The following is a 72,089-nucleotide window of genomic DNA, read 5'->3' as shown; positions in this document are numbered from 1 at the left end:
TCGGATTCACGAACCTATATCATTTATATATATATATATATATATATATATATATATATATATATATATATATATTAACACCTATAATTGAAATCAAATAAACTTGTGTATTATTCTTAGTGATATAATTATTACATTTAATAATTTATAAGTTTCCTTAATAATATATTTACTTTATTTATATTAGATAGATAATTATTATTTATTATAAAAATACTAATATAGTTATGTTAATAAAAATAATAATAATAAAATATATAAAAATTTTAAATAAAAAGGTTGTATTCTTTTTACAATAAAAATACTAATTTTGATAAAATTTGTTAATACTAAATATACTTAATAATACTACTTGTTAATAATTATATTGATGTTAATAAAAGTACTAATAACAATAATGATAATTATAATAATAGTAACCTTAATACTATTAATAATAATATTAATAATAATAATAATAATAATAATAATAATAATAATAATGATAATAATAATAAAAGAAAATAAAAGAGTACAACCTTTGAAGAAAGGAGCTTTAAAAATAAATTGTCACTGCCCGGCCTCGAACCCGCAACCTATCATTAACCACACACACGCCTAACCACCCCACTGTTGATTACTTCTTTGAATTATCTCTTATACTTAATTTGTTTAAACCGAATTTCAGTCCAACCAACTTGTGACACAGCCCAACGGAATTATAAGAACTCGGCCCAACTCATTAAATTATTTACGGCCCAACTGCAAATGGCCATGTCTCGGCCCAATCAGGAAGAAAAAAAATAATTTCTTTAGCCTAGTTTTGAACCCATGACCTCTTGAGTAACATGCCACTCTCTCAAACCACTCTTCCAGTTTTGTTTTTATGACTAAACTTCTCTATTAATTTTATTCATCCCGTAACAATCATCATCTCTTATCTAACATAAAATTACAATCTAATCATCATTGATCCATGATATTAAGCTTAATAATCTAATCATCCTCATCACTTAAAAAAATATTCGATGATAGATAGGTTTTAACCATGTCTTACGATTATACCTTATTTCAAGTCCCATTGACTCGAAGCCCAACAACAGCCCAATCGCATTAATAGGTTAATAGTCCATTTAAATCACTCAGCCCACTTCAAATAATTACCAACGAATAGCAGTGACTTGGTAGCGTTTTTTTTAGCAGAAAACAAAAAGGAAAAAAAAAACAGCATAGCAGAAATCATAAGCCGTAATCATTCATACAACTTTATCCTCACTTCTTCTTTTAAGTGAGGTTTAGATAATTGTAGTGGGATTAGAATAATGAATGAAATTATAATATTTGTAAATGGATCTTGTTTTTCGGTGGGGTTCATTGCACTTGTCGCCCACCAAGTATGAATGGAAATCGTGGCATCCAAAAGTAATTCCACATATCACGGTTTATCAAGAGAAAAAGTATGGTGGCCCCAAACAAAGAACAAAATTCGATTTCTTTTAAAACATGAAAGCAACAGATACGATTAATATATCGGCCATGAGTGTCCTCCTTTGTCCCACAAATTCCTTCTTTATCATTATCTTTTTTTTTTCACTAGTCGGCACTTTTCCTTTTAATCATAATTGAAATCAAGTCGTGACCCCTTTAAATAAATGGTACTAATTCTTTCCTTTTTATTTTGTAAAAATCGCGAACCAACAAACGCACTCTTATTTGATTTTATTGCGTCAAAGAAATAGCAAAGAAACAGAAAAATATGATGGTGTTGAGTGTACATGAAGAAAAAGGGGATGGATGTTGTGATGGCGTGAAGATTGAGATGTGGTGCTTGAGTTTATGGTTAGCCGATGGTTCATCCAAAACTACATTAAAGAAGGTGACTCATGGTGACGGGTGGTGAAAATGTCAAAGGTGACAATTTGATTGTGGTGTTGATGTTCATGATGGAGCTTCAATGATGAGAGAGAGAGAAGGGAGGGAGGAGAGTGGGTTGATAATGATGATGAAGGTGGTGGTCTTGAAGGTTCATTTAACGAAATAGAAGAAAGGAGCTGTAGCAGCAGTTTTATGTGATGTTAGTGTGTTCATGACAGGAAAGAAAACGTATTCGCAGTTCGTGGTGTTTTCATAGATGGTGGTTGTCATGATGGTAATGAAACATGGAGGAAACCAATCAGTAATTTATCAAGGGTCGGTGATCATGGTTGGTTGTTTGATTGAGTAAGAAAACAGAAGAAACGAGTAAGTTTGTTTAATGTCGATATCCAGCCAAAAAACGAGTCGAACGATGGTGATGATGGATGGGGATGTTGTTATGATAAGAAAGAAGTATCATATATAGGGATCGATAATTAGTGAGATGATGAAGGTATTTGGTGATTGAAGAAAAAGATTTACAATGGCGATTAAAAACCGAACATAGATTTCTAGTTTTTCTTTTTGAGTTTTTTTTTTGTTTTAAATTCATCGAATAATAGTAGCAGAGGGTTATATGGGTAGTTGATCGATTGCTGTAGAAATAAATTGATTGCTATTGTCTTCTAGTTTTCATGGTGGCCGACATTTTCAGATTCCATCAGTACATCAGGAATAATTAAAAACAATAAAGGTAGAACCTAAATTAATATAAATTAGTACTTTTGATACAGATGGGTAACGGATTTTGGATACTTGTGTTTGATTTAATCACAGCTGGAATCCTTTAGTGACAGAGCAAATAACTAATCTGTACGATAACAATGTGAAACAAATCTGATTCTTGGATTATCCCCTTGATTGGACTGTGATTGGTACGAATTTGGATATTGAAAATCAATTCACAAAAGTTGATAACGATATGAGACTGCATACCCTTTTCTGTGTTTTGTTATATGGTGTATATATATATATATATATATATATATATATATATATATATATATATATATATATATATATATATATATATATATATATATATATATATATATATATATATATATATATATATATATATATATATATATATCTGTCAGTATTTATGCATATATATATATATGTATCTGTATAAATATTCGTAATATAACTGTACTATGTACATATATTTATATGTAACTGTATTTATAGTATAAAATATTTGTATTTGTAAATATGTATAACTAACTATATCTATATCAGTTTATTAAATAAATAAAGGAACATACTAATATTAATAATACAAACATAAATACTTAATATTAATATTAATAAGAATAATGAAACTAATAATAATGATAACAGAAATAATGATTTTAATATCCTAATAATACTAATAAGAATGATGAAAATAATAATAAAAAAATGAAAGTTTTAGTAATCAAGGTAATGATAATACTTTTGATAATTTTAAATTAAATTTAAAATTTTACTAATAACAATGATACTAATAATGGTCGGAAATTTCCGGGTCAACATTATAGACTTTGCTCCTCGTGCCGAAATCAAATACGAATTAAGTTTAAATTTGGTCGGAAATTTCCGCATCGTCACAGTACCTACCCGTTAAAGAAATTTCGTTCCGAAATTTGAGTGAGGTGGTCATGGTTAACAATAAAAATGTTTTCATGACGAATATGAGTTGATAAATAGAGTTTTATCATCATTGAGTAATATGGATAAAATGATTTGATTAATCGAAGCGTATGAATGAAGCTATCACAGAAGATCGAGATAAAGAAATGGAGATTTTTCCATAACTTTTGATGTAGTCACGATTGAATTCCGGAATTTAAGGGATTTAAAGAAAATCTTCGAAATCTAAGAGATTTGATTCTTCAGCGAATAAGGATATTAAGATCTCTATAATTAAATACGGTGATCTGCCTCGATTACTATGTCTGATATTTCCATTATAAATTAAACTCTTTCGTTCCATTATTCTCACCATTCATATACTTTCTTTCTTAGTTCATATATCCAAAAGATTGTGAAAATGCTTAATCCCATTCTAATCCTTGATATTTTTCTAGTTATCATTTCTGTCATCCTTCTTTTCAATCTTCCATCAGAAAAATCTATTTACTTCCACTATTACCTTGGGGTGATACATTTTTTAATTATACCGTTTCTTTATATTGCTATTCGTATTAATATCCACGGTTTATAACCTCCGTGTTGTTATTAGGCTTTATATTTTTTCTTATATCTTGGAGCTCTTTGCCTTTTTATTCTCCTCTCGACCTCGTCCAGAATTTGAAAGTATGGAGTTTCGAATGAACTTAATGTTCTAAACAGGAAAGAAGGTAATAGCACGATTTGATTTATCAAATTACCAGAATCATTGAGAATAGAACTATCAAGAATATACTTTCTTGATATGTTCAGAAGTTATGCAGAATAAAAGAGTTATGTAACATGGCACATGATGACGTTATGATCTGTGAATCATCATGTTCCAATAGAAACTCAGCATGACTTACTGTAATATAATCACGTTGGCCAAGCGTCATTATATTATACTAATTCATGCATCAGTTCCCAACACTACTTCAAAATCATTCATAATTTAAATTCAAAGATTCGCAGAATATAGACACTAAAACAGTTTCCTTTTATGATATAATACGCATAGCGCAGAGAGATAATTAATATCGAACGAGAATATTTATGAAGATATCTTCAGAAATATTGAGGATATTAATAAAGAAAGGTACGATGATATCTTCGGATTTCAGAATCAAATTGTGATGAAGAAATTCATTCACGATGATTTAGAGTGGTTAAGGAGTAAGGTATTCTCTAAAGATTTTATCAGAAACAGAATCATCTGGATTCTTTATGTACAAGTTTAGTCCTTGTAATTTGTTCAGAGTCTCCTTCATGGTTTGCTCAATCCGGTTTCCAGTTCTAACTTTTCTGAGCTTTGCCAACATACTATTCTTTATCTTTATACCTTCGACGATTAAGGTCGTGTACATTTTTTGCTGCTGTATTCAGCTTGTACAGTTTTTGCTGCTGTATTCAGCTTTTTCAGAATTTGGAGTATTGATTTGTAGACTGGGTGCTTTTCAAAATTTCAGAGTGGAAGATCATAATTCTAGGAGATAAGGATTATATGTATACTTATAACTGTTGATGTAGACATGCTGCGAGATTTCAAATTACTGTTTGCTAATTCCCGGTAGTTGGTATAGTAATTCTCGTTATAAGATGTAAATGAGTAAATGATAGGGTTTCACTGAATATAGTGATTTTTCGGAAAGTCAAAGATCAACGGAGTTGTTGGTAAATTTACTGTTAATGTGGTGATATATAAACGGTTTCCCGGTATTGATGACGAAAGACAACTTATATATCAGGGTTATAATAAGCTAATTCGAGTGAAAAGTCGAAGTTGACTTGTTGGAGCTGTGACAAAATTGGCTAATTTGGAAAGGGATTGCAAAGTTATTTCGGGTAATAATAACACCAAAGGAATTAACACAGCTATATGTTAAACGTTTACTCAGTTTTCGAGAGTTTTCAGGTGCATACTATATGCATAAATCTTTTCTCTCGTAGATGAAGTGCGGTTGGTTCATCCTCTCGATTTAGGTGTTTTCAAGAATCATGAAAGGTTTGAACGCAGATTGTAATCGTCAAGATACAAATAAGGTTTAAGATGAAATCAAGTGGCAAACTTGAAGAAATGTTTAGTTTCATATGTTATATTTAATATTTTAATTCATTTTAATTGTCCAATGTTATTAGTCCACAGTCGGTAGTCCACAGTTAACAGTTCCATAATTCATATATAGTTTAATATATAATATTCGAATTAATTAATACGTATCGTGACCCGTGTACATGTCTCAGACTCGATCACAACTCAAAGTATATATATTATTATAGAATCAACCTCAACCCTGTATAGCTAACTCAAGCATTACTGCATATAGAGTGTCTATGGTTATTCCAAATAATACATATACATGCGTCGATATGGTATGTCAAAACCTTGTATACGTTTCCCGATATTTAAAGTGCGTAAAATAAATAACAGAAATTAAATGACGATAAATAAAATTGCGATAAATAAAATGTAATTAGTTAGCTAGGAACAGTTAGCTAGGAACAGTTAGCGTGAATTCTTAACAAAATTCTTCTCATAGTTAAATTGTTTGTTTCTAACAAATTTTATTTTGTCAAATGTTTTCTTCTTTATGCCACTTGTTGGATTCTGATAGGTCAAAATCCAAATATGAAATTGAATGAAAATTGGTTATTCTGCAGTGAATGGATACGTATATCTGAGGACGTAAGTAGGATAGTAAATGACTGTTGAATCAGATTCGAAGAATGTACAGTGTAACTTATTAATGTGAAATCTAAATATTCCTCGGGTATTACCTACTCGTTAAAATATTTTTACCATTAATAGTTTGTACAAAAGAATTTTTAATTACCATCTTTATGAAAACATATATACATATATATTTTCTTCAGATGCAATCATGGATTTAATGAGTTAATATGATATTAAACTCATTTGCTTTTCGGTTTGAGCTAGAATAAGTAATCTTTTAAAACTTCTAGAAACCACATATTCTTCACAGAATATTTCTTCTTCACAGAATCTTTCTTCAATGAAGTTATGGATCAATACTTCATCGTTAACTATTAGGAATCACATATTCTTCGCAGAATATTAATGAAATTATGGATCAATACTTCATCATTCATTGTTGTTGGTACTCCTTGGTATTTATGGTGTGTATGATATTGATGTTCGAGGTATAGATTGTGATGTCGAAACGTGTGATGCGGATGTTGCTGTTGGCGGTGGTGATGGTACTGTTGGAGTTGTTGATGGTAGTACTGTTGTTGCTGGTGCTGCTGCTGGTGCTTGTAACCTTTGCACCATATTCTCTAAAGCCACTACCCGAGTGCGAAGCTCGTTGACTTCTTCTATTACATCGGGGTGATTGTTGGTTCGAATGAGTGGATAAATAAAATCTAGAATTTGATGTAGTATATAATCGTGATGAGATACTCTGGAAATGAGAGAGAAAATGGTGTTTCGGATTGGTTCGCCGATAAGTGCTTCAGGTTCTTTGCCAAGAGGGCAATTTGGTGGATGGAAGGGATCACCTTCTTCTTATCTCCAATGATTAAGGAGGCTACGAACCCATCAGATGAATTGGGGATGGCTAATTGATTGATTCATTCAGGTGACGCTGCTTCTGGAGCTTAGGTGAATATCCATGTCGGAATAGTTATCGGAATAACTATCGGAATAGCTATCGAAATCTAAGGGACTCGAACTGGTTAAGGGATTCATCTCGTACGATCAGATGAAGGATTTTTGATAAGAAATAGATTATAGGATGTAGATTAGTATCCTGCAATACATAATTTACATATGCATATATAATACTAAAATTCCATAAGTTACGGAGGAATCTACGGAAGCTGACAGGCAAAGTTACAGTAACAGATACGCTAAGATATGAAGTAGCAGATACGCTAAGATATTATTTTTATCTATACACTATTCATGCAATTCAGGCAGTAAGATATGTCTAGATTAAGAATGATAAGCAAGTGATTCCCTAAGAATGATAAGCAGGTAATTTTTCGACACGAAATGTTAAGCAAAACTTTTGACATGCAGACACGGTCGAAGTCCAGACTCACTAATGCATCTAAACAACTATCAGTTAGACACACTAATGCAAGACATGGTTCGCTAAGACCACCGCTCTGATACTAACTGAAAGGACCCGTCCTAATCCATCCGGACGAAGTCCACATCGATTACAAACGAATCACAACAGTTGATTTCATCGCGAGGTACTTGACCTCTATATGATACATTTTACAAACATTGCATTCGTTTTTTTTAAAAGACAAACTTTCATTTCATTGAAAGTTGACGACATGCATACCATTTCATAATACATCCAACTATAAATGACTTAATAATAATCTTGATGAACTCGACTACTCGAATGCAACGTCTTTTGAAATATGTCATGAATGACTCCAAGAATTGTCTCTAATATGAGCAAATGCACAGCGGAAGATTTCTTTCATACCTGAGAATAAACATGCTTTAAAGTGTCAACCAAAAGGTTGGTGAGTTCATTAGTTTAACATAAATAATCATTTCATAATTTTAATAGACCACAAGATTTCATATTTCCATTTCTCATAAACATACGTCCCGTGCATAGAGACAAAAATATCATTCATATGGATTGAACACCTGGTAACCGACATTCACAAGATGCATATAAGAATATCCCCATCATTCCGGGATCCTCCTTCGGACATAATATAAATTTCGAAGTACTAAAGCATCCGGTACTTTGGATGGGGCTTGTTGGGCCCGATAGATCTATCTTTAGAGTTCGCGTCAATTAGGGTGTCTGTTCCCTAATTCTTAGATTACCAGACTTAATAAAAAGGGGCATATTCGATTTCGATAATTCAACCATAGAACGTAGTTTCGATTACTTGTGTCTATTTCGTAAAACATTTATAAAAACAGCGCATGTATTCTCAGTCCCAAAAATATATATTGCAAAAGCATTTAAAAAGGGAATAATGAAACTCACGCATATAAATATTGTAAAATAGTTAATAAAGCATTTGCATGTATTCTCAGCCCAAAATGTATATAAAAAGGGAATAATGAAACTCACCATACTGTATTTTGTAGTAAAAATACATATGACGACATTTAACAAGTGTAGGGTTGGCCTCGGATTCACGAACCTATATCATTTATATATATATATATATATATATATATATATATATATATATATATATATATATATTAACACCTATAATTGAAATCAAATAAACTTGTGTATTATTCTTAGTGATATAATTATTACATTTAATAATTTATAAGTTTCCTTAATAATATATTTACTTTATTTATATTAGATAGATAATTATTATATATTATAAAAACACTAATATAGTTATGTTAATAAAAATAATAATAATAAAATATATAAAAATTTTAAATAAAAAGGTTGTATTCTTTTTACAATAAAAATACTAATTTTGATAAAATTTCTTAATACTAAATATACTTAATAATACTACTTGTTAATAATTATATTGATGTTAATAAAAGTACTAATAACAATAATGATAATGATAATTATAATAATAGTAACCTTAATACTATTAATAATAATATTAATAATAATATTAATAATAATAATAATAATAATAATAATAATAATAATAATAATAATAATAATAATAATAATAATAATAATAATAATAATAATAATAATGTTAATAATAATAAAAGAAAATAAAAGAGTACAACCTTTGAAGAAAGGAGCTTTAAAAATAAATTGTCACTGCCCGGCCTCGAACCCGCAACCTATCATTAACCACACACACGCCTAACCACCCCACTGTTGATTACTTCTTTGAATTATCTCTTATACTTAATTTGTTTAAACCGAATTTCAGTCCAACCAACTTGTGACACAGCCCAACGAAATTATAAGAACTCGGCCCAACTCATTAAATTATTTACGGCCCAACTCATTAAATTATTTACGACCCAACAGCAAATGGCCATGTCTCGGCCCAATCAGGAAGAAAAAAAATAATTTCTTTAGCCTAGTTTTGAACCCATGACCTCTTGAGTAACATGCCACTCTCTCAAACCACTCTTCCAGTTTTGTTTTTATGACTAAACTTCTCTATTAATTTTATTCATCCCGTAACAATCATCATCTCTTATCTAACATAAAATTACAATCTAATCATCATTGATCCATGATATTAAGCTTAATAATCTACTCATCCTCATCACTTAAAAAAATATTCGATGATAGATAGGTATTAACCATGTCTTACGATTATACCTTATTTCAAGTCCCATTGACTCGAAGCCCAACAATAGCCCAATCGCATTAATAGGTTAATAGTCCATTTAAATCACTCAGCCCACTTCAAATAATTACCAACTAATAGCAGTGACTTGGTAGCGTTTTTTTTTAGCAGAAAAAAAAAGGGAAAAAAAAACAGCGTAGCAGAAATCATAAGCTGTAATCATTCATACAACTTTATCCTCACTTCTTCTTTTAAGTGAGGTTTAGATAATTGTAGTGGGATTAGAATAATGAATGAAATTATAATATTTGTAAATGGATCTTGTTTTTCGGTGGGGTTCATTGCACTTGTCGCCCACCAAGTATGAATGGAAATCGTGGCATCCAAAAGTAATTCCACATATCACGGTTTATCAAGAGAAAAAGTATGGTGGCCCCAAACAAAGAACAAAATTCGATTTCTTTTAAAACATGAAAGCAACAGATACGATTAATATATCGGCCATGAGTGTCCTCATTTGTCCCACAAATTCCTTCTTTATCATTATCTTTTTTTTTCACTAGTCGGCACTTTTCCTTTTAATCATAATTGAAATCAAGTCGTGACCCCTTTAAATAAATGGTACTAATTCTTTCTTTTTTATTTTGTAAAAATCGCGAACCAACAAACGCACTCTTATTTGATTTTATTGCGTCAAAGAAATAGCAAAGAAACAGAAAAATATGATGGTGTTGAGTGTACATGAAGAAAAAGGGGATGGATGTTGTGATGGCGTGAAGATTGAGATGTGGTGCTTGAGTTTATGGTTAGCCGATGGTTCATCCAAAACTACATTAAAAAAGGTGACTCATGGTGACGGGTGGTGAAAACGTCAAAGGTGACAATTTGATTGTGGTGTTGATGTTCATGATGGAGCTTCAATGATGAGAGAGAGAGAAGGGAGGGAGGAGAGTGGGTTGATAATGATGATGAAGGTGGTGGTCTTGAAGGTTCATTTAACGAAATAGAAGAAAGGAGCTGTAGCAGCAGTTTTATGTGATGTTAGTGTGTTAATGACAGGAAAGAAAATGTATTCGCAGTTCGTGGTGTTTTCATAGATGGTGGTTGTCATGATGGTAATGAAACATGGAGGAAACCAATCAGTAATTTATCAAGGGTCGGTGATCATGGTTGGTTGTTTGATTGAGTAAGAAAACAGAAGAAACGAGTAAGTTTGTTTAATGTCGATATCCAGCCAAAAAACGAGTCGAACGATGGTGATGATGGATGGGGATGTTGTTATGATAAGAAAGAAGTATCATATATAGGGATCGATAATTAGTGAGATGATGAAGGTATTTGGTGATTGAAGAAAAAGATTTACAATGGCGATTAAAAACCGAACATAGATTTCTAGTTTTTCTTTTTGAGTTTTTTTTTGTTTCAAATTCATCGAATAATAGTAGCAGAGGGTTATATGGGTAGTTGATCGATTGCTGTAGAAATAAATTGATTGCTATTGTCTTCTAGTTTTCATGGTGGCCGACATTTTCAGATTCCATCAGTACATCAGGAATAATTAAAAACAATAAAGGTAGAACCGAAATTAATATAAATTAGTACTTTTGATACAGATGGGTAACGGATTTTGGATACTTGTGTTTGATTTAATCATAGCTGGAATCCTTTAGTGACAGAGCAAATAACTAATCTGTACGATAACAATGTGAAACAAATCTGATTCTTGGATTATCCCCTTGATTGGACTGTGATTGGTACGAATTTGGATATTGAAAATCAATTCACAAAAGTTGATAACGATATGAGACTGCATACCCTTTTCTGTGTTTTGTTATACGGTGTATATATATATATCTGTCAGTATTTATGCATATATATATATGTATCTGTATAAATATTCGTAATATAACTGTACTATGTACATATATTTATATGTAACTGTATTTATAGTATAAAATATTTGTATTTGTAAATATGTATAACTAACTATATCTATACCAGTTTATTAAATAAATAAAGGAACATACTAATATTAATAATACAAACATAAATACTTAATATTAATATTAATAAGAATAATGAAACTAATAATAATGATAACAGAAATAATGATTTTAATATCCTAATAATACTAATAAGAATGATGAAAATAATAATAAAAAAATGAAAGTTTTAGTAATCAAGGTAATGATAATACTTTTGATAATTTTAAATTAAATTTAAAATTTTACTAATAACAATGATACTAATAATGGTCGGAAATTTCCGGGTCAACATTATAGACTTTGCTCCTCGTGCCGAAATCAAATACTAATTAAGTTTAAATTTGGTCGGAAATTTCCGCGTCGTCACACAAGACTCAAAAGTCTAGATCAAGCATAAGTATACAAAGTTATATTTAAAGAAAAGTTATTTACATGTTCTTGAACTTTTAAGTTAACTTTAAGTTCCAAGAGATATGAGATCTTGACTAACTTGTAGTACTTGACCAACAACAACCAAAATCATAAAATTAAAGTGCAAGTAAATAATTTGTTCATGGTTTGTTCATACTTTTAAAGATTCAACCAAGGTTTGATCTTTAAGTAAAGTAAACTTTAACTTTACTTCAAGAACTACAAGTATGAGTTTATCAACACATGAACATTAATCTTTAACAAGTATTGGAGATCATAAACTAAGAAGTTTATGTCTTGTGTGTTCTTGTTAGAACAAGATAGATGAAGAATCAAACTAATAAGTCTGCTTCTTAGAAGATCATAAGTAAATAACAAAAATAACTAGTAATTACAAGTAATCAAACATTAAACATGAACAAGTAACAAAAGATGATGATGATTCAAGGTTGCTAGGTTCGGTTTTGTAAAGAAAAGAAGAAGAGAAAAGTAGTTCAAGTGGCTTACAAGATTAGAGAGAATATGAGAAAAAGTTTGAGAGAAAAGTGAGTGTGTGTGTGTAAATGAAATGGGACTAGTGAAGAATGCAAGTATTAAGTGATCAAAAAAAAGATTTTGAACTCCCACACCCCTTGGGAGGTCACGGTTCAGCAGAAAAAGGGAGGGGGGGGGGGGAGAGTAGTCCACAAGGTTATGCATGGTAAAGCTCATAAAAGTTGGATAATAAGGTGGTATGTGTATGGGGATGATGTGCAACTAGATTCCAAGTTTCATAACTAACAAGTTAGAGTTTAAAATGATACTTACATGACTAAGTGAGCTAGTTAATCCACTTAAAAGGTAGGGTGGGCTTCTAAAGTCCAATAACACTAGTAAAGGCCCAAGTTCAAATAAAAGCCCAAGTATGTATGTAATTAACAAGTTAATCCAATTAAAAGCCCAAGTAACTAACTAACAACTTTAGTTAATTAAAATGATTAATAAAATAAATCATGAATGTAAATAATATTCAAAAATATTATTCGTGCAAGTTTCGTGTGTCACAAAGACGTTTCGGGCATTTAGAAGTCAAGTTCGGGCAATCATGGCAACATGTAAATGTAATAACATACATTCATTTAATCACACGTAATAATAATAATAATTATTAATAAATAAACGTTCGAAAATCCAGGGTCGTTACAACACTTGTCAACAGAGTGGTGGCATTAGATACAGTGCACCGAAAGCTCGGTTAAATACAAGTCAAGGAGAGGGAACTATACTTAGCTTGGCTGCCAGCCTGCCACCATATTTAACTAAGGCAAGGGACCATCTTTCTTTCTCTGGTATGTACTCAAAATGGGAAAGTAAAGGAATTTTTTCATAATACATTAAGACCAATAATGCCTCAAAAGATGGCATTTTACCTCTACAAGTAAGAGGGCATAAACATTGCCATTGACACAACACACTCCACTCGATTTGAAATCACACACACACACACACACACACACACACACATGTTTAACATTATTTCTTGTGGTGTAAAGAAATTTACGCATTGCTACCTTCAGGGAATCGCCAATAAAGAGAATAAACTCTTTATTCTCACCCATGTTTTATTCCCCAGTGATTAGAACAACCTAATCGTGTGGCTTCGACAAAGCTCGTCAGAAAGTGTACAAACATGGCACTTACCATAAAAGTCAAAATTGTATTCACATCCCATGTACCAAAAGCCAAGGTCGTATCCAATACTACTCAAAATTGTTTATGATCTTTATTTTGGTCGGGTCATATGGATGAAGTTTGTGTAATTTCATTTGATGTATGACGTAATCTGGATTTTTCACATTCTTGTGAAAATATTAATAATTTAATTTATGATTTTCGTGAAAAAAAGCCAAGATTGATGATATCGGCTAAAAAGTCACATTTTTACCTCGATATTAAGAACCAAAAATAATAAAGTTCCAAACTTTTCGGAAAAATAATCACTTTGTCAGTTGATTTTGTAGATTTATTAATTACAAAGACGATGCAAAAAGAATAAAGTAAATCGGAGCTAAAACGAAGATTCTAGAGCGAAAACGGTGAAAGACAAGTTACGACCCCGGAAACCAAGTTACGATCCCGAGAACGAGCAAAACGATCCAAGAAAACGGCAAACCAAAGGCCAAAAATGGCCTGCCATACGGCCTGCCAACATCACAAACGGCCTGCCAGCAAAACGGCCTGGCCAAACGGCTTGCCTGGCAAACGGCCCGACCATACGGCTTGCCATACTGCCTGTCAGCCGTCCGGCTAGCTGACCTGCCTGCCATCCTACCTGCCGTCCTACTTTCCAGAAATACCCCCTATGCATCCCACCTGCTGTCCTACTTGCCAGAGATACTCCCTATGCATCCCACCTGCCGTCCTACTTACCAGGGGTTTTCAGCCCATTTATTTACAACTTTTCCATCAAGCTTTCCTATAAATAGGTGGCACATCCCACCATTTCAACACACACCTTTTTCACTTCTCTCTCTAAAACATTTCTCTATTGTCGCTCTCTAGTGATCAGTAGGAGATTAGTTCTCTCTCTACTTTCTCTCTCTAGATTCTAGAGAGAGAAAAGTACAGAGATTAGGAAAATAATTATCTCTCTATTGTCTCTCTCTAGTGATCAATAGGAGATTAGTATGTAGTTAGTAGTAGAAGCTATCAAGCATTGTAACGCTATGTATATTATTAAGAAATACAAGTGTTATTCTGTCGACATTATTCGGTAATATCTATCCTTTCTTTTATTAATTTATTATAATATTCTTTTTCAATGTTTGTGATTTATTAATATTAGAAATGCTTGTTGCCATGATGCATGAATAATTACTTGATTGTTTGCCATGATTTAATAATGTTAGTTAAGGATGATTATCATTTCCTACTCACTTTCTATCTATGATATTAAACCTCGTTATTATTGTCCTTCCACCAATAAACGTGATTAAAACCTTTTATAAAGTCGACAATTATAAGGTAATTAATTATCTTTGTTTATACATTGGTCAAGGTATGAACCCATCGGAAATACTATAAAGTACAAGGGGAATTATCGTAGGACCAGATCAAGATATTGGTCAAGAGTATAAGACTCGAGGAAATACTGTTGCAAAAGTAGAGTACAATGTTGATGTACTATAGGACCACTTGAGCATGGTCAAGGTTAGAAGCTATGGAACCACTATAACTGTAGTACATGGTGGATAACTAAGGGATTTATTGGATAGATTTAAGTAAGGGCTGGTTTAAATCATAAATGAAAATATAACGCACTACAATATAAACTAAGCTTATAAATCATTAAGGATGACTGAGAATAATCAGAGGTTCTAATTTGTCTACAAACCCTTAGATTTTACAATACCATTGACAGAGAAACACAATCTTAACCACTCACTTGGGTGATACATTAAGGTGTTAATAAAAGTTGGATATTATATATATATATATATATATATATATATATATATATATATATATATATATATATATATATATATATATATGGCTATGCTACTTTATTCGTGCGCCCAAGGCATGCATTGCATCCAAGATGGGCCGCTTATATCCTTAAACCGGATAATGCGTAGGGAGTTGAGCATAGTCCATCTGATCAGAATCTCGATAGCCTAGTTCCTCGTGACATGCTAATCGAGAAATTATTTAGTAGGGAATCTAGTGTTTACACCAAGGTATATCTATCAAATGAGTGTCTCACAATCATCCCGACACTACATTATCTTAAATCATGGTGAACTACGTCTTCTCTGTCCTTAGATGTTGCATGCTAGCTAGCTTATTTTAATTATATTGCTTTAATATTTTAAAAACAATTATAAACCAAATCAACCCAACTATTGCCTTTACATAATTTGATATTCCGGATTAAGTGGTGTCTAGAATAAATCGGTTGGACTTAGTTGTTGGATTTTCCGAACAGTCGCCAATTTATTGGGACCAAAAGGATCCTGCCTCTCCACACAAGGTGTACCTGGCCACTAGTCTTGGATACTAAATTGTGTACAAACCCAATTTTAATTACTAAATTATCTGAATAAACTTCGTTTCAAATTCGACCGCTCAAGGAATGACCCTAGGTCATATTTGCCTTTGCTAACCCATAGGAAGGAATAATAGATTTAGGCCCAGCAAAATATAAATTTAAAAACTCTGTTGATAAGCTCGTATCGACGCCTTTCAACCTAACAATACTGCATAAATGAACAGTCCGATTCAGGCATATCATAGGTAGAGTTAATTTTTGACGTCGCTGCCGGGGAGCGGTAGTACGATTTGGAGCCTGTTTAAATTAGTTAGTTTTTAAGAAACCCTTTTGACTAAGACTAGCTTTGTCAGAAGTTACTAGAGCTAAGCAACATTTTTGAGATAAGGGGATAAGTGATTTTGTGATTTTCATATCTTTAGTTCTACAACTTCGATTTTTTTTATAAAAAATTGCTAGTATCTATTTTCATTATGTAGAGATAGAAAAAAATAAATTTTTTTTTTGAAAAAAGCTCGTTAACATACATATGATGTATGTTAGCTATTGTTCATGCACCAGATATATGTTAACAAAAAAAAAGAGAAAAAATGACTTTTGACTAATGAAATACAGTGTTTAGAGTTTAGTAATTAGGGTTTATAAATTAAGGTTTAGGGTTTAGAATGAGTTTTTAATACGAACGGTTTAGAGTTTAGGTTTTGAGTTTTGAGTTTACGGAGTAAACCCAAAACACTAAACCATAACCCCTAAACCCTAAACTCTAAATCGGGCTAATTTTTAAAAAAAAAAAAAAACCTCAAAACAGGTTAACATGCATCAGATGTATGTTAAGCTAAGGTCAAAAATTTTTTTTTAAAAAAAAAACCTTTTTTTCGAAATCTACACAATGAATGCTATTCCCAGAAATTTTTATTTTTAAAATTGGAGCTCTATAACTAAAGATATAAAAAAGCAAAATCACTTATGCCCTTATATCATAACTAGTGCTTATCCCTTGATCTCTCATATATATATATATATATATATATATATATATATATATATATATATATATATATATATATATATATATATATATATATATATATATATATATATATATATATATATATATATATATATTATAATTTTCTATATATCATATTAATCTCTAAAATAATGATGTTATAAATAAGGATTATCCAAACTTAAGAAAAATTCCAATTAAAAAAGAAAAATCCTAAACCCCTAATGACGATGTCACTAAAATAATTAATTATATTTGATAAAAATATTAAAATGTTAATTTTATAATATGTGAAGCATATTATGTTTGTACGCATGTATGTATGTTTTATGGATTGTTTAAGTACGGATTTATGTATGTATATATGTATGTATGTATGTATGTATGTATGTATGTATGTATGTATGTATGTATGTATGTATGTATGTATATATGTATGTATCTATGTATGTATGTATGTAGGTATGAAGGTTTATGTTTGTAGATATGTATGTTTAGGTGTGTTTCTGATTGTTGGTCTATGGTCATATATGTTTATTGTTCTTTTAGTGCAGTTTCTCTCGATATGTCTTGAGCTCCGCACAACAATTTGAGGTACGCATATATATATATATATATATATATATATATATATATATATATATATATATATATATATATATATATATATATATATATATATATATATATATATATATATATATATATTATTTAATTTAATTTAATTTAATTTAATTTAATTTTATTAGTTATCTACTACTATTATTATTATTATATATACAGCCTTATTATATGAGGCAACTGCAAGCGTCACTTTATTAGCGACTTGACTGCCGATTATAGGATAAATTGAACTCCATGCTTGATTTAAAACCCATAAAAATTTGATTCTACCATTTTCATAGCGTCTTTTTTTATTACTTTTTATCATGTATGCATCTTTTTTATTCTTGTTATTTGTTTATTTATTTCATTTTATTTAAATTATTTTCAGTATTTATTTTTATTTTTATTTGTATTTGTATTTTATTTTCTCCTACTTTTTGGGCCGGAGGTCCTTTTGAAAGCAATCTCTTTATCCGTCGAACAGAGAGGGAGGACTTTCTCTACTCTTGTGTGTATTTCATTCGGGGTGGAGAAATGATTTCTCTTTATTCTAGGATAGAGGAAGGATTGTCTACGTCTCACCTCCCCCATACCTCACACATGTGAGATTGGGTATGTTGTTGTTGTTGTGAAGCATTATGTACAACCTTATGATAAAACACCCATGTTCATATGTACAATATTTGAAGCATTATGTACAACCTTATGGTAAAACACCCTCATGACCATATGTACAATATTTGAAGCATTGTGTACACCATTATGGTAGAACACCCCAATAATCATATGTACAAAGTTAAAAACAAGTTGTATAATTTTTTACAAAACACCTCATGAACGCATGTACAAACTTTGAAGCCTATTGTACAATCTTCATATAATAATTGTATTTTAATTTTCAAAAAAGTTAGATTCATTTATTATTACTAATAATTATTATTAAAAATATAAATACTCAATTTTAGAGTAACTTTATTATTATTATTATTATTATTATTATTATTATTATTATTATTATTATTATTATTATTATTATTATTATTATTATTATTATTATTATTATTATTATTATTATTATTATTGTTATTATTATTATTATTATTATTATTATTATTATTATTATTATTATTATTATTATTATTATTATTATTATTATTATTCAAAAATGGATTTTTTTCGGGATTACTTACGTTACATTTGTATGCGAAATGCATGTCTTAGTAAAAAGTTGTAATGTATGCATTAACAAAGAAATCGTAATTGTGATGAAATTGAAAGAAGGTGGTGGGAGAATAAATGTAATTCATTTATTTTGACCAAGTTAAGTATATCAATATGTTTGTAAAAATAACGAAAAGTTTCTTATTTAGAATCCGTGGTTCCACGGGTTATTAAATTAAATGACTTTAACATTTACGTTGAATTAATACCTAAAGCATATAATTAAACTCTTCATTTAAACAACTTCGTGATTCTACGAGTCATTTCACTAGTTATAATGAACAATAAACTGCAAAACAAGTACGTAAACAACTAAGACCGTCTCCAACGTAGGCGTGTTGCAGGGATTTTAGAACCAACACGCTACCTAACACGGGTTAGCTCGGCGTGTTGGTAGGTGAAAGATGAGGCGTGCTGGAAGCCAACACAGGATATAATGTGTGCGTGTTGAGTTGATGGTCGACGTAGTTGTGTGTGGTTCCAACGGATACATCCATTTTAAATATTTATAAATTAATTAATTAATTAATTAATTAATTTTTATCTATAAATACAATAAAAATCAAACATAACTCAAACACATCATTACTCAAAATGGATGCCTATTTAAAGCTCTTCTGTGACGACCCGATATAATCGCCATTGACGGCGCCGTCAACTTAGGTCCCGTTACGTGGTTATAGTCCCTAAATGAGACGCGTTTGACCAAAATTATGTCGCATTCATTTGAAACGTGTAAGACTTGCAAAGTTTTAAGTTACCAAACGGTTAGACAATGAGTTTAAGTTTACAGAAGTTGTAAAGTATAAATGAAATAACTTGCGACATAATATAAGTTGAAAATCACGAATGCTGCCAATAGCGTATGCATGTAAACATTAATTTTGAATCCAAATGTGCTATCACTAGCGTATGCATGTATGCTTGACCACAAGCAAGTAATCAAAGTATGCGGAAGCATGTATCAAGTAGCCAAGTATGAACCTGAGAAACATACAGAAAACTGTCAACGAAAAACGTTGGTGAAATCATAGGTGTATTTGTAAACGTATGTTTTCAAACCACAAGATTTTGTATGAGTTGATTATCCAAATCGTTTGCATTCCAAAGTACTGTACATTTGTAGAGCACCCAATTATCAAGACATAACTGTATACGAACCCCGTTATCATAGTGTTAGAACCTACACTATACCTGAAAATATATCTCATCCGCTGATGTGTGCGAGGTGTAGTACGAAATAGATTATATTTTACTACAAAATACTATTAAATACGATACAATTTTACACAAGTTATTTATTTATTTATAAAATGGATATACCTAAACCTTGCTACAACACTTATAGGCAGTGTACCTAATCGTAGAGTAGTGTAGTTTTTAGTAAGTCCGGTTCATTCTACAGGGAACTAGCTGAGTTTAACGCTATATATTTTAAATTATATTTGTGTATATATATATATATATATATATATATATATATATATATATATATATATATAAGTAGTATTATTATTATTATAAAGGGTGTTTTTTACCGTTTAGTGACCGGTTTGTCGATTTTATGTCTTAAGTCACAATTAAAACCTAATGTAAAATATTAAATATAAATACAACTTAATTTAAAGCGTAAAGTAAATGACGATAAATAAAAGTGCGATAAATAAAATTGTAGTAATTTAAAGTACGATAAATAAAATGACGGTAAATAAAATGACGGTAAATAAAAGTACGATGAGATATAAACTAAAGGAATTATGCTTATTTAAACTTCAGTAATCATGATGTTTGACGTGTTGATTTTAATTTATTACCATGGGTTAATTGTCCTGGATTATTCGATACGTCCATCTGGTTTTTGTCCATAATAGTCCATCGGTCATAAATATAAAGTGTGAGTGTCCTCGTCAAATTACCCTCATACCCGAAGTCAAATATTCCAATTAATTGGGGATTTAAACTGTAAAAAGGTCTTAATACTTTGTTAATGATTACACCAGGTTATCGACTGCGTGTAACCCAAGGTATTAATACATTGTTAACAATTACACCAAGTGTCCTTGTATGTAATCCACCCCTGTTTTAATGAGTCCACTGACTATTAATCCATCCCCATGTCCTGTCAAATGAACGATTATTAGTATTTATAAATATCCCGCCCATCGTGTCCGATCGAGTGTATGTGGTTATTTATAATTACCTCAAATTGTAAATCTCTATATTAAATTAACGAACTATCATTCAGTTAAACAAATATAAAGCCCATTAATAGCCCATAGTCCAATTTCCACAAGCGTCGGTCTTTTGTCCAAACCCCAATTATGGTCCAAACCCCAATAACTCCGTCTTAATATTTAGTCCAATATCACAATTACTTCGGCTTAAATAAACATAATAATAACTTAACTACGAGACATTAATTTAAAAAGGTTGAACATAACTTACAATGAGTATTAATCACGTAGTGTTTCACGGACAGAATTTCGACTTACAAAACCTTAAAACAATCGCCACTATAACCTTATTATTATTATTAACTTAATATTAAAATTATAATTAAAATATAAATATAAATATATATTGAGAGAATGAGAGAGATCAGTGAATGAAGGTGTGTTAAACTCGTCGCCCAAACTTGCAATTTATAGGACCTGACCAAGTTTTTGAGGCCATGCGATCGCATGGGATATGTGCCTTCTGGCCATGCGATCGCATGGCTATCTGGGACAGCTCACATTGCTTTGTTTTTTTGTTTGCCGACACATTTAAATAATATAATATAATATATATAATTTTATATAGTTATATATATATATTATATTATATTCATGTGCATAGTTGACTTGTAATTTTAGGCCCGTTGCGTCGCGCGTTCATAGTTGGTTCAGGTCCCAGTTCCGAATTTTCGAACGTCCTTTCGTACGATTTAATATCTTGTACTTTGCGTTTCACGGATTGTACTCTTGTCATTTCTAGAAGTTTCTCATAAATAATTTGAACCACTTAGATTGTACTTTGTACTTTTTAGCTTTTTGGTTCTTTGCGTCTTCAAATCATCGAATCTGTCTTTTGTCTTCACCTTTTATTATTTAAACGAATATCACTTGTAAATAGAACAATTGCAACTAAAAGCTTGTCTTTCTTGAAGGATAATGCTATGAAATATGTGTTCGTTTTTAGCATTATCAAATATTCTCACACTTGAGCGTTGCTTGTCCTCAAGCAATATAGAACTTGAATATAACTTTACTTTAATCACTTCTTTATTCTTCACACTATGTACATCAGTGATTTTGATACAGCGGTATGAACATTGGTAGTAACGATGTGGTTTACAGTCCCACATGACTATAAAAATTTAGATCCTTTAGGAAATTGGATCTTTATGAAAACATTTGATCTTTTGAAAATTCAATCTAGCTTTTACCCTAGATAAGTTTTCCAGAATAACCCTTCACCGGTGTTTGCAAAATGTTTTTGTGGGTTTTGTGGTCTTCAGATTTTAAAATTTTAGCTCAAAACTTATGGTTTTGTGTCACCCACTTGCTGACCTTGTATTAGGAAAGCAACACATCCAGTATACTTGCTCCGTATATTACCTTTCGGTAAACTACCGTCCGGTTGTAAAGGAAAGCGTTGAACAAGCAACTGTTAAGGCAATGTCTAATGACATGCTTTTGATTATGGTCTACAACGTGTCGGATGCAATTACTATCCTTTGTAGGAGCAATAGTAAAGATCACCCTATAGTTTTTCGGTCTGGCACAAGGTCCTGTCTTCGACCATGCTATGCAACCACCGTTCTTACGGTTGACACCCGATTTGGTTCAGCTGACCTAATGAATTCTGGTGAATTCTTAGGATTTTACGTTCAATGGTAATGAACGCATTGGAAATGGGTTTTCAGAAAACAAATTGGTTTGTAATTTTGATCAAAATATTTTCTCGTTCAAGCTCGAGTTTAGATATCATCGAATTTCATGAGTTTGTAATTCTCAATCTTTAAGGTCAATCTCAAGGATTGAGTAATATCAGGCTTAAAAGCTAATTTTTGATCTTTAAGGAGATTATCCTTTCTGGGGATCTGATTCATTAGTCTTATAAGCTAATTTACATGGTGCCCCCATTGTACGAGATAGATCCTCTCATGGATAGGATAAGTCTGACCACATGGCGACCCTGTTTGATGCTGAGGTCCGTGGATTTCCAGCTGATTTTTGAGAAAACTTTTCAAGGTTTTTCGTAGACTCTACAACTGGTCTGGACGACAACTTCCTGACCTAAATCAAGAAGCGCGTGTCTTTTTCTCGGAAGACTTTACTTCCTTTTAAATTTCATTTATATTACAATAAAATGGGTAAAACTGATTAATATGATCCAAAATAAAAGTATCGTCAATTATTTGTACCAAAATATGTGATATCTGTTCTAAATAACTTGGTAAATTTTTCCCACACTTGGCTTTTATTTTTCTTTCTTTGCCTTTTTATTCTCTTCTATTCCATTTTAAATGAATTCAAGCATTTTGGGTTGTTTCTCAATTTATGTCCTTTTCGAGGTAACAATAATTTCGGTGTTAACACCTAGTTTTATCGTTCATAAATATGTATAAACGAGATTTTGAATTCATTTATTTAAAAAAATTTTAAAATTTTTACTAGAAGTGGGTAGTCAGTATATAAGACTAGAGCTGTTCTTTATTATCAGAGAGCACTAGATTCTAATACAACTACTGCGTTACTAGTAAAGTTTAACGGTGGCTATTAAAGCAAGTGTATAAGTCAATTTTTTAAAATCCAAAAGAATTTAATCCCTTCCCACACTTAAGATCTTGCAATGCCCTCATTTGCAAAAAATTAGTAACATTTTAAATTATTGAGGGTGATTAGCGTAGAAAAATGATTAAATTTTACCAAAGTTTTCAAACTTATTGTTGTTTCTTTGAATGAAAAATGGTGCACATCATTTGTTTATTCTTGCAGTTGTTATTTCACATATATTTTGCATCTTGTCATCAAAATTAGTTACTTTTGCTGAACTTAATGCCAGTCTTTAAAAATGCGCTGTTTTACCCTATTGTGTACATGAGATAAAATACATACAATACAAATATAAACATGCATGGTATTTTGAAATGGGACTTAATATCCCACTTTCAAATTACAAAAATGATATATTAGTACAAAATAATAAAAATGTTAAACATTACATAAAAGTATCAAAATGTTAAATGTTTAACATAAAAAGATAAAAATAATAAAAGATAAGAAATTACCAATGGAACACTATTGATTTGGATAGGGATTCCAGTTCATATTATCGCTCGTGTTCCATGGTTGGTGATAGGTGTCCTGGTAGGCTTGATTGGGGTCGTACAGGTCAAAGGGTGGTCACATGTCGGGCTGATGTGGTGGATAAAAAGCAGGCTGAGTCGGGATGTAGTTATGTGGTACCTGATATGATAGCTGGCTCATGATTTGGTGCTGATGAACTTGTCAGCTATCGTGTTGGAGTCGCCTGGAGTGCTCATACTCATCCGTGGCTCTCCATTGCTCATACTGATGATGCCTAGCCTGGTTATTCATTTCCACCTCATCTACATGCTGGAAGACATCAGTATAACTATCCCTAATGACATCCCTAATGTCATCTACTTCCTCCATCTCCTTATCCGAACCCCTCTCTACCTGTAGATGGGTGCCCTGATATGGTATTGGCATATTGTGCCTCCGTTTTAGTACCTTTGCACCTTGATAAACCTGTAAGCCTATGCTCTCGGCTTGTTCCTCAATCTCTACCATCGGACCCCCATGCTCTTTATCTATACCTAAGTACTCTACAATGAGAGTAACAAAATTACCTCCCCCTATAATACTTCCCGCTTGCATACCCGCTTGTTTCTACCCCGTTGTGTCTTCCACCCTACGTAAATTCCCTAAATCTTGACATACGCCTCCATATGGCGTTAGCATCAAAATTCCTATCTACTCTTTCACCTTCAGTAATTAAACTATTACAATCAGGTGTAATAATCTCAGTGGGGGTGTAGATTAATAGAGCTCTAGCCATATCCAACATGGACATTCTGTACATTGTACCTCCTAAAAGAAATCTAATAAAACTTTTATCTCCTATCATAGTAACTTCATTATTTAACTCTATAGTGCTAAGCAATTCAACACACCATTCTCTATATATAGTTCTACGTGTAGTAAATAAGCGGATCCAATCGTTAAATGCAGAGTTACCATACCTCTGAACTAGTAAATACCTAACCGGTTCGGCTAGGTTAACTGCTTCCAAAGGCTCCCAATCGATTACCCGAGGCATTTCAATATTTTTGTGGTAAAGAATGTGCATGTTCTTTTGAAATTTTGGATATATTGTCCAACAACGATCGAATCTTAGGTTGGGATGTAACTGTTGGTCATCGATAAGTGGGTGCATAATCCTCGAGTGAGGCTGAAATTGACGATAATGAGTGTAAAACATTGGTTCCGGCTCATAACATAGCATGTGTTGATCATAATGTTGTTGTTGTTCAGGTTGTGGTTCCCGTTGTGGTTCTTGATCAGGTTCTTGTTCATGTTGTCTAGACGATGATGCACCGTCCGTATCTGTATTTCTTTACAAAACACATTAAAAACAAAATTTGTGCATCCAAATATGCATTAGTGTTAGCAAAATAACAAAGTAAAACAATTACAATAACATGTTTAATCCATATTAAACTTATACTCATTTCCATATTTTTATCAATTCTACAATTTTTCAAATAAGCATAAATGTAAAGGTATACAAAGTTCATAAGCATTCAACTCAATTAGCATGCTAAAACAACCATTACTAGCAATTAAACAAGTTTCAAATGGCATTTATATCAAAATAATCAAGTTCATGAATTTTAGACTTAAAAAGTCGACTTTGATGCTCAAAAATCATGTTTAGGATCAAGGTTTGGATCATTTAGCAACCTAAACATATTACACTACTTAATTTAGCAATAATTCATAACAAAAATCGGCCATAATCTGTTTATATCAAAAAGCCCTAAATTGCTCAAGAACACGAACCCTAAATTTCTAAAATTTTTGAAGTTTAAGGCTTCAAATCATGACAAATAGCATCAATCTAGGTTATACAAGCATAATATTCTAACAATTTAACTCTAATTAAGCTAGAAATCATCAAAATTAAATTAGGACAATTAATTATAATTATCACAAAAATTAGAAAATTTATGAGTTTAGGGGTGAAATTTCTACCTTTTTGCTTCCCCATCTGAAGAAAGGCATGATTGGAACGGATTATAGCAAGAATTTTGGAGAGATTTGATGAAAAATTGATGATTTTAGATGTGTTTTTGGGTGTTTGCTCGTGAATATTTGTGTGTAAAAGTGGGGAACAGAGAGCAACTCGTGCCCTTTTGATTCTGACCGGATTTCCCAGCCCATGCGATCGCATGGGTTGGTTGTGTAAACCCCATGCGATCGCATGGGGTATGGTTTTCTATTAAACCTTTTACTTATAAAACAAATAATTAATTAATTTAAAATTTTGTTTCTTTTTAGATTGAGGGCATTTCGGTACGTTTCCCTAATTCATCCCTCGACAAAATTTTAAAATTTGTCATTTTTTAAAGCGTTGTTTTAAAAGCAAAGATTTTTGAGTTTTTTAAATGTTTTTGGCATACTTTAAATCAATAAGATTAAAAATAATGATAATAAAATTTCTCGTCCCGCCCTTGGGTTAAGTAATTTCGGTTCCATAACCTAGTCTTCAACTCACGACTAATTTTAGAAATCAATTTTTAACTTAATGAAATAAAGTAAATTTTTGTTTTTAAATTCACACCAAACTTAAATTTAAAATGCATAAAATTTCATATAAATATTAATAATATTTATATACATTAATTTTACAAACTTATATTTAAAAATAATATAATTATATATTAATTTTAAAAACAAGGTAAAAATAAAATTAAAAATCTTTTTAGTCTTTTATCCCACTTTAATCAATCAAATATTAACAAAAATATACGTCCCTCTTTTGGGTAAAGTAATTTCAGCTATATTACCTAGTTTTACTCCTGATGAATTTCTGAAATATTTTAGATTGATTGATTAAAGATATTTATAACTTTTATTCTATAACTTTTCTTCATTAACTTTTCTTCTAAACATATGAACGGTCCTTCTCTGCATAAAGTAACGAACTCGGTATTGGAATGTGTTTGATTGTTCGAACATTTCCTTTCGTGTGACCATTTTCCGCATTTATGACATCTTTCAAGGTGTCGTGCTCTTCTTTTTGTTGCGGATTTTGATTTTCCTTTACCAAAATGTATCTTATTATGATTCTTCCTGAGTTCTTTCCTTTCTTCGTCCATTTTTTCTCTTATGAATGATACCAGCTCACTCGGGAAGATGTTATTATTACGTATAGTAATCATAGCGTGTAGTAGTAGACCATGGTTCAAATCAAAGGAATTCTTCATCTCGTAAAACCTAAAAGAAATAAAAATTCATAATGGAGGGAGAAGACTAGTTCTTTAGGGTCTGCTAGGGAAAGACCATTCGGATTCCATATTCGAGAACTACACGAAAACAGAACATCTAACTCTAACAAAAATTCATATTACCCTAAAAATATTCGAATCTTCCCACACTTAGTTAGCTGTGGTGTCGAAATTGTGATTAACTTCATCTTCAACTTCCATTGGATTATCTATGTAATGTTTAACTTTGTGACCATTAACCTTAAATTCAATCCCATTTGAATTCATTAACTCTGCTGTTCCGTACGGGAAAACTCTTTTGACTATGAATGGTCCAGACCATCTTGATTTCAATTTTCTAGGAAATAGCTTGAATCGTGAATTGAAAAGAAGAACTCTGTATCCTTCCTTAAATTCTTTTGAACTTCTGATTCTTTTATCATGCCATTTCTTCGTTCTTTCCTTATAGATTAACGAATTTTCGTATGCTTCATGTCTTAATTATTCTAATTCGTATAGTTGACTTAATCGTAGACGTCCAACTTCATGTAAATCAAGATTACATGTCTTCAAAGCCCAAAATGCTCTGTGCTCAATTTTTACTGGAAGGTGACATGCTTTTCCGTAAATGAGTTTAAAAGGTGTGGTTCCAATTGGAGTTTTGTAGGCTGTTCTAAAAGCCCAGAGTGCATCCTCCAATTTCATGGACCATTCCTTCGGATTTGATCCTACGGTTTTCTCTAGAATACATTTTAAAGCTTGGTTGGTATTTTCAACTTGTCCACTTGTTTGTGGATGATAAGCGGTTGAGATTTTATGAGTTATTTCATATCTTTTGAGAACTTTCTCAAGTTGATTATTATAGAAATGAGTACCCCGATCATTTATTAAAGCTTTCGGTGTTCCGAACCAAGCAAAAAGAAGTTTTAAGAAGTTGACTACAACTCGTGCATTGTTAGTTGGAAGAGCTTGTGCTTCCGCCCATTTAGATACATAATCAATGGCAACGAGAATGTAGAGATTATTATGAGATTTTGGAAATGGACCCATAAAGTCAATACCCCAAACGTCAAATACTTCACATACTTGAATGACATTTCGTGGCATTTCATCACATTGACTTATTTTTCCGGCCCTTTGACATGCATCACAGGATTTACAAAGAAGGTGTGCGTCTTTGAAAATTGTAGGCCAATAGAATCCAACGTCATAAACTTTTTTTGCTGTAAGCTGAGGCCCATAATGCCCTCCTGTTGGTCCTATGTGACAATGGTTTAAGATTTGACTAGCTTCATCTCCAAATACGCTTCGACGTATTATTCCATCGGGACAACATTTAAATAAATGTGGATCTTCCCAAAAATAGTGTTTTATGTCACTAAAGAATTTCTTTCATTTTGGTACGACAACCCTTTTTCAAGGAATCCACATACTAAGTAGTTTGCATAGTCTGCAAACCATGGAATTTCATTATAATCGATTTTCAAAAGATATTCATCAGGAAAGTTATCTTGTATAGCTGATTCATTTAGAACTTCTAATTCAGGATTTTCAAGACGAGAAAGATGATCAGCTGCGAGATTTTCTGCTCCCCTTTTGTCTCGGATCTCAATATCGAACTCTTGTAAGAGTAAGATCCAACGGATTAATCGTGGTTTGACATCTTGTTTTGAAAATAGGTATCTAAGAGCAGAATGATCAGTATAGACCACCGTTTTAGCTAGAACGAGATATGAACGAAATTTGTCAGAAGCAAAGATAATAGCAAGGAGTTCGTTTTCAGTAGTTGTGTAATATGTTTGTGCTCCTTATAACGTCTTACTAGCATAATATATAGGTTGAAATCATTTTTCAATCCTTTGACCTAAAACGGCTCCCATTGCAGTATCACTTGCATCGCACATGAGTTCAAATGGTAGATTCCAATTTGGAGTTATCATGATCGGCGCATTAGTGAGTTTTTCTATAAGAATATTAAAAGATTTGATGCATTCATCCGAAAAGATGAATGGAGCATCCTTTTCTAGGAGTTTATTCATAGGAGTGGCAATTTTAGAAAAATCTTTTATGAAACGTCGGTAAAAACCGGCATGCCCTAGAAAACTCCTAACTCCTCTAACATTGGTGAGATGTGAAAGTTTAGCAATTACATCTACTTTAGCTCTATCTACTTCAATTCCTTCCTTTGAAATTTTATGACCAAGAACGATGTCTTCTTTAACCATGAAATGGCATTTCTTCCAATTAAGTACTAGATTTGATTGCTCGCATCTAATAAGCATTTGTTCAAGATTAACTACACATGTTTCAAAAGTATCACCGAAGACTGAAAAGTCATCCATGAAAACTTCCATGCATTCTTCTATCATATCGTGAAAATTGCCATCATGCACCTTTGAAAGGTTGCAGGGGCGTTGCAAAGTCCAAATGGCATGCGTTTGTAAGAAAAAGTACCATAAGGGCACGTGAATGTGGTTTTCTCTTAGTCCTCGGATGCGATTGGAATTTGAAAGTATCCGGAGAAACCGTCAAGAAAACAACAGTAACTGTTTCCAGCTAATCTTTCCAACATTTGATCAATGAAAGGTAAAGGAAAGTGATCTTTTCTGGTGGCGTCATTTAGTTTTCTATAATCAATACAAACACGCCATCCCGTTACAATCCTAGTAGGAATAAGCTCATCTTTTTCATTTGTGATGACAGTCATGCCACCCTTCTTAGGCACACATTGAACTGGGCTTACCCATGGACTATCAGAGATTGGATAAATTAAACCTGCATCGAGCAGTTTAATAATTTCTTTCTTAACAACATCTTGCATATTAGGATTTAGTCTTCGTTGGCGTCGCACATATGTTTTATGACCTTCTTCCATAAGGATTTTATGTGTGCAATACGAAGGACTTATGCATTTAATGTCATGAATCTTCCATGCAATAGCTGGTTTATGAGCTTTTAGCATAGAAATGAGTTGAGATTTTTCATTTTCAGTAAGAGCAGACGATATTATTACAGGTAATTCAGATTCACCATGTAAATAAGCGTATTCCAAATGGTTTGGAAGTGGCTTTAGCTCTAATATCGGTGGTTCTTCTATCGATGATTTGTATCGATATCTGTCTTCCTCTTTTAACATTTGATGTTCTTCTGTTGTTGGTTCGTATTCATTAGCCATAAGTGCGGCTAACATTTCAACTTCATCAACTGGTTCAGTTCCTTCTCCTAAAGAACATTCTCATGTTCCTTGTAATTCTGGAAATTCTTGTAACAATTCTGCATGTGAATCTATAGTTTGAATATAATAACATGTATCATCTGCAGATTACAGTTGTTGCATGGCTTTATCAACAGAAAAGGTAACACTCTCATCCTCTATACTTAGGGTCAGTTTCTTACCAAACACGTCTATTATTGCTTTAGCCGTCTTTAAGAATGGTCTTCCTAATATGAGAGGAACTCGAGAATCTTCTTCCATGTCCAGAATAACAAAGTCTATTGGAAATACTAAAATACCAACTTTAACTAGCATTTCTCCATTATCCCTCTAGGATATTTTACTGATCGATCGGCTAGTTGTATGCTTATTCGTGTTGGTTTCAATTCTCCGAGGTCTAGTTTAGCGTATAGTGAATACGGCATTAAATGTATACTAGCACCTAAGTCTGCCAATGCTTCTATTGAACTAAAACTACCCAGAAAATATGGAATTGTGAAACTTCCTGGATCTGATAATTTTTTTGGTAGTTTATTTAACAGCACTGCAGAACAATTAGCATTCATTGTAACAGCCGAGAGTTCTTCCATTTTCTTTCTATTTGTGATTAGATCTTTTAAGAATTTAGCATATCTTGGCATTCCTAAAATCACATCAATGAAAGGAAAATTGACATTTATTTGTTTAAACATATCCAAGAATTTGGATTGCTCGGCTTCAAGTCTTTCTTTTCTCATTTTACTCGGGTAAGGAAGCGGTGGTTGGTATGGTTTAACATAATGCTTTGCCTTAACTGTATTATCTTATTAACCTTTTCAACTACCGGTTCTGTTTCCTTCTCTTGCTCAGGCTGTGGTGTTTTTGGAGTAGGAATAGAGTCATCAGAAATTACAGGTATTTCAGGTGGTTTAATTGTAATACCACTTCTTGTGGTAATGGCTTTAGCTGTTTCATTCCGGGGGTTAGCATTTGTATCGCTAGGTAGACTCCCTGATTTTTTTTCACCTATTAACCTTGCTAGGTTACTTACTTCTTGTTCCAGATTTTGGATAGAAGCTTGTTGATTTCTAAATGTTTGAGCATTTTATTCATTAGTTTGTTTCTGAGATGTGAAAAACTGCGTTTGAGATTCAACTAGCTTCGACATCATATCTTCTAACTTTGGCTTTTTATCATCGGTTTGTGGTGGTTTATTTGGAAAAATAGGTCTTTGCTGGTTGTAAGTATTATTAGATACTTGTTGATTGCTACGACCTTGTTGGTTGTTGTATGGAACATTTCGGTTATAATTCTGATTTTGATTGTAGTTTGGTCTTGGCGGTTGATAATATTTTGATAATTATTTTCAGGCCTTTGTTCATGTATGAAACATTCTCTCTTTGTTCCATTGTTTGTTCAATACTGAGACAATCTTTCGTCAAATGTGGTCCTCCACACTGCTCACAACTAATGCGTATTGCGTGAATATCTTTAGTCATCTTTTCCATTCGTCTCTTAAAAGCGTCTAACTTTGTGGAAATGGAATCAAAGTCATGGCTAGAATCGGCTCTAGCCGCTTTAGAAGATCTAACGATGTCTTTTTCTTGATGCCACTCATGTGAGTGGGAGGCGGTGTTATCAATAATTTTGTAAGCTTCAGTTGCAGTTTTCTTCATAATGGAACCACCAGCTGCTATGTCGATGTCTTTTCGTGTTGTAATGTCGCATCCTTGATAGAATATTTGTACTATTTGATAAGTGTCTAAACCATGTTAAGGACATCCTCTCAACAACTTTCCAAATCTTGTCCACGCCTCATATAGAGTTTCATTTGGCTTTTGTGTGAACGTAACAATTTCTCCTTGAAGTCTCACGGCTTTAGATGCTGGAAAGAATCTTTTAAGAAATTTCTCAACTAAAACATCCCATGTATCAATCGCCCCTTCAGGTAATGATTCTAACCAATCTTTGGCTTCTCCCTTTAAAGTCCAGGGAAATAACATGAGATAGATCTGTTCATCCTCAACTTCTCTGATTTTGAATAGAGTACAGATCCTATTAAAGGTACGAATATGTTCGTTTGGATCTTCCTTTGGCGTACCACTAAATTGGCATTGATTAGTTACCATGTGTAGGATTTGTCCTTTGATTTCATAATCTGGCGCATTAATGTCTGGTTGAGTAATGGCATGACCTTGGCCAGTGCACGTAGCTCTCATTCGATCTTCCATACTTAGAGGTTCCTGATTTTCCATGATTGAATTTGTTGAATCAGAATCACTAGAGGATTCTTATTTAATGGTTTCTTCCTCGCCAATCTCTAGTTGTATGATTTGTGGTTCAGGAGGAATGATTAGTGGTTCAGGATCTCTGAATTGTCCTTGGATATCCTCCGGGTTCTCAATTGTGAGGTCCGGTTCAAAAAATGAATTATCGAAAATTTGAATTGGAGTACTTGGTCGACTAGATGATGATTCTAAAGAAAAATCAACGGCGACAATATTGGCTAGATGTCTTGATCGAGTTACAGGTGGTGAACGTATGAAAGGTGGTGAACGTTTTGCTCGGTGCATTCACAGAATATCCTATTAGTTATAAAAATAAAAAAAATTATATAAGTTATCAAATTAATAGACTTTTCTGATTTTGCCCACGTTTCGAATAGCCAATAGATGCAGCAGGTAGCCAGGACCCTTTAAATCGGAAGCCCACAACTCGCCACTAACAAATCCAACTATTACTACGAACCAGAAATTTTGGATGTCTATCAATTTAACCACTTAAAGAAAATAAAGAAAATTCTATGTCCTAAAAACTAGAGCATCGAGAAATAAGAGGAAGAAAAAGAGTGCGTCGAAAAACGTCGAAAAATAAAAGGTCGAAAAATAAGCTTCAAAAAACAAACTAAATCTTGCGTCTAAAGGTATTAAAGCTTAAAGGAATTCTATATCCAAAACGGTAATAACTTAAATAGGCACTAAAATCTATTAGATATTAAAGCGATAAGTGACGTCGTAAAATTCTAAAGCGTCTAAATCTTAATCTAAAGAAAAAGCACTTAAGGGATTTTACGGCAAAGCTTAAGAATCTAGAAATATAAAATATCTACGGCAAAAACTAATTTTAATACTAATTACGAACGATAAATTATAAAAGTTACAAATTAAACGATAATAAAGAAAAATACAAAATACAAAATTAAACTAAGTTGATAAAAATACAATTTTACAAAAACATTATTTTTATATTATTATTTTATAATAGTATTAATTTTATATTTAATAAATTAATTAAAACTTAAAAATACAAAATAAATAATAAAACTAAAACTAATTATTATTAAATTAAACCTTAATTACTATTTAATTAATAATAATAATAATAATAATAATAATAATAATAATAATAATAATAATAATAATAATAATAATAATACGTAACCCTAATTCGATGGTCAAATATACTTGACCTGTCACATCAACTCATGTGATCGCATGAGTTGAGTGTTATAATTTTATGCGGTTGCATGGTGTTAAATATCAGGCCTGATTTGTTGGGCTGCTACAGTTCTTGGCCCTTTTACTCTTTTAATTATTATTTTTTTTTGAGTTTCTATTTTCTGTTTTTATTTTATAGAAAATATAATTTAATTAAAACTTATTTTTTAAAAATTACTTATTAGTTTTTGTAACTAAAAAAATAAACTTTTTAATTTACACACTTAAATAGATAAATATATATTTTTTATGTTTTTATATTTTTAAAACTTATGTAAATATATTTTTACAAAATAGCTTAAAAACTAAATTTTTTTTATTATAGCGTTCTATGGCGTCCTCGGCAGCGGCACCAAAAATACTTGATGTGAGCGAGGTGTAGTATGATAGATTATATTTTACTACGAAATACTATTAAATACGATACAATTTTACACAAGTTATTTATCTATTTATAGAATAGATAAACTAAACCTTGCTACAACAATTATAGGCAGTGTACCTAATCGTAGAGTAGTATAGTTTTTAGTAAGTCCTGTTCGTTCCACAGGGAGCTAGCTGAGTTTAACGATATATATATTTTAAACTATATTTGTATAAATATTTATATATATATATATATATATATATATATATATATATATATATATATATATATATATATATATATATAAGTAGTAGTATTATTATTATAAAGGGGGTTTTTACCGTTTAGTGACCGGTTTGTCGATTTTATGTCTTAAGTCACAATTAAAACCTAATGTAAAATATTAAATATAAATACAACTTAATTTAAAGCGTAAAGTAAATGACGATAAATAAAAGTGCGATAAATAAAATTGCAGTAATTTAAAGTACGATAAATAAAATGACGGTAAATAAAAGTACGATGAGATATAAATTAAAGGAATTATGCTTATTTAAACTTCCGTAATCATGATGTTTGACGTGTTGATTTTAATTTATTACCATGGGTTAATTGTCCTTTGTCCTGGATTATTCGATACGTCCATCTGGTTTTTGTCCATAATAGTCCATCGGTCATAAATATAAAGTGCGAGTGTCCTCGTCAAATTACCCTTATACCCGAAGTCAAATATTCCAACTAATTGGGGATTTAAACTGTAACAAGGTCTTAATACTTTGTTAATGATTACACCAGGTTATCGACTGCGTGTAACCCAAGGTTTTAATACATTGTTAACAATTACACCAAGTGTCCTTGTATGTAATCCACCCATGTTTTAATGAGTCCATTGACTATTAATCCATCCACTTGTCCGGCAAATGAATGATTATTAGTATTTATAAATATCCCGCCCATCGTGTCCGATCGAGTGCATGTGGTTATTTATAATTACCTCAAATTGTAAATCTCTATATTAAATTAACGAACTATCATTCAGTTAAACAAATATAAAGCCCATTAATAGCCCATAGTCCAATTTCCACAAGTGTCGGTCTTTTGTCCAAACCCCAATTATGTTCCAAAGCCCAATAAACCCGTCTTAATATTTAGTCCAACATCACGATTACTTCGGCTTAAATAAACATAATAATAACTTAGCTACGAGACATTAATTTAAAAAGGTTGAACATAACTTACAATGAGTATTAATCACGTAGTGTTACACGGACAGAATTTCAACTTACAAAACCTTAAAACATTCACCACTATAACCTTATTATTATTAACTTAATAGTAAAATTATAATTAAAATATAAATATAAATATATATTGAGAGAATGAGAGAGATCAGTGAATGAAGGTGTGTTAAACTCATCGCCCAAACTTGCAATTTATAGGACCTGACCAAGTTTTTGAGGCCATGCGATCGCATGAGATATAAGCCTTCTGGCCATGCGATCGCATGGCTATCTGGGACAACTCACATTGCTTTGTTTTTTTGTTTGCCGACACATTTAAATAATATAATATAATATATATATTTTTATATAATTATATATATATTATATTATATTCATGTGCATAGTTGACTTGTAATTTTAGGCCCGTTGAGTCGCGCGTTGATAGTTGGTTCAGGTCCCGGTTTCGGATTTTCGAACGTCCTTTCGTACGAATTAATATCTTGTACTTTGCATTTCAAGGCTTGTACTCTTGTAATTTCTAGATGTTTCTCATCAATAATTTGAACAACTTGGATTGTACTTTGTACTTTTTAGCTTTTTGGTCGTTTGCGTCTTCAAATCATCGAATCTGTCTTTTGTCTTCACCTTTTATTATTTAAACGAATATCACTTGTAAATAGAACAATTGCAACTAAAAGCTTGTCTTTCTTGAAGGATAATGCTATGAAATATGTGTTTGTTTTTAGCATTATCATCCGCCAACGGTAGCGAATCGTCCGAATGAGGGCTCGTCAAGCCTGTATGGATCCACACAACATAAGTTCACGCTTACACCCTACAAGTGTAACTAATGATAATTGTATTGAGGCTTTTTGTTCTAACTCGCACGTGGAATGTTTGTTTTCGTACTTGTGTTCAAAGTATAAAAGTATAAACCGTATATGTTTCTCATCCCATTATTTAAAGCGTAAAAGTTGTTGAAAAGGTGGGACTATGATCTCACCTTAGTTGCATGCCAAACTACTTGTAATTAAACGTTGTGCAATTGAAAGTTGCTTAGCCTTGACCTAAACAAATAAGTTGTATCAATTACTGGTTACGACACAAGGTCGGGCGAAATATGTTCAATTAGTCCTATGGCTCGTTACGACTCGATTATATAGCATGTGAATCAAGTTGTCAAGTTTCATGCAAGAATCAAGTATAAAAGAAGGTTAGGACGATTAAACAAAGTATTGGTTAAGTTTTAATAAAAGTCAACTTTGGCCAAAGTCAAAGTCAACGAAAAAGTCAACACGTTCGGGTCGGGTCCCGAACTATTTTCCTAAGTTATATAATGATATATGAGCATGTTAGAACAAGTTACATGTTAATCGGAGGTGCGTAGCATAGATAGAGTTAAACGTGAAAACGAAAAATTGAACAGCCCACTTTCCAGGCAAACGCCGCGCCGCGCCAAAGATTGGCCACGCCGCGGCAATGCACCTGAGCTGATTCCTGGGCTGTTTCAAATGTTCAAGTCTCGAACCAAAATTCCCCAATTCACAATTAATGAACCGCAAACATTCAAAACACATATTTTATTTCGTTGGAAAGGTAATTTAACGAGGAATACAACTAAACACATATCATCAACCAAAACTAGAATTTACAACAATTAAATCCGCATCGAAAGATCATTGAATGTTCATTATCAAAAGTTCAAAGTTCATAAACGCATAAGATGATTCGGGGATTCAATTTACACATATGATATGCCGTTTCGAAGGTAATTACGCATACAATGCAACTAAACACTCACCGATAACATCTCATAGCATTCAAGACATTAAAAGTTCATTTTAAATGCTACCAAACCCTAACCAAGAATCATGAATTCAACATTTATGTTAATGAAGTTTTTCCAAGTCAACCTACATACCAAAACGAGGCTAATGATGCTAGTAACACTTTTAATACATGAGCTTTAATATTTAACAACATAAAATCACCCAAAACTCAAGATTAAACAAACCCTTTTTCAAGTTCATGCTAGTTTATGCAAAATAACAAGATCGAGCAAATAAATCACATATTCATGTTAGACTCGAGCCATAGACACTAACTAACACACTTTTAAGTCAAAAACACTAAGAACATGAAATCTGGAGTTTTAGAAAAGTTACCCAAAAGTGATGAAGTTAGTATCAAAACATAGAGGATGAAGAGAGGATTCCAAATATGTAATTTGTTTTATTGTAAACTTCCTAGATCGAATTTAGATGATGATTCTTTGAATTGGATAAAAATGGTGTTCTTGAACTAGAGAGAAAAAGAGAGATGAGAGGTGAAGTGAATGAGTGGTGGTGGTGGGGTTTGACTAGTTGACCTAGTCAACTAGTTTGGCCACTTGGCAACTTTGGTCCCTCGAGTTTAAAAGCAGGTGCGTGAATTAACCGAACAAAATATTTTAAATACGCTTGGGTAATGAGAGATATTATAATTAAATAACGCGAAATATTAAAACGCTAGTCAACGGAATATACGAATTTAGATAACGAAAGATATTATCTAAAAAAAAGACGGGCGTTAAAATAATTTAACGAAAAAAGGGGGGTTATTACATTACCTACACCTTAAAAGAAATTTCGTCCCGAAATTTAGTTGGAAGTAGTAGTCGTTGTTTCTCCTAGAGACCTTGTGTTTTCAATTCTATGACTAAGTAAGGATACTCCCTTTTCATTTGATCTTGTCTTTCCCATGTAAACTCGGATCCTCTTTTGGCATTCTAACGAACTTTGACAATTGGAATTTTACTTTGTCTTATGGTTTGGCTTCACGATCCATAATTTCTACCGGTTCTCCTATGAAGTGGAGTTTGTCATCGATAGTAAGCTCATCGAAAGGAATAACAAGTTCTTGTTAGGTAAGACACTTCTTTAAGTTTGATACGTGGAATGTAGGATGAACGGAGCTCAATTGAGTCAGGAGATCGAAACGGTAAGCAATGGGTACAATACGCTCCAAGATTTCAAAAGGATCAAAATATCACGGATTTAGCTTTCTACATTTCTCGAAACGGATTACACCTTTTCAAGGTGCAACTTTTGACATTAAGCGGTCACCCGCTTGGAATTCGAGAGGTTCACGTCTAATATCGGCATAGCTCTTTTGGCGACTACGGGCCGTCTTGAGCCTTTCTTGAATTTGAACGATCTTAACGGTTATTTCATGAATGAGTTCGGGTCCGGTAGTTTACTTGTCCACTACTTCGGCCCAACAATTAGGAGAACGACATTTGCGGCCATATAAAGCTTCGAAAGGTGTGGCGTTAATACTCGAATGATAACGATCATTGTAAGAGGAATCGGCTAAAGGCAACAATAAAAGTTCGTAATATGTTTTTTCAAGGTTTGAATCGTACGTTTGCTTGGTCCGTCGGTTTGTAGATAATACGCGGTACTCATGTCTAAACGTGTTTCCAAGGCTTTTTGTAAGTCTTGAAGTGAAACGAGCATCTCGATCCGAAACGAGATATATTTCTTTAAGTTATATTTGAACAAGTCCTTTAGGACTTGAAAACGTATGTTAGAACAAGTTTCTTATCGGTTTCTAAAAACATTCTTTAGGACTATTCACCCTCATGGCAAATACTAGTATAATGTGAAGAGTCACTCTCTCTATTGAGAATTTAGATAAAAGATTTCCTTATACGAAAGTATGAGCGTAATGATAGGAGGAGTTTTCATTTTTGACATAGTCACATCGCGCATCTTGTGGTCAAATGTTGAGACTTGGTGGAAACGAGATAATACACGTAGTTATATATGTTTTGGAGTTGAGTAGTAGCTGACCATTTATCAGAAGCATAAGGATGATACGTCAATGAAGGAAGAGGTATCCTTAGATTGTGTGTTATCTTGGGTCCCGGTAATATCAGACGGCAACAGTGAAATAACAGAGTTATGTAACATGGTACATGGTGATGAGAAGGTTGATCGAGCCCATAATTTGGTACTCAAATTCTTCCGTCAAAGCAATGAATTTCAGTTTCTTTGATTTTGAGTCGAGAGAGGAGGCCTTTCAGGTGTTCACTTAGAAATATTTTCATATTTGAGCTCCATTTTGTGCTACACGAATTTGGCTAGTAAGGTTGGTATGGATAATCACGTTCAAGGTTCGGACACGGAGAGGTTGAATTCTTACTGAAGCGACCCGTCCTAATCCATCCGGACGAAGTCCATATCGATTACAAACGATTCACAATAGTTGGTTACATCGCGAGGTACTTGACCTCTATATGATACATTTTACAAAAATTGCATTCGTTTTTAAAAGACAAACTTTCTTTACATCGAAAGTTGACGGCGTGCTTACCATTTCATAACATGTTCAACTATAATTGACTTAATAATAATCTTGATGAACTCAACGACTCGAATGCAACGTCTTTTAAAATATGTCATGAATTACTCCAAGTAATATCCTTAAAATGAGCAAATGCACAGCGGAAGATTTCTTTCAATACCTGAGAATAAACATGCTTTAAAGTGTTAACTAAAAGGTTGCTGAGTTCATTAGTTTATCATAAATAATCATTTCATAATTTTAATAGACCACAAGATTTTATTTTTTCCATTTCTCATAAACATACGTCCCATGCATAGAGACAAAAATATCATTCATATGAATTGAACACCTGGTAACCGACATTAACAAAATGCATATAAGAATATCCCCTATCATTCCAGGAAATCCTTCGGACATGATATAAACAACATCGAAGTACTAAAGCATCCGGTACTTTGGATGGGGTTCGTTAGGCCCAATAGATCTATCTTTAGGATTCGCGTCAATTAGTAGATCGGTTTACTAATTCTTAGGTTACCAAGCAAAAAGGGGCATATTCGACTTCGATCATTCAACCATATAATGTAGTTTCGATTACTTGTATCTATTTCGTAAAACAGTTATAAAAGTTGCGCATGTATTCTCAGCCCAAAAATATAAAGGGTAAAAAGGCAAATGAAACTCACCTAATGTATTTTGTAGTTAAAATACATATGACTATATTGAACAATGCAGGGTTATATATATATATATATATATATATATATATATATATATATATATATATATATATATATATATATATATATATATATATATATATATATATATATATATATATTAAAATATATACTCATAGTCGAATAACTCTATATATTATTATTAATGATATACTTATTATATTTAATAGTGTATAAGTTTAGTTATTTATTTATATATTTTTATTTTATATATATAAATATAAATGTAGTTAAGTTATGTAATTTAAATATATTTTGTATATGTATTCTTTATTTGTATTCTTATAACCTTAACAATAACTTTAATACTTTTACCTTCACAAACGTAATTATTTTTAATAACAATGATATAAACAATACTGATAATGATAGTAGTGATTGTTTTATTGAAAACAAAATGATAATTTTAGTAATATTAATCATAATGGTAATAATAATAATAATATTAATATTGCTAATCATGTTAATTAACAATAATAAGGATAGTATTTATAATAGTATATATGTTTCTAATAATAATAAAAAAAATTTTTTTATTGTTTTCATCATAATCATAATCATAATTATGATAATAATACATAGTCTAATAATAATAAAATGGAAATAATCATATTTTTAATGATGTTAATAATATTGATATTAATTATGATTTTAATTATAATCTTAATAATATTAATGAATGATTCTTAATACCTATTTTAACATTAATAATAATAACTAATAACAATAATAATAATAATAATAATAATAATAATAATAATAATAATAATAATAATAATAATAATAATAATAATAATAATAATAATAATAATAATAGTAATAATAATAATAATAATAATAGTAATAATAATAATAATATTACTTGTAATAATAACAATAATTATACAACAATAACAACAACAACAACAACAACAACAACAACAACAACAACAACAACAACAACAACAACAACAACAACAACAACAACAACAACAACAACAACAACAACAACAACAACAACAATAATAATAATAATAATAATAATAATAATAATAATAATAATAATAATAATAATAATAATAATAATAAACTTAAAAGTTTTAAAACTTACAAAAAATTAGTGGGAAGCCTAGAGACAATCTGGGCCCCCACACCTCTAGCAATAGCAAAACCTATCCTAGTAAAAATATGAGCAGCAGCACCGGCACCAATATCTTGCGCCATCGAACTCTTCTGAACCCGCTTTAGCAAAGAAACAACCTCCTTCTCTAATTCCCCAAGGGAAGAAAATGAGAAAGGAATGAAACCATAACCAATCGCCTGACAACTAGATTCGTACTTGACCCGCAACCGACGAGCCGCATCAATCACAGCACGTCCAGGGACAAAGTCAGAAAGCCCAGACTGTGTCAAAGGAGAAGACCCAGTCAAGTAAACACAAACATCGCGACCACAATCCCAGGAATAAAGTAACACATCTGCAGGTCTGAGGGCCCTGTCGTTCCCTCCAGACAACCCAATGTCAACCTCCTTTCTCGCTGAAATCCCAGATCGATAACAAACATCAACAAGGGAATCCCGGACAATATTATGTCAATGCTTAATACCCACCATACCAGCACAAGACACCACGTGATCCCCGAAAATATCCCCAATAAAAACCCTTGAACAGGCAGAGCATGCCGTCGAGATAGAGAACAATGGAACACCTAACCGGTAGCACAACACACATCGGTAAGTGTTTGCGTTCATCGTCTGACCTAACCCCAAAATAGGGACTGCCCTTAGCCAAGCAGAGGTGTGATCACCCTGCTGTGATTTCCATAAGGCCGATTGTCGGGGAGATAACGAAAAAGTGGATTCTGCAGAAGCGGTAACCTTTGTGAAATAAACATCTGCCAATTTCTTCATGAGTATTGGGGCAGCGACCTCACTCGGATTACCTAAAATATCAAACCCAACCGTTTTATTAAACAGACCCAATGCATCTTCAAAAGCACGACCAAGACCAACAATACTCGCATGACGTAGGAGCTTGGTCTGCAACCCAGCAGACTGTAATTGAGAAGCCAGAAAAGCATAAAGACGAACATCTCCTGCAGAATAAACACCAAGCCCTCCAAATGCAAATGGCAAGGTGGCAAGCTGCCACTGCCAATCACCAAACCCAGGCCCTGAAGCAGTAACAATACGCTCCAAGGAAGATCGAAGGGCTCCATCGAAAGCGCGTTGAGCCTCCTCAAATATACTAGGAGGACAAGTACGCAAGGTAAAGTAGAGTTTAGAAACTCACGTACATGCCCTAAGCAACAACAACTCACATTGAGGATCATCAAGCTTAGCAACCTTATCCATAAGCGCAATGGACTTGGTCACCCTTTGCATCTAAAATAATAATAATAATAATAATAATAATAATAATAATAATAATAATAATAATAATAATAATAATAATAATAATAATAATAATAATAATAATAATAATAATGACAATAATAATAATAAATCTAAAATAAAAGAGTATACCCTTATATCAAGCTTTTATAAAAGAATGTCCCAAACGAGACTCGAACCCGCAACCTCCCGCTAGTTCATCAACACCCTAAACCATAGAACCAATTCTGTATTTCTGTCATCTTCTTAATTTGAAACCCAATTCATCATCATCATCTAATTGTTATGATCTTAATTATCATAACTATCATCATATTCACTTTTAAAAAAAAAAAAAACATCATTCTGTGAATCATTTTAATACTCCATGTAATTGAGTTCTCGGCTCCACTAGTCCATTAAAAACACTTTTGATTCTTTTAACTTCTTCTCTTTAATCGAATAGAGAAAAAAAATGTGTAGGCAACATGATCATTCATCAATCATCATCGTATACCATCATTATCATGTTCGACCTTTTCATCATCATAACCCGTCACTTATTATTATTATCTAACTCTAATTATACCTAAATATGTACGGGCCATAATTTAACCCGTCACAAGATTGAAGTGGATCTCAGCCCAAGTTGTTACCCTATCTACTAATTCGGTCCATGTGGCATGAAAGATCCAAGAGGAATTGATTCAGTTTAAATTGCAGATATCTACTAGGTCTGGTAACACAAAATTGAACGGCAGTTACTCAACCACATACGCACATCCTCATCATGATTTCATCATCATTACTTCATCATCCATTAATCCTTTTATAATCCAAATAATATTGTTGTTGTTATCTGTCGATGGGAATGACGAAAGAAAAGGGAAAAAGGAACGTGGCTTATTTTAATCATCCACTAACAAGTAAGTTTTGTTTGTTTTATGATTTAAAATAGAAAGGAGTCGGCCATGATGTTCCAACTTGTGACACAAACAATTGTATGTAGTAATAATTCTATAATCAAGTTGACAATATTTTAAATGATGACCTTTCCTTTTGTTATGTGGTACTCGACAGAAGAAGAACAGGTACAATCATTGTAGCAGAAAAAGAATTGAGGTGTTGGTGTTGTTGATTCAGTGAAAAGAAATAGAAACAGAAAGTTAAACTGTAGCTGTAGTAGTTAAGTGGGTGGCAGTTGTAGGGTTGGAAAACCATAGCAAAAAGTAGCAATGTAGCTGCAATCTGCAGCAAGTAAATAACGCTGATTTGGTGTGGATTCGATTGAAAACAGAAGTCAAATCAGTAGCAGCGATTGGTGTGGTGTTTAAATAAAAGAGATGTGAGAGAGAGTGGCGGTGAGGATGGTGGCGTGTGGATTATAGTGGTGATTGATTAGGGTGACAGGTATAGTGATCATGGATGGTGTTTCATAAGTAAGAGGATGATGGTGACGATGGTGATTGAATGGATATAGGTTTAAACAACATGGTGAAGTGGTTTGTTAATGACAGTTGGTGTGGTAATGGAAGGTGATGAAATGGGTTCGATGGTGAAAGGTTTTCAAAGGTGATGTAGGTTGTAATCGAAACAGAAAACATGAATCGTGGTTCGATGGTGTCATACATGGTGATGGTTATGGTTCTATTATGGGTGGTGAAGGATGATAATTGTTTAAGTGATAAAGATGGTGGTGAGGTTTGAATCTCGTACGTTCAGAGAAAGAGGAAGAGAAGTGTAGTTAGATGCTAGAAAGTGTAAGAGAGTTTGTGTTCCTATATGCAATTGTATGAATACATAGAATATAGAAAGATTGAAAGAGATGTTAAACCGATTTTGGATCATTCATTTGTTAAAGTTTCTGATTTGTACGAATTACTCCAATCAGCAACAGTTAGAGAAAACGATATGCACAGATGCTGGTTTCCAGTTTTGATATGCTTTTATCTATAAGCTTAATTTTAATAAAACTAATTCTATTATAATAAAATACTGATTATTATTAATAATAATAACATAATACTACTATAAATGACAATTATCTTAAAAATAACAATCTTTAGAATAATAAAACTAATAGTTATAATAATGTTCTTAAATGATATTATTAATAATAATATTAATACTTTGTATTACTAATATATAATAATAATAGTATTAATAATAATAATATTAAGATAATACAGATTATAATAAAAGTAATAATAATATTGTAACAACTATTTTAAATTATAATTTAAATTTAATATTTTAATATTACAATTTATTAATTATATCTTATTTACTAATTATAATATTTATTATATATTATATTGAATATTTAGTATTTATACATTTTATATATATTACAATATAACAATAATTATTCATTGAAATCATATATATATATATATATATATATATATATATATATATATATATATATATATATATTCTAATTATAACATATCTATTTTGTATATATAAATACATTTTAACACCAGGTTTTATTTTATTCCTTAATATATTAAATATATATAAATAACTTTAATATTTAATTTTATATATTTACAATTAATATTTATGTTCATATACATGTATATGTATCTATTTACAAATAGTTGTTCGTGAATCGTCAAGAAATAGTCAATGGTTAATTAATTACATGAATATAATTCCAAAGTTTTTGAGACTCACATTACAGACTTTGCTTATTTGTCGAAATCATATAAAGATTAAGTTTAAATTTGATCGGAATTTTCCGGGTCGTCACACTTTCCTTTCGGCTCAAGGCGTCGGCTACAACATTTGCCTTGCCTAGATGGTAACGAAGTTCACAATCATAATCATTCAAAGTTTCAATCCATCGTCGCTGTCTCATGTAGAGTAGTTTTTGATCGAAAATGTGTTGGAGGTTTTTGTGGTCGGTAAGAACGGTACTTTTGTTTCCATAAGGATGGTGTCTCCACATTTTAAGTGAAAGGGCAACGGCTCCAAGTTCGAGATCATGTGTCGTGTAGTTTTGTTCGTAAATTTTCAATTGTCGGGAGGCGTAAGCAAAAACTTTCTTTCGTCGCATAACATACTCCCAAAACCATGTTTGGAGGCATCACGAAATACCACAAAATCATCATTGCCTTCGGGAAGAGATAAGATCGGTGCGGTGGTTAACTTCTTCTTTATGATTCGAAATGCCGACTTTTGTTCAGCGGACCAAACGAATTATTTTCCTCGGTGAGTTAACGAGTTAAATGACGAGCAATACGAGAAAAGTCGGAAATGAATCTTCGGTAATAACCGGCGAGATCCAAAAATTTACGAATATGAGTCGGAGTCGTGAGGGTTTCCCCATTACGTATGGCTTCGATTTTTGAGAGGTCGACTTTAATACCTTAACCACTAATAACATGGCCTAGAAATTGGACTTCGTTTAACTAAGAATTCACACTTGAAAAACTTGGCATAGAGTTGTTCTTTTCTCAAGAGTTCGTGCACAAGACAAAGATGTTGTTCATGTTCTTTCGCTTTTTGAATAGATTAAGATATTAACTTTGAATACGATGACAAATTTGTCTAGATAAGGCTTGCATACACGATCCATAAGATCCATGAATATGGCCGGGGCATTAGTTAAACTGAATGGCACTACAAAAAATTTATAACTACCGTAGCGAGTTCAGAAAACGGTTTTGGGGACATCTTCTCCCTTAACCCTCAATTGATGATAACCGGAATGGAGGTCGATTTTGGAATACACACGAGATCCTTGTAAATGATCAAGAGGTTATCGATATTGGGAAAAGGAGATCGATTCTTAACCGGTAATTTTTAGTTCACAATAATCGATTCACATTCTTAGGAAACCATTTTCCTCCTTAACGAATAGTATCGGGGCTCTCCATGGTGAATGGCTAGGTTGGGTAAAACCACGATCAAGTAGTCCTTGGGGTTGACTTTATAATTCTTGTATTTCGGATAGAGAAAGTCTATACGGTGCACGTACTACGGGTGCGACTCCTGGTATAAAATTGATTTGAAATTCAACAGGTCGATGAGGTGGAAGACCCGGAAATTCTTCGGGAAATACATCGAAAAAGTCATTAACAATTGGCACATCATCGATATGCTTCTCATTGGTCTCGACTTTCTTAACGTGGGCTAGGATTGTAGAACAACCTTTTCGAAGATACTTTTCAACCTGAAGGTCCGAAATGAAGTTGAGCCCGGTGCAACTCTTTTTGCTATAAACGATCAAGGGTTTACCATTCTCGATAGGGATACAAATGGTTTTGAGATCACAAAAATTTTGGATTTTGTCTTGGCTAACCAATCTACACCAATAATTACATTGAATTTTTCTAGGTCTAGTGGTATTAAATAGATTTTGAATTCTTTACCCACCATCAATTTGATCCATTGGGACTTTGGTATGACTTACCATAATATAACCACATCGATCAAGTGTCGTTATATTTCCCTAGTTCATACCTCCATTCCAACACCTCTCCATATGGTTAAGTTTGTGTAATCGTGAAGATTGCAAGTGAACAAGGTGTAACGACATCTTTAACAAGACTCGTATTTATTCGAAAGAGTTAGTGCAATCTCTGAAAATGTGTTTTTCGCGGGAAATGCATAACTGATTGTTCACGTCAAAACGTTCAAAGTCAATTAGTGGCATCCTTAAGTATAAAGAGAGTAATGAATCATGATAACGAGTAGTACACAACAGTAGTGATAGGTAGTGATGATGATACTCATCAATAGTAGTGGTAGTAGTAACGAATAGCGATATATAGTGAGGAGCACTAGTGTAATATCATTAGTGAGTAGTGACCGCAATAGTTGTGAAAGTTTTACCACACTGGTAGATAGTAAGCCGGGACGGCGGCGAAAAGCATGGGAATACAGAATTTCCAACTAGTTTAACGAAAGAAGTCGCATCATCCTTACGCGTATGAATCTTAAATTTACGTGTGTTACCAGAAAATGACAGAATACGGATTCGCATGAGAGTTAGGTACAATTAAGAAGTTCACCGTAGAAAGTTTCAAGTATTAATGTACAAGTAGTCAAGTAAGTGCTATCTATAGCAAATGTATGTCAGAATGCAATGGCTAAATATCGGGTTGTAGTCTAGACTCACTAATGCGTCCTAATGACTCTGTTAGACACATTAATCTATATCCTAGTTCCCTACAACCAACGCTCTGATACCACATGTGACGACCAGATAAAATTGCCATTGATGGCGCCGTCAACTTAGGTCCCGTTACGAGGTCATGGTCCCTAAATGAGACGTGTTTGACCAAAATTATGTCGCATTCATTTGAAACGTGTAAGACTTTCAAAGTTTTAAGTTACCAAACTGTAACGACCCGGCTTTTTCGACTTGCTTTTGTGCTTTGTGCTTTCACGAAACTGCGTATTTGTGCGTACTGAGCTAGCTTATGCTCTGGGATCTTTAATCATGATTAATTACTTTCGTTAATATCTTACAATGTGCTATTAAGTGTGTAATCACTTAACTTGATCCTTGAATGCTTTTACGACCGTTGGTGTCACTTATCGTATTAAACGAGATACGTACTTGGTACACGTTAAACGTTTGTCGTAATTGGAATATTATGATTGCGTAAACTTGATTGTTATTTATTATAACAATTACTTGGCTTAAGGGTTTATTTAATTAAGCTTAGTGTTTATTAATGCTTACTAGTTACCTTAATGGACTTAACACCGTAATTGACTTTCCATGGCCCTACTTGTCTTTGTGACACACGTGCTTTTCACGAATAATATTTCGAATATTATTTACGTTCATGATTAATTATTATTAATCATTTTTAATTAACTAATGTAAGTAGTTAATTACTTGGGCCTTATTTATTTAATTGTTACATACTTGGACTTGGGCCTTTATTATTGGACATGGACTTGGAAGCCCACCCTACTTTCTTAATGGACTAGTTAGCCCATCATTAAGCTAGTGAATTATTAAGGCTTAAACTTAGATTAATTAAGTTAATGAGGAGACAAAGTTGTCACAAGCATGCTAGCAACTCTTTTCCATACATTTAACTCTAATCCATTCTAAGCTTTCACCATTCCCACACAATTGAAAGTAGCATTTGACCTTTCCCCTTTGAGCCACCAAAAGTGACAGTTTTGAAGCAATGAGGGAGGAGTTCAAATTTATTTTTTTGTTACTTATTTGCAAGTATCATTTCATTTTCCACACACACATACTTGCACTACTCTTTTCTCTCATCTTTTTCTCTCAAACTTGTAAGTAACAAGACTTTATTTTCTTTCTTTTTTCTTCCTTAAAACCGAAATCAAGCATCATCATTTCATTAGTTTGTTGTTTGTTTGTTGTTAAAGATCAAGTTCTCTAGCTTGCATCTACATATAATCTTGTTCTTCCATCTTTGTTTGATGAAGAACCAAGAACAAGGATCTAAGTTTCTATAACTTATGGTTCTACACTTAAATGTTTTAAAGATCTAAAACTCATAAGCCTTGAGAGCTTACTTGTGTTCATGTTTTGTAGACTTAAAGTTTGTTTTCTTAAGATCCAAGCTTGACTTGAATCTTCTTAAGTATGAAACAAACATGAACATAATACTTGTAACTTTAGTTTATTTCTTTCTTTTGTAAGTATTTTAATTATTAATTTGGTCAAGTATTACTAGTTAAACTTGATCTCATATTTCTTGAAACTAAAGTTAAACTTTGTAAGTTCAAGAACATGGAAGTATAACTTTCTAGTTATAACTTCATACACTTATGTTGGATCTAAGTTTCTATAACTTATGGTCTTCCAATTTGTTTAAAACAAGAGCTTATGAGCTTATATACATTTTACAAGATAAAAATCTAAGTTTCATAACTTATGGTTTCATTAAAGTGAAGATCCAAGTTCTATAACTTAGGATTTAACTTAAGAACAGACTTTCTTGTCTAGGATCTTTAAGATCTAGCTAAGATCTAAGTTCTAAAACTTAAGATATTGTTTATTTAGTTTACTTTCAAGTTTATAGTTTAAAATTATTATTAGAACTCTTGTATGTGTCGGATCTAAGATCTTGATGTAACTTTGGTTCATCAAACCTACTTACAACACTAAAATGAGTTGTGCTACTTATCTTAGACATATACAAGTGTTATGATGGTCAAACCTTGGTTAAGATGATGCAAAAATATCAACGAGTTGTACACTTGAAACTACAAGCATCATGGATGAGAACTGTGATGAGCATCAAGCACCAAGAATCCACCGGAACACCTTACTTACTGTTTTCTGGAACTGATCAGTAACCTGGGCTACTGGAAAAGTTAATTTCCAGATTGTTCGGTTTGAGTAGATGACTTTTCGTTTAAGACTCGTCTTAATCCGATTTACAGTTTAGGATTTATAGCCTTCCGAAAGTCACTACACCCTTTTAACGTTGTGCTAAAATTTTTGACCTACTTGCACTTAAAACATCGCCACGGTTAAACAAAGACGAGTTTAGATCTGAATTTTGGTCAGCAACTAGTGGACTCACATACGGAGTTGATTTACGTAGAGGTCGTAGCAGCTGATCGAAGTCATCCTTTGCTTCGGTCTCTATTCTTGAATGAAACTTACTTTACCCTTTTTGACTTATGATGAATGATGATGATACTTAAGACCTAATTTACATACTTTTAAACCTTTGGGACGATTTACTGTCTTAGTAAATTTTGACTTAGGTTGAGGACTTTTCCGACCAACCACTTGCTTACTTTTCCCGAATCAACTTAACTACTTTTCACTGTGAGTTATAGCATCCCTTTTTACTTTAACTATTTTGGGAACTGAGAATACATGCGCATTTTACATTTTACATACTAGGCACGAGTACTTAAACTTTATATATATGTGGGTTATACAACGGCATAAACTTTCCCCTTAGCTCGGTAACGTTTAGTCATTGGTCTTTGAACCGGTGAACGCGAATCTTAGATATAGATCCATAGGGTTTAACATCCCCACTCGGGCTAGTCGCGCTAGCATTTAACGAGTGTTTAATACTTCGTAAACTTACGCACTCTCCAAGTATACTTTTAGGGGGTGTTATTTACGTTAAGTTAGTTACCAAGTGACCACGATTATACATATACTTTATCATACTGATTTGAATTGCTGATTTAAACTGCTGGTTGAAGCACTGAAATCTCGTGGTCTACATTACATTACTGATTACAAACAAACTATAGCTCACCAACATTCATGTTGACTTTTTAAGCATGTATTTCTCAGGTGCTTAGACGTTGTTGCTTCCACTGTAAGACTTGATGTCTTGGTGTTACAGACTTGCTGTGTTAGACTTCCGCTGCATTTCTTAGAGATGTCTCAATCATGGAACTTTTATTTTGCATTCATAACTTACGTTATTATCAAACAATGGCTTTGTAACGACCTTTGGGTCATGTACTTATGTTTATGCTTCTATTCATAGGAAGCACGTTATCTTTTTTAAAACGCTATATTTTCATGAATGCAAAAACTGGTTTTCAAACAGCATATAGTGTTTGACCTTGTAATGATCCTGTTGTTGATGATCCATACACGATGGTTTTGTACGGGGCGTCACATTTGGTATCAGAGCATTGGTTGTAGGGAATTAGGTTGCATTAGTGAGTCTAGACCGGACCGAGTAGGATTCACTAATAGGACTAATCTACAACTTGTTAGTTTACTTGTTTCTGCGAAACCTACTGCATGCTACTGTGTTATATTACTGCATGTTACTGCTTACTACTACTGCATGCCACTACCTGCTTCTACTACTGTATGAACTTGTTGCACGCTACCGTTACCTTTTACTGCTATGTAAACTTGATGTATGCTTCTGCTTATTCTCACTACTGCATGCTACTATCTGCTTTTAGCATGTTACCTCGTTATAATACTGTTACTATTGCCATGCTACGTACTGCTGTAGATGATCTAGGCTGCTGTAGTTACTAGGCCTGACTGCGTGCTTGCTACATGTCCGCTATTCGCGGTACCGACTTGGAGAATTTATCTTTCCTAGTTCAGATATTTTTCTGAACCCTTTTCCACTCGTCTAACCCTAAGGACTAGTATTGTAATCCACTTGTTACTACCGTTCCACCATTCCAGAGATCGAAACATTACTTCACGTAATTTACGAAGAGTACCCCTCGGATTACACGCCCACTAAGGTTGATCCTCAGAGGAGGAGATATTGGAGGACTTGTCGGAGTAACCGCACCCCGAGCTCACCCTAATTAGCCACGTACATCATATGAACATTAGAAGGATGTTCAGTTTCCGCAAGTTTACTTATATCCCGTACGCATTCATGACCGTCACTTATCTCTTTCATTCTTCACCACTACTCGATGACCTAACGACACTTCTGTACTTAGGCCTTGGAGAAGTCGGGAAGGCATCTCCTTTCACAAGCTCAAAGTGCCTTCTGCTGATGCTCAGCCATACCTAAAGACTTGGGAGTCGCCTCAAGACATATCATTTTACTACTTGTTACACGTACGGCTCGACACGAGACCCAGATTGAATTTCTTGAAAGGAACCTAACGACATTACCTGAACCCGAACATTTTGAAGAAATTTTGGACATTTAGGCATTGATACATGACCTACGGAACCTACGCGCCAGCACCAAGAAATCGTGAGATTAATTATGTAGATTCTGTTTTGAGATAGCATAGATAATGCACCATTAGGTGGAATTGAGTAGAACTGGAAGTGATCACGTTACATTGACCATATGGAATGATATTGGAATGAACGTACGATTTAGTACAATATAATGACGCCAGGCCATCGTGATTATATTGAGGTAAATCATGCAGAAGTTCCAATGTTACTACATGAGGAATATGAGGTGATCCAGGAAGAATTTTGACAGGGATCACTTGAGTATACGCATTATGGTCTGTTACAGGTAAGAAAAGAATAATCACTTGAGTGAATATAGTGTATCGAAGTGGTTCGCCGGTAAGTGCTTCAGGTTCTCTGCCAAAAGATGAATTCGATTGGTGGAAAGGATCACCTTCTTCACATTTCCATTAATTAGGTCGACTACGAATCCATCAGATGAATTGGGGATGGCTGATTTATTGATTCATTCTGGTGACACTGCTTTCGGAGCTTAGGTGAATATCCATGTCGGAATAGCTGTCGGAATAACTATCGGAATAGCTATCGAAATCTGAGGGACTCGAACTGGTTGAGGGATTCATCTCGTACGATTAGATGAAGGATTTTCGATAAGAAATAGATTATAGGATGTAAATTAGTACCCTGTAATACATAATTAACATATGCATATATAATACTAAAATCCCACAAGTTACGGAGGAATCTACAGAAGTTGTTAGGCAAAGGTAACAATAACAGATATGCTAAGATATGAACTTATCTATACACTGTCTATGCAATAGATGCAGTAAGACATGTCTAGACTAAGAATGATAAGCAGGTAATTTTCTAAGGATGATAAGCAGATGATTTCTGACAAAAATGATAAGCAAAACTTTTGACATGCAGACACGGTCGAAGTCCAGACTTACTAATGCATCCTAACGACTATCAGTTAGACACACTAATGCAATACCTGGTTCACTAAGACCACCGCTCTGATACCAACTGTCAAGACCCGTCCTAATCCATCCGAACGAAGTCCATATCGATTATAAACGATTCACAACAGTTGATTACATCGCGAGGTACTTGACCTCTATATGATCCATTTTACAAACATTGCATTCGTTTTTGAAAAGACAATCTTTCATAACATCAAAATTTGACGGCATGCATACCATTTCATAATATATCCAACTATAATTGACTTAACAATAATCTTGATAAACTCAACGACTCGAATGCAACATCTTTTCAAATATATCATGAATGACTCCAAGTAATATCTTTAAAATGAGCAAATGCACAGCGGAAGATTTCTTTCGTACCTGAGAATAAACATGCTTTCAAGTGTCAACCAAAAGGTTGGTGAGTTCATTAGTTTAACATAAATAATCATTTCCATCATTTTAATAGACCACAAGATTTTTATTTCTCATAAATATACTTCCCATGCATAGAGACAAAAATAATCATTCATATGGTTTGAACACCTGGTAACCGACATTCACAATATGCATATAAGAATATCCCCATCATTCCGGGATCCTCCTTCGGACATGATATAAATTTCGAAGTACTAAAGCATCCGGTACTTTGGATGGGGCTTGTTGGGCCCGATAGATCCATCTTTAGGATTCGCGTCAATTAGGGTGTCTGTTCCCTAATTCTTAGATTACCAGACTTAATAAAAAGGGGCATATTCGATTTCGATCATTCAACCATATAATGTAGTTTCAATTACTTGTGTCTATTTCGTAAAACAGTTATAAAAGTTGCGCATGTATTCTCAACCCAAAAATATAAAGGGTAAAAAGGTAAATGAAACTCACCATACTGTATTTTGTAGTAAAAATACATTTGACTATACTGAACAATGCAGGGTTGGCTTCGGATTCACGAACCTATATTAATTGTATATATATTAATACATATACTGGAAATCACATAATTTCCTTTATTAATTATATATCAGTTATGTGTTTGTAGTTTATATAATTTATATTAAATTCCATCCAAAATATATACATATTTTATATCTTAAAGTATATGTTATATTTACTTATTTTATATATATTTAAAATGGTTAAAATCTATACATTTAGTTATATTAATATATCCATATATATACATAATTGTTTAATGTTATATTTATAAATTGATAGTTTGTTATACTTAGTTACATGAAATACTAATATAATTATAGTATTTGTAACAAGTATATTTTAAAAAATATATATATTGATAGTTTTGATATTATTTGGTTACTAATACCCATAATAATAATTTTATTAATAATGATAATAATAATTACCATAAATATTATTTTTAATGATGCTTATGTTAATAATGATAATAATAATACTAATAACTATAAAAATCACACTAATACTAGTATTTAAGGAAAATAATAATAAATTTTATTATTTTCAAACTACTCATAATAATAACAATAACATTCCTAATTATGTTAATAATAATAATAGTTATATTTAGTAACCCCCATAATGATATTACTTTTAATTATCCTAATAAATATATTACTAGTATTCATAATAATAACAACTAATAATAACAATAATTGGTAATAATAATAATACAAATAACAATAATAGTAAATATAATAAAGGGTAACAACCTTTGATGAGAAGTCTAAAAAAAATCGCAGCTGCTGGGACTCGAACCCGTGACCTCCCGTTATAACAAACACCAACACAACCATCTAATCTGTCTCTCTTTCATTTTCTAAAATTATTTTCTTCATCCTAAACCCTATATCTTGGCCCAACAAAGATAAGATCTCAGCCCAAAGAAAGAACTAATCAAGCCTGGTCTGATATTGCTGTTTCATAATAAAAAGAAAACTGCAGTATGCGAGACTTGAACACAGGACCTTTCACTTATCAGGCTCACACCCAACCAATGAACTGTTCCTTATCATCTTATAATATCTCGCATAAATAATTATTTAACATATAACAGCTGTTTATCATCTTCATCATTTCATCATCTACATCATCGTGACTCTTAATCATATTATCAACTTCATCATCGATTATCATAAAACAGAAACGTGAATCATCACAATCATCTTTATTTTCACGAATCATTATCATAAATTCATCTTACTGTATCATCATCATCATCATCGTCATAATCGTATCATGGAATAACAATAGGGGAGGTCATCGATTTGCAACAGGTAACGGATTTTATTGAAATAATAAAGTTTGTTTCATCATCATAGAACCCAAATGGCTTTGTATATCAAAGTAACCCAATACATAAACAGTATGGCCCAACAGAACATAGGTACGGTGGCCCAATAGGAGACCACTGCATTCTCGGCCCAACACCAATGAGGAAAAACTGGTGGCCTGTTTCTGCTTTAAAGTAAAATAAAAAAAAATTAAAAAATATACCGATTGTAACAAGGTACCAGAATTTGCAGTTGAATAAAGTTGGTAAAGATTAATTTGTTTAAACTTTAATCATAACATAGCAAGTGGAGGATGAGGGGTTAAGGGTTCATTACTTATGTGGTTGGTTCTTGTGTGGCTCGCAAGAATAAAAAAAAATAGATGGCTATTCTCCTTGTTCATAATACACCTATCTCATCTTTTAATATATTATCCTCTTATTGTTCAGTTTATTGAAAAAGAATTAACTATTGAAGCAAGCAATGAGAAAAGGAAAAAAAATGGAAGGGTTCGGTTGTGTGGTGTTCGATGGTGAGTAAAGAAACCGAACAAAAGGCAGGAGCAGAAACAGTCGCAGTAGAAACAGAAGAAATGACATGGGTTTGTTTTCGATGGTTTTTGATGAGTTGTGAGAGTGACGGATGAGGTGGGTTTTGATCATAAAAGGTGGTGGGTTTATGTTCAATACGGAACATAAACATGGTAGAAAGGTTGTGGTGACTTCCGGTGGTGATGGTTATCTAACATGGTGTTGTTGATGGATAGCGATGGTTTGTAACACGAAAACAGAAAGGTAATAGAAGTATATAGTAGCTCATGTCACTCGTACCTTGTAGTAGTTGAACCGGACTCCACAGAAAATGAAACAAGTATTAGTAGTAACAACATTTGTGGTGTCATGGTTGTGTTTTAATTGGTGTTAGATGATAGTTGTGGAATGGTGATGAGAGGCGTGGTAATGAGCTGAAACAGAAACTAATTTGCAGCAGCTGTCTAATATAATGTGATTGATAATGATAATGGATGATAGAATAACTCTTCAATAATTCGAGGTAATTGACTAATATAATTAGCAAATGGGTATCGACACTCAATCTCCCACAGATACGAAGTCAGAAGGAAATAAAAAAAATAAAAATAAGACAACGATGTGTAACAATTTGTTGGACTCTTCTGTGTTGTATTGGAACCTGAAGTCGACGGATGAGAAGTTGTAGACAAGAACAAAATGCAAAAAGTCTGATATTGACCTAAGACTGATTTGTGATTCCAGTTTAGATACAAAACAAAAATCAATTACAGTGTTGATTGGGATGGGCAACTGAAAGTGATTCTAATAGTACACAATGATCTTTCTTTTTCTTTTATAATTTAAAGTTAATAATTAATAATTATAATTATATTAATAATAATCTAAATACAATTAATATTAATAATAATATTAATACTAAAAGTAATAAGTCATAAAAATAGGAATTTTTAATAAACTTAACAATAATGATAATGATAATAACACAAGTTATTTTAGTATTGATAATGATATTTATATATATCAAATTTCATATTTATATCTTTATCATAATAATATTAATACTAGTTGATAATAGAAATGTTAAACATAATAATACGAATTATGATTTTACAGAAAATAATAACTAGTAATTTATTTAATTAATAATTAATTTGTAATTACATTTAATATAATATAATTTATTAATTATATCATATTTACTAATTATAATATATTGAATCTTTAACATTTATTGATTACAATATATAATATTATTTAGGTATTGAATTCATATATATATATATATATATATATATATATATATATATATATATTTATATTTACAAAGAATTGTTCGTGAATCGTTGTAAATGGTCGAAGGTCAATTGAATATATGTACATTGTTCCAAAATTTTCTAGACTCAATTGTACATACTTTGCTTATCGTGTCGAAATCATATAAAGATTAAGTTTAGATTTAGTCGGAAATCTCCGGGTCACTACAGTACCTACCCGTTAAAGAAATTTTGTCCCGAACTTTGAGTAAGGTCGTCATGGCTAACCATAAAAAATGTTTTCATGACGAATATGAGTTGATGAATAGAGTTTTATCATTATCGATTAATATAGATAAAACAATTCGATTACTCGAAGAGTACGAGTGAAGCTATCATAAAAGATTGAAGTGAGTAAATGCAGGTTTGTCTTAACTAGTGACGTAGTCACGATTGATTTTTGAAATTTAAGGGATTTAAAGAAAATCTTCGTAATAAGATTTGGTTCTTCGGCGACTTAGGAAATCATGATCTTCTTCGATTAAATGCAATAATTTGTTTCGATTTCTCTGTCGGATATTTCACTATAAATCCACCCCCTTTGTTTCCTTATTTTCCACAACTCTCACCTTCTATTCTTTCTCCTCATTTCATACTTTAAAGCATTGGTCAATATGCTCCATCCAGTTCTGATTCTTGATATACTCTTAACTTTCATATCTGTCATTCTTCTTTTTCATCAACCCCCGAAAGAATCTATTTACTTTTACTATACCCTTGGGTTTATAGTGTTTTTAGTTCTCCCGTGTCTTTATATTGCTATATGCATTGATATATACGGTTTGTAATTTCTGGGTTGTCGTTGGGTTTTATATATTCTCTTATATTTCGATGTCCCTGCTTCTGTCTCCTATAATCATTGTCATCTACAGTTAATGCTCTCTCCTATTTGCTGCGATTTATATTCCAATTTCTATTTCAGAGCTTTGTCCCTTCGTTTCTTCTTCTAGCGATTTGGCATCTCTTGTAATGGTACAGAATTCTCAGATATAAGTTTCAGAATGAACATTGTTAATGTTCTAAATAAGAAGGAACGTAATAGCACGATTTGATTTGTCAAATTACCAGATTCACTGAGAATAGAACTATCAAGAATATACTTTCTTGATATGTTCAGAAGTTAAGCCGAATGACAGAGTTATGTAACATGGCACATGATGACATTATGATCTGTGAATTATCACGTCCCATTAGAAACTCAGCATGGCTTACTGTAATATAATCACATTGATCAAGTGTCATTATATTATACTAACTCATGCATCAATTCCCAACATTACTTCAATAACATTCATATTTTAAGCTCGAAAGTTTACAGAATATAGGAACTAATAGTTTCTCATATGATGTAACACTGATAGTTCAAAGAGATAAATGATTTCAGATAAGATTAGTTATGAAAATATATTCAGAAATATTGAGGATATTTAAAATGAAAGATACGATAATATCTTTGAATATCTAAGATCAGAGGATGATAGAAACTATTGTCCGCAAGGGTTTAGAGTAAGGAGCAAGATATTCGCTAAAGGCTTCATCAGAAACAGAATCATCGGGATTCTTAATGTACAAGTTTAGTCCTTGTGTTTTATTCAGAGACTCCTTCGTAGTTTGCTCAATCCGTTTTCCAGTTCCAACTTTTCTGAGCTTTTCCAACATACTATTCTTTATCATTAAACTTCTGATGATTAAGGTTGTTTACGGTTGTCTACAGTTTCTGCTGCTTCATTCAATTTTTTTCACATTCAGAGTATTGATTTGTAGACTGAGTGCTGTTCAGAATTTCAGAATGAAAGATCATAATTCTAAAAGATAAATTTTATACATATAACTGTTGATGTAAATATGTTGTGCATTTTCAATGTACTGATTGCTGATTCCCGATAATTGATATGGTAGTTCTAGTTACAAGATGTAGATGAGTATATGATAAGGTTTCAATGTATAAATGTAATGATTTATCGGAGATATTTAAACCAAGAAGCAACCAGGTTGCTGGTATGTTTGCTGGTAATATGGTAGAATATGAAAGGTTCCCTGGTAACAATAAAAGAGTACACATATAAATCAAGGTTATAATAAGGTTGTTTCGAACGAAAAGTCAAAGTTGACTTGCTGGAGATGTGACAAAATGTGCTAATTTGGAAAGGGATTGCAAAGTTATTTTGGGTAATAATAACACTAAGAAATTAGCATAGCTACGTTTTAAACGTTTACTCAGTTGCCGAGAGTTTCTCAGGTGAAAAGTTATATGCATTAATCTTTTCTTCTGTAGATGAAATGCGGTTGGTTCATCCTCTCGATTGAGGTGTTTTCAAGAATTACAAAAGGTTTGGATGCAGATTGTAATCGTCAAGATACAAATGAGGCTTTAGGGTGAGATCAAGTGGCAAACTTGAAGATTTATTTAGTTTCATATGTTATAATCAATAATTTAATTTATTTTGATTGTCCAATGTTGGTAGTCCTCGATTGATAGTCCACAGTTAGCAATTCAACAATTCATATAGAATTTAATATATAATATTCGAATTAATTAATACATATCGTGACCCGTATTCGTCTCAGACTCGATCACAACTCAAACTTTATATATTATTGTAGAACCAACCTCAACCCTGTATAGAGAACTCGATCATTACTGCATATAGAGTGTCTATGGTGATTCCAAATAATATATATAGATGCGTCGATATGATATGTCAAAACTTTGTATACGTGTCTCGATATTTAAAGTGCGTAAAATAATTAACAGAAAATAAATGGCGATAAATAAAGTGCGTAAAGTAAATCACAGAAATTAAATGACGATAAATAAAATTGAGAGAATTTAAATTGCGATAAATAAATTACGATAAATAAAATGTAATCAGTTAGCTAGGAACAGTTAGCTAGGATTTTGTTAGCGTGGATTCTTAACAAAATTTCACATAGTTAATTTGTTTGTTTCTAACCAATTTTTTTTTTCAAATGTTTTCTTCATTATGCCACTTGTTGAATTCTGATAAATCAAAATCCCAATATGAAATTGGATGAATATGGTTATTCGGTGGTGAACGGATTTGTATATCGGTGTATGTAAGTAAGATAGTAAACGACCGTTGAATCAGATTTGAAGAATGTACAGTGTAACTTATTAATGTGAAATCTTAAATATTCCTCGGGTATTACCTACCCGTTAAAATATTTTCATCATTAACAGTTTGTACAAAAGAATTTTTAATTACACTCTTTATGAAAACATATTTACATATATATTTTTTTCAGATGTAATCATAGATTTAATGAGTCAATATGATATTAAACTCATTTGATTTACCGTTAGAACAAGAATATATAATCTCTAAAACATTAGAGATTACATAATCTCCATGAAGAACGAAGATAATTGATGTAGAACGATATGCAGAACGATGATTATACTCGAGGTACATAATGAGGTGTTGAGGCATGGATTGTTGATGGTACTGGTGCTGTTATTGATGGTACTGTTGGTGTCGGTGATGTTGTTGAAGCTGGTACGTTTTGCACCATATTCTCCAAATTGATTACTCGAGCGTGAAGTTCGTTGACTTCTTCCATTATCCCGGAATGATTGTCGGTTGGAATGAGCGGATGAATAAGGTTGAGGATTTTTGAATATCATATAATCATGGCGAAATATCCTGGAAATGAGAGTGAATATAGTGTATCGAAGTGGTTCGCCGGTAAGTGCTTCAGGTTCTCCGCCAAAAGATGAATTCGATTGGTGGAAAGGATCGCCTTCTTCACATTTCCATTAATTAGGTCAACTACGAATCCATCAGATGAATTGGGGATGGCTGATTTATTGATTCATTCTGGTGACACCGCTTTCGGAGCTTAGGTGAATATCCATGTCGGAATAGCTGTCGGAATAACTATCGGAATAGCTATCGAAATCTGAGGGACTCGAACTGGTTGAGGGATTCATCTCGTACGATTAGATGAAGGATTTTCGATAAGAAATAGATTATAGGATGTAAATTAGTACCCTGTAATACATAATTAACATATGCATATATAATACTAAAATCCCACAAGTTACGGAGGAATCTACGGAAGTTGTTAGGCAAAGGTAACAATAACAGATATGCTAAGATATGAACTTATCTATATACTGTCTATGCAATAGAGGCAGTAAGACATGTCTAAACTAAGAATGATAAGCAGGTAATTTTCTAAGGATGATAAGCAGATGATTTCTGACAAAAATGATAAGCAAAACTTTTGACATGCAGACACGGTCGAAGTCCAGACTTACTAATGCATCCTAACGACTATCAGTTAGACACACTACTGCAATACCTGGTTCACTAAGACCACCGCTCTGATACCAACTGTCAAGACCCGTCCTAATCCATCCAGATGAAGTCCATATTGATTATAAATGATTCACAACAGTTGATTACATCGCGAGGTACTTGACCTCTATATGATACATTTTACAAACATTGCATTCGTTTTTGAAAAGACAATCTTTCATTACATCGAAAGTTGACGGCATGCATACCATTTCATAATATATCCAACTATAATTGACTTAACAATAATCTTGATGAACTCAACGACTCGAATGCAACATCTTTTCAAATATATCATGAATGACTCCAAGTAATATCTTTAAAATGAGCAAATTCACAGTGGAAGATTTCTTTCGTACCTGAGAATAAACATGCTTTCAAGTGTCAACCTTTTGGTTGGTTGGTGAGTTCATTAGTTTAACATAAATAATCATTTCCATCATTTTAATAGACCACAAGATTTTTATTTCTCATAAATATATGTCCCATGCATAGAGACAAAAATAATCATTCATATGGATTGAACACCTGGTAACCGACATTCACAATATGCATATAAGAATATCCCCATCATTCCGGGATCCTCCTTCGGACATGATATAAATTTCGAAGTACTAAAGCATCTGATAATTTGAATGGGGCTTGTTGGGCCCGATAGATCTATCTTTAGAATTCGCGTCAATTAGGGTGTATGTTCCCTAATTCTTAGATTACCAGACTTAATAAAAAGAGGCATATTCGATTTCAATCATTCAACCATATAATGTAGTTTCAATTACTTGTGTCTATTTCGTAAAACAGTTATAAAAGTTGCGCATGTATTCTCAGCCCAAAAATATAAAGGGTAAAAAGGTAAATGAAACTCACCATACAGTATTTTGTAGTAAAAATACATTTGACTATACTGAACAATGCAGGGTTGGCCTCGGATTCATGAACCTATATTAATTGTATACATATTAATACATATACTGGAAATCACATAATTTCCTTTGTTAATTATATCAGTTATGTGTTTGTAGTTTATATAATTTATATTAAATTCCATCCAAAATATATACATATTTTATATCTTAAAGTATATGTTATATTTACTTATTTTATATATATTTAAAATGGTTAAAATCTATACATTTAGTTATATTAATATATCCATATATATACATAATTATTTAATGTTATATTTATAAATTGATAGTTTGTTATATTTAGTTACATGAAATACTAATATAATTATAGTATTTGTAATAAGTATATTTTAAAAAATATATATATTGATAGTTTTGATATTATTTGGTTACTAATACCCATAATAATAATTTTATTAATAATGATAATAATAATTACCATAAATATTATTTTTAATGATGCTTATGTTAATAATGATAATAATAATACTAATAACTATAAAAATGACACTAATACTAGTATTTAAGGAAAATAATAATAAATTTTATTATTTTCAAACTACTCATAATAATAACAATAACATTCCTAATTATGTTAATAATAATAATAATAGTTATATTTAGTAACCACCATAATGATATTACTTTTAATTATCCTAATAAATATATTACTAGTATTAATAATAATAACAACTAATAATAACAATAATTGGTAATAATAATAATACAAATAAAAATAATAGTAAATATAATAAAGGGTAACAACCTTTGATGAGAAGTCTAAAAAAAAATTGCAACTGCTGGGACTCGAACCCGTGACCTCCCGTTATAACAAACACCAACACAACCATCTAATCTGTCTCTCTTTCATTTTCTAAAATTATTTTCTTCATCCTAAACCCTATATCTCGGCCCAACAAAGATAAGATCTCGGCCTAAAGAAAGAACTAATCAAGCCTGGTATGATATTGCTGTTTAATAATAAAAAGAAAACTGCAGTATGCGAGATTTGAACACAGGACCTTTCAGTTATCAGGCTCACACCCAACCAATGAACTGTTCCTTATCATCTTGTAATATCTCGCATAAATAATTATTTAACATATAACAGCTGTTTATCATCTTCATCATTTCATCATCTACATCATCATGACTCTTAATCATATTATCAACTTCATCATCGATTATCATAAAACAGAAACGTGAATCATCACAATCATCTTTATTTTCACGAATCATTATCATAAATTTGTCTTACTATATCATCATCGTCATAATCGTATCATGGAATAACAATAGGGGAGGTCATCGATTTGCAACAGGTAACGGATTTTATTGAAACAATAAAGTTTGTTTCATCATCATAGAACCCAAATGGCTTTGTATATCAAAGTAACCCAATACATAAACAGTCTGGCCCAACAGAACATAGGTACGGTGGCCCAACAGGAAACCACTACATTCTCAGCCCAACACCAATGAGGAAAAACCGGTGGCCTGTTTCTGCTTCGAAGTAAAATAAACAAAAAAATATATATACCGATTGTAACAAGGTACCAGAATTTGCACGTGAATAAAGTTGGTAAAGATTAATTTGTTTAAACTTTAATAATAACATAGCAAGTGGAGGGTGTGGGGTTAAGGGTTCATTACTTATGTGGTTGGTTCTTGTGTGGCTCACAAGAATAAAAAAAAACATATGGCTATTCTCCTTGTTCATAATACACCTATCTCATCTTTTAATATATTATCCTCTTATCGTTCAGTTTATTGAAATCAATTAACTATTGAAGCAAGCAACGAGAAAAGGAAAAAAAAATGGAAGGGTTCGGTTGTGTGGTGTTCGATGGTGAGTAAAGAAACCGAACAGATGGCAGGAGCAGAAACAGTCGCAGTAGAAACAGAAGAAACGACATGGGTTTGTTTTCGATGGTTTTTGATGAGTTGTGAGAGTGACGGATGAGGTGGGTTTTGATCATAAAAGGTGGTGGGTTTGTGTTCAATACGGAACATAAACATGGTAGCAAGGTTGTGGTAACTTCCGGTGGTGATGGTTATCTAACATGGTGTTGTTGATGGATAGCGATGGTTTGTAAATGAAAACAGAAAGGTAATAGAAGTAGATAGTAGCTCATGTCACTCGTACCTTGTAGTAGTTGAACCGGACTCCACAGAAAACGAAACAAGTATTAGTAGTAACAACATTTGTGGTGTCATGGTTGTGTTTTAATTGGTGTTAGATGATAGTTGTGGAATGGTGATGAGAGGCGTGGTAGTGAGCTGAAACAGAAACTAATTTGCAGCAGCTGTCTAATATAATGTGATTGATAATGATAATGGATGATAGAATAACTCTTCAATAATTTGAGGTAATTGACTAATATAATTAGCAAATGGGTATCGACACTCAATCTCCCACAGATACGAAGTCAGAAGGAAAGAAAAAAAAATAAGACAACGATGTGTAACAATTTGTTGGACTCTTCTGTGTTGTATTGGAACCTGAAGTCGACGGATGAGAAGTTGTAGACAAGAACAAAATGCAAAAAGTCTGATATTGACCTAAGACTAATTTGTGATTCCAGTTTAGATACAAAACAAAAATCAATTACAGTGTTGATTGGGATGGGCAACTGAAAGTGATTCTAATAGTACACAATGATCTTTCTTTTTCTTTTATAATTTAAAGTTAATAATTAATAATTATAATTATATTAATAATAATCTAAATACAATTAATATTAATAATAATATTAATACTAAAAGTAATAAGTCATAAAAATAGGAATTTTTAATAAACTTAACAATAATGATAATGATAATAACACAAGTTATTTTAGTATTGATAATGATATTTATATATATCAAATTTCATATTTATATCTTTATCATAATAATATTAATACTAGTTGATAATAGCAATGTTAAACATAATAATACGAATTATGATTTTACAGAAAATAATAACTAGTAATTTATTTAATTCATAATTAATTTGTAATTACATTTAATATAATATAATTTATTAATTATATCATATTTACTAATTATAATATATTGAATCTTTAACATTTATTGATTACAATATATAATATTATTTAGGTATTGAATATATATATATATATATATATATATATTTACAAAGAATTGTTCGTGAATCGTCGTAAATGGTCGAAGGTCAATTGAATATATGTACATTGTTCCAAAATTTTCTAGACTCAATTCTACATACTTTGCTTATCGTGTCAAAATCATATAAAGATTAAGTTTAGATTTAGTCGGAAATCTCCGGGTCACTACACCCTGGACACTTAAGGAAAAAGTTCTCAAATAGGAAAACTTTAGACTTACTTGCGGTAGAGCAATCGTTATTTCAGCTATGGAGACTTGCATAAATCCTGATTTTAGTTAGGGTACATTTCGTCACAACATTTTATTGTCCCGAAGTTGTTTAATACTAGAACGATAGAAACCTTATATCTAAGAACCTTAGTGTTATGAATAATAAGCCATTAACAACCATAAGGTTTAAGTATTCTATAGGACAAGTAAATGGTAAGCTGGCAGAGATAGAGGAATGATTTAAGGTAGTACCTTAAACTTAACAGGTGGGTCATTGGGAGATGACCTCATGTCAACAAAACTTCGAAGTTCTATAGTAATAGTTGGAAAGGATTACTTACCTACGCACAAGCAGATGTTATTTGAGAATATTGATAGAATTTTTCACGGTAGTATAATAAGATTTGATTGGAATGAACCTTAAGAATTACCTAACACCCCTCAAGTTAGGAAGCTTTGATGACATAGTTGGAACGAACTGGCTTTCAAGGATGAAAGCGAAAATTATTTATAGTGAGAAGATTATTCGTATACCTCGGGAGGATGGTGAGCCAAAAGCCATCCGGGTCACTTCAACAACCCTATATCCCACAATGGAAATGGGAAGGAATAACAATGGATTTCATCACGAAGCTACCGAAAACGGTAGGCGGTTAGAACATTATCTGGGTTAATATTGACCATCTCACCAAATCTGCTCACTTTCTAGCCATGAGAGAAACCGATACAATGGACAAACTTACACAATGATACATAAAGGAAATTGTATCCCGTCACTTTAGCGATTCAGATTATATATTAAAGACTACCCAAGATTCTTATTTGATACTTATTCTTACGCGACTCTGAATCCTAACTTATTCCGAGAGATTTCTCAATCGATAATAATCACACCATCACCCTTCTTACTTCGATATTAGTCATAACCGTTCGAAATTTCCAAAATCAATGGGTAGTTAATTCCCATCCTCATACTCTCCCATTCGTATCTCACTTATAAGCAACAGCTTCACACTTAAGCATTTTTGGGTCGAAGAACTTATGCATTACAAATAGTCAGCAAACACATTTAAATTCAACAGTTTTCATTACCTCGTGACATTTTTGCTCAAACATCACCCGAAATTTTCAAAAATCTTTTACTCGATCCTCGTCAATCTTTTTCCAACTTGTAACCTCCGAAATATGAAAGTTTTTGTTTGCCAAAATTCTTCACACACTATTTTACTGTGCGATCCTCTCAAAGTTTTATAAAGATAAATTTATTTTATTGCCATTCGTACAAATTCTAGAAATCATATATGTTATATATGATAAAGTAAATAATTACTTATTTTTGACTAGTGCATATGAGATTTTACTTTCACTTTTACAAACCAATTCTTTTATTCAAAGGATATTTTACTTAGAATAGTCCATGTTGTACATAACTCTAGTTTACAAAGCTTTTCATCTCTTTCCTTACATCGTCACCTTAAACAATTTCTCAAAATTTTCGTTGCTTATTATATAAAATTTTTCGTTACTTATTCGTATCCAAGTCATCATGAAGACTTGACAACTGTCAAAAACCGAGAGATTCATGTGTGAGTGTGTATGTGTTGAAGGAACTTACTGCCACGTCATGCAGAGCCTTCGGGCATCCACAAACACTTAAACCATTCAAAATTATTGCGTTACCCCAAGGACCTTATTTGCCACACCTGTCGGAGCGATGCTCTTCCTTACGTAACTCTAAGTCCTGACTTATTCCAAGGGATTCTCATTTAGTGATATCAACACCATCAGTACTCCGACTTTAATATTAGTCATAACCTGTTTGGCATTTTGCAAAGTCAAGAAGCGATTAACTTCTCGTCCCCATGCTCTATCCTACATACCTCACTTTTTAGCAACGGCTTCGTACGTAAACATTTTTGGCCCAAGGACTTATGTCCTGATGATTATCAAAACTACATTTAATTCATTAATTTTCATTACCTAGTAACTTGTCACCCGATGATTCAAAGATTTTCCACTCAATCTTTTTCAAATCGCGACCTCTGAAATACGAAAAGCTATGTTTATCAATTTTTTTTTCACGTTGATTTTTACACATTGATTATACGTGCAGTCCTCACGAGATTTATGGACGAATGAAAGTAATAAAATTTTTCTGCCACTTATGCGATTTATAAAATCATATATGTATGTATATAATTAAGTTAATAAATTTACCCTTACTTATTTTGGTTAGCACATACTAAACTATATCTTCAAATTATTTAAAAATCGCTCCTTTATCGAGTTATTTAACTTAAGTCAAATAGTTTGTGCAAAATGGTACACATTTTACCTACTTCTAAATTTACTAGGAACTTCGTTCTGTTCATGTTGTCGCATCAAACGTTTGAAGATTTTTCAAAACTTCCATGGTTGATTTTATTAAAGGTTTTCGTACTAGACTACACCATGTATGGATCACACTTCACCTCGCCCTCCGTTAGAGATGAAGCTTACTATTTAGATCTTTGTTAAAAACTATTGAGCCACTTTGGATGGCAGTTTTATAAAATTTGTTAGAAAATCTTTGCACCCATAAAATGTTCCTTTTAAGGTTAAACATGGCAAAAACACGGGCCGATAAATCCATCTTCTGAGGTACACCTAGTGGTCACCCTATCGTAGGAAAGGCACTAGACGGGTTTCTACTCTCAATGTTTCACGGTTAATCGCAACACCCTCGTAACCACCATCTCTATGAAATAGTATGTTGAGATACAAGAATCATTTTTGGAGATTCTTTTCACTCGGAGTAAACCGTTCCTTAGGACCAAGAGTTCACTCTCGTTCAAAGATCACACCCTTCGTGCGATTCTTTTTCAAAAATGTAATGTAAGATGCTTTGAGAATATATGAATCTTGTTATCCTCTTGGAAGGGGACTGCTTAAAACATCTACGATACTGATGTGGTTACTCTACATATTCCTTCCTTCGTTGGTTGCAATTATCTGTTGTCCTAGTTAATGTTAACCCTAACTTCAACATGTAACTGAAAGGATGAAGTTACATTACGGAACTGTGCTTTCATTTCATCCAAGGATAAGTTCACCTGCAGTATGGTAAACTGGGTGATATCCTTCATTTTTCGTTCAGACCGTCCTGAAGACGCTATAAATGATTATGGCTTGCACTGCATATAAGTCCGATTAGTCACTTCCAACTAAAATTTCAACTCAATTATTCAAATGAAATGTTCTTAAATATCGGGTTCTTTATGCCTATGGCCTCCTTCCGAAATCAAGGGATTAGTACAATCCGTGGCTAACACTATCCAGACATCAAATCGCATAGTTGTGATCACCATTTTTTCCATTCTACCTGTCAGCTTTGTATTGCGACATAAGCGCTCAATGTTTTAGATGAGTTTAGGAACATTCATGATGCATTTCACGCATCCAGCTTACTGAAGATGCCTGTAAGATTAAAAAACACCATCTTTCCTTTTTGCGGATACATATTCAGATGACATACTCATGTTAATCAGAAACGAAATCAATTTGTTGATCTCTTAGGACAAGAGACTTAATTAATGGCATATACCTATTCTTATTTTCATACGCCGAAGTACCTTTCAAGGTAAATAACTCACTTCTGAGCGAACGAGTCTCACAGAACTTTGATACGCTCCTTCCTATTCAAATACGGTACCATTGTTGGTCACTCCTCAAAATTTTGGGACGAAATTTTCGTTAACAGGTGGGTAATGTAACGACCCGGCTTTTTCGACTTGCTTTTGTGCTTTGTGCTTTCACGAAACTGCGTATTTGTGCGTACTGAGCTAGCTTATGCTCTGGGATCTTTAATCATAATTAATTACTTTCGCTAATATCTTACAATGTGCTATTAAGTGTATAATCACTTAACTTGATCCTCAAATGCTTTTACGACCGTTGGTGTCACCTATCGTATTAAACGAGATACGTACTTGGTACACGTTAAACTTTTGTCGTAATTGTAAAATTATGACTACGTAAACTTGATGGTTATTTATTATAACAATTACTTGGCTTAAGGGTTTATTTAATTAAGCTTAGTGTTTACTAATGCTTACTAGTTACCTTAATGGACTTAACACCGTAATTGACTTTCCATGGCCCGTCTTGTCTTTGTGACACACGTGCTTTTCACGAATAATATTTCAAATATTATTTACATTCATGATTAATTATTATTAATCATTTTTAATTAACTAATGCAAGTAGTTAATTACTTGGGCCTTATTTATTTAATTGTTACATACTTGGACTTGGGCCTTTATTATTGGACATGGACTTGGAAGCCCACCCTACTTTCTTAATGGACTAGTTAGCCCATCATTAAGCTAGTGAATTATTAAGGCTTAAACTTAGATTAATTAAGTTAATGAGGAGACAAAGTTGTCACAAGCTCCTTCAGAAAAATGAAGTTCTTCAAGTTCTTTTTCTGCTAGCAACTCTTTTCCATACATTTAACTCTAATCCATTCTAAGCTTTCACCATTCCCCCACAATTGAAAGTAGCATTTGACCTTTCCCCTTTGAGCCACCAAAAGTGATGGTTTTGAAGCAATGAGGGAGGAGTTCAAATTTATTTTTTTATTACTTATTTGCAAGTATCATTTCATTTTCCACACACACATACTTGCACTACTCTTTTCTCTCATCTTTTTCTCTCAAACTTGTAAGTAACAAGACTTTATTTTCTTTCTTTTTTCTTCCTTAAAACCGAAATCAAGCATCATCATTTCATTAGTTTGTTGTTTGTTTGTTGTAAAGATCAAGTTCTCTAGCTTGCATCTACATGTAATCTTGTTCTTCCATCTTTGTTTGATGAAGAACCAAGAACATGGATCTAAGTTTCTATAACTTATGGTTCTACACTTAAATGTTTTAAAGATCTAAAACTCATAAGCCTTGAGAGCTTACTTGTGTTCATGTTTTGTAGACTTAAAGTTTGTTTTCTTAAGATCCAAGCTTGACTTGAATCTTCTTAAGTATGAAACAAACATGAACATAATACTTGTAACTTTAGTTTATTTCTTTCTTTTGTAAGTATTTTAATTATTAATTTGGTCAAGTATTACTAGTTAAACTTGATCTCATATTTCTTGAAACTAAAGTTAAACTTTGTAAGTTCAAGAACATGGAAGTATAACTTTCTAGTTATAACTTCATACACTTATATTGGATCTAAGTTTCTATAAATTATGGTCTTCCAATTTGTTTAAAACAATAGCTTATGAGCTTATATACATTTTACAAGATAAAAATCTAAGTTTCATAACTTATGGTTTCATTAAAGTGAAGATCCAAGTTCTATAACTTAGGATTTAACTTAAGAACACTAGATCTAGACTTTCTAGTCTAGGATCTTTAAGATCTAGCTAAGATCTAAGTTCTACAACTTAAGATCTTGTTTATATAGTTTACTTTCAAGTTTATAGTTTAAAATTATTATTAGAACTCTTGTATGTGTCGGATCTAAGATCTTGATGTAACTTTGGTTCATCAAACCTACTTACAACACTAAAATGAGTTGTGCTACTTATCTTAGATATAC

Source organism: Rutidosis leptorrhynchoides, chromosome 5, assembly GCF_046630445.1.
Source record: "Rutidosis leptorrhynchoides isolate AG116_Rl617_1_P2 chromosome 5, CSIRO_AGI_Rlap_v1, whole genome shotgun sequence".
Lineage (NCBI taxonomy): Eukaryota > Viridiplantae > Streptophyta > Magnoliopsida > Asterales > Asteraceae > Rutidosis > Rutidosis leptorrhynchoides.
The sequence above is the reverse complement of the archived record's forward strand: the minus strand, read 5'-3'. Positions refer to the sequence as shown.